We start from the raw sequence: 60,409 nt of genomic DNA on the forward strand, positions 1-60,409 counted from the left end.
ATTAGCTAAGAAGATTGTTGGTAAAATCAATAGGCAATATCACACTTGTAAATCAAAACACATGGTGGTATATTTAATAGATCAAAATAAACTTAAAAGAAGTTTATTGTTGCATTCACCATGCATTAAGTCTAAATAAGGTACCTAGATGTTCCTTAAACAAGCATATTTTCACTTTCTCAGTTCAGGTTCACTTTAAATGTTTGATCATTGCAAAACTTGATTTTTTAGTTACTGGTGAATCATGGTAGCTAATGGTTTCCATTATCTCCCAAGGGTTTGTAAGGTCTCCCTGTAATAGTTCCCAACTTTTCACATGGAGGTTTTGTAGGTTTCATTCTTCTTCTTTATACATTCACTATAATATAAAATGATTAATAGATTCAACAGTAAACACCTCTAATATGACCACAGTAGATGTGCAGATCCAGAAACACAAGGGCAAAAATCACAACAATAGAGTTCACAAGACATCTAAGTGCTTATTAAGTGGTTTAACACCACTGCATCTTCCAAAAACTAAAATATCAGTAATATCAAAAGTCGTTTTAATCCATTCAAAATCCTGGCATATAATAATACCTTATTCAGGAAAAACACTAGCAAACACAAGGCATATATATATATATATATATATAATATGTATATCCCCAAATTCATGTTTTGTTTCCTTCGGCTTTTGTGATCCTTTTATCACTATTTTAAAGAACGCTGAGTAAATGCCCCCTACTTGCGGACAGCCATACACATTTCTAAGTATAAGGTTTTCCTAAGTGTCAGCGAGCCATTTAGAAATTTGTCACACTTTTCTGAACTGCACCTGCTTTACGACATGTTCTTCTTGTTCCCTTTTTTTTTTTTTTCATCAGTTCATCAGGACTTTATTCAATTGAAGGCAGCTACTTATTTAACAGTCTGCTGCACTGTAGTTGGATGAAATTACCCAACTATGAGGGATTTACAACTTTCACCTCCAATCTGTGTCTTGTATGCCAAACATGCTCCTCTGTTACATTGTGTAAAAAGATTTAATTTTTTTTTTTGGTAGAATTTCATGAAACTGAATGGCAATAAAAACAGAGGAGTACATATGTTTTAGGAAATGGATTCAATTGTATAATATGCATATTATCTACACTCCACAAAGCCCCTATCATTTGCTACACACCAAAAAACACCTCCTCAACACATCACAACGCACACCTTCTACACATCACAAAGCACACCTTCTACACATCACAAAACACATCCCCTACACAACACAAAACACATACCCAACACATCACAAAGAACATATCCAACACACCACAAAGCACTTATCCAACACATAACAAAACATATCCCCTAAACACCATAAAGCACATACCCTACACATCACAAAGCACACCTTCTACACATCACAAAGCACATACCCTACACACCACAAAGCACATACCCAACACATCACAAAACATATCCTCTAAACACCATAAAGCACATACCCTGCACATCACAAAGCACACCTTCTACTCATCACAAAGCACACCTTCTACTCATCACAAAGCACATACCCTACACATCACAAAGCACATACCCAACGCATCACAAAACACATCCACTACACACTACAAAGCATGTCCCCTATTATCACAAAGCACTTACCCAGCACATACCATACTCACTACAAAGCACATTCCCTATTATCATATAGCACATACCCAATACATCACAAAAAATGTACCCCACACACCACAAAACACATACCCTACCCACTACAAAGCACATCCCCTATCATCATAAAGCACATCCCCTACACATCACAAAACACATACCCAACACATCACAAAGCACATAACCTACACACCACAAAGCTCATACCCAATGCATTACAAAACACATCCACTACTCATGCAAAGCACATAGCCAACACATTACAAAATGGTATACTCCACACATCACAAAGAACATACCTAGTGCATCACAAAACACTTCCCTTAGTTACCACAAGGCAGATTACCAACACATCACAAAAATCCTCTGGGAACCATGAATCACATCCACTACATACCACAAAGGACATCTCCCAAGCATCAAAAAGCACATCCCCTACAGAGCACAAAGCACATACCCTATGCAGCACAAAACACAACCTCTACATACCACAAAGCACATACTCTACAGACCCAAAAAGCACAAATGCATCTCCAATGCATCAAAACATATCTGTATTTTAGCTCATGAAAACATACAGATGAGAACCATCTGTATATCATGGTGCACTGAAAACAAATGTCTGTTAAAATGTGTGGTGTGTTGTGGTGCATCACCAGCCTTTACAAAATAAAAATCTGCCTTACTTCGACACTTGTTACTGTACAACCAAGCACATAATCAAATTCAGGCAGAGGACAATGTTAAAGAGACAGATGGATAAATGATTTATGTCACAACCATGATTTTACTTCTCAGCCAGATAGATTTTACTATCCCTGATTTCTCTTTTTTAATATTTCTAGTATCTTGTGTCCCAGTGGTGGATGTAGCCAACAGTTGGCCCCTGTGCTGTCCCTTGGCTTGGCCTATTGGCTGAGGTCCCACTTGCAGTGGCACAATTTGTACCTCCGCCCCTGTGATGTCTCTGTATCTGATGTTGGTCTATCTCATCCTTCCATTATTTCCAACTTTACCATAATGCTTAAAATCTCACATTGTTTATTAAGTAAAGGCTAGATCCTCTTTATGAAGTTTTATTGTCTGTAATTCAACATGGAAAATTTCCCCTCCTTGTCCTGTTGGTTTCTGGGGTATTAATCTGAGATGAGCATGGCTCCCTATTGGGTTCTCCATTGGATAACACTAGAAATGTAACTCCAGATTTATTGCACTGGAATGCACTTTAGCATCAGTTTTGTACAAGGCCTTGCAAATAAGTCCTTTTGTCTCTACCACATTGAATATATGTAACACAGTACAGGAATTGTAAAAGATATCTACTAATTTAATAATTGGTCTTCAATATTTTTTAACATTTGATACAAGAAAGGACAAGAAATGACTGTTTGCAATGGGAAACACAAAGCCTTCCCGAAATGCTTTACTTTGTTTTTCTGGAATGTAAAGCACATTCAAACCCATCCTTCTATGTCCAACCTGCAACAGACACAAGGTGATCTGATTGGTTGGTTTGTGAAATATAGTTACTTTTACTCATCAGACTCATACAATGTTATTTATAACAACTCACAAATCTAGGTCTTTGTTCTCAATGCATCCTGACTACTCTGCTGTTTTGTATCTAATTCCAAAAACAAAGCAGCTTGCCAGTCCTTAGATGTGTGTGCTTTTTTTTTTGTGATCCTATTATTTTTTCTTGGTGATTCTGCCAGTAGCAATCTTCCTATCCTAATATGACAACACCCACCCACCTATGAATCAGTACAACAGTGGAAGAATGAAAAATATTGCAAGGGACACAGATGTCAGCATTGTCACTATTGATTTAAAAGCATGAAGCTCTTCAATGAATATCTAGCCAAACCTAGTGCTGTCCACTGCTTCATGAAACTGCCTGCAACCCTCCCAGTAGAAACTGTAGTGTCTGGGAGGGGGAGTGTGTGAGACACCAAGGAGGATTTGGCTCAGTCAACAAACACAAAGGAGGTTTTCTTTTCAAATTTATATATCACAAAGTATCTGGATTTGGAAATTGTGCCATACAAAACTCTTTAGCTGTTCTATAATACTCCTAAGCCTGATCCACATTTGGTAGTTTTGTCTAGCACTAGGTTATCCCTAGTTTAAGAGGCAAGGGGAAATCAAACGGGGGCCTCAATTGTCTAAAAAAGGAATTTTATCATTTTGGAAGATTTCCTCAAACTTCCTGTTACAAAAAAAATAAAGTTAACCTTTCCCTACACTATACAAAACTAAAAAATGTGGCTATCCATTTAGTTTGCCATATAAAAATATACTTGGTGCTAGGTCCAATTAGGATAACTATAAAACAATGAGGAATTTAACAATAAAGGAATTATGGTGACTACCATTACACACCGACTCGTCTTCTGTAAATGTAGTTGCTTGGCACTCATCTTGACCTTCTTGGTTTAGAACTTTGCACTTCTATCCCAGGACAAGCATACAGAAAAAAAAAAACTACTAGGTCTACATGGTTTTTCTGATTTCCATATATGATCTGACTAATAAAACCAATGGCTCAGTACAACAGCCAGACAAAAACAGTAACCCCAAGTATGGATCTCATGGCAGGTTAACTTTAAAACTGCAGGGTTTTTTTTTATTGAATTCAGCTAATAGTTTTCTCCAGCTACAAGGGGTCTAATTAGAAGCAGAGGAGTTATTTAATCTTTTAGTAATCGACCACCTCATAGGTTTCCTCTTCTTGACATCACCCTCATATGTGACATTGGGCCTAATTCATTAAAGCTCTCCAAGACTGGAGAACATAGACTTTCATGAGATGACCTGAGTGATCCAGTAAAACTTAAATAGTTTTCTTAAAAATCATTTGCATTGTAGGTGGCAAATGTTTTCAATCCTGGACCAGATCACTTCCAGATTTGATGATCGCCCATCAAGGGCTTTAAAAAACCAGGCCCATTGTCTCTGATTCTTGTTCTGTCACACAGCCTAATTTCAAGACATCTTATCTATTGCCTTTATGTCATTGTGGGATGCTCATTGATTTTCAGTCTCCTCTTTCACTGTCATTCACCGCATATTCTTTCTTTTCCATCACAATGTTTCTTCACAGCCCACATTTGTTCTCCTGTTTGTCCTCTTTAAAGTCCTATTATTACCTCTCAGCTTCTTCCACCTCCTCCTTTCTTAGAAATAACCACACAACTGATGCTTTACTGATGCCCTTTCTCAATATCCTTGAACTTAGGCTGCCATGACAACACGATGCTTCCTTCAGAAGCTCGATCTCTCATATTGTAAACTTTCATGCTTCTCCCATGTTTATATATATAACTCAGGGCAGTAGAAGTCATTAGGGCTCCAAGCAGTTGGACCTTTTATGGTGCGCTAATGCACAAATATGACAAAATGCATATGCAAAAGCGCCACTACTATGGTGAGCTAACCAACCTTTTAAAGCCCAACTAAAGACAAAATTGAAAAAAGCTAATAGAAATAAAGAATAAAAGAAATAAAAGTTACAAACTGTATATAGTGGTGGACAGAACATATATGTTACGGGCCAAATGTGGTATCATAATCAGACAAGAAAGGAAATTTCTCTGGTGATCAACAATGCTGACCTTTTCCACCTTCTTTCAGCCCATTTCTATCTACATGTGTTCTCTCCGGCATTGGCCGATCCCAGGATCAGCATCCCAATGGTGCCAATGTTGGCTCGAGCCTGTGCAATGTGCGTAGGCAAGCCCAACTGTAGTCTCAGCCATAGGTGTATGTGACAGGGTGACAACACAGAAGACTGTAGAAACCCTATCACAAGACTTGTACAAGGTCGTTTTTTTGCAAGATCACCAAGCTTTATTTTGATGTAGGGTGGCAATTTAACTTTTTAATGACATTCTAATAACATTACCAGCTGAAAATGCTGTGCAGTCATAACATCTTTCCATTAACCCTTTAATGGATCCCTCATTCTACCCTTGCATCATTACAACGATAAAACAGAGCTGTAATCTCATGGATGAGGCAAAAGTCTCCATTCACTAGAGTAATATATCCCAATATACTGGGGTTACCATGTTGTAGCACTCTTAATGGAACACAAAGAAGTCAGGAGCCACCCATAGCATTGGGGGTAGTTGTAGAGGGGTAACAGGCAGACATATGGAGGAGTAGAAAAGCAGATGGCTGCATCACATTCACAGATCACACATAGTGGGAATTAAATAAAACACAAGGATAAGGAAGAAACCAAAGAACATTTTTAGGATGGGAAAAAACAGATAATATTTATCTTTATTATTCATACATTAATCACACATAATTGCATGTGCACTACTTTGTCATTCTCTCCATGTCCCCGCTCTGTAACACATAACCCTAAAGACAATGGATTTAATTAGAAAGGGAGACGATTAACAAGCTAACCTTTGTAAATGAAAACAAGTTTCTACGCACGATTACATGAAATAATTACGGTTCAGCCCAAAGCATTATCTTACTGAGATAAAAACAGCCTGAGGACTTCATAGTGGAACTCCTTGGTGCCTTATTGCCCTAGAATTGAAATCATCACCAAGGGAACATAATTTCTGTAGGCAGGTGACTGGCGAATAACAGCATCAGCTGAGGCCCTGATCTCTTCTTTGGATACTGCAGAATCCTCCACACTATGTGGAAAGTACATAGAGAAAACACATAGCTGAGTGCAGAGAATAGCCACATCACCAGGGGAGCCGGCTGTGGATTGTGTGCGTTATCTAAAGTGTTCAGATGCCCATGTGCTGTGTATTTACACAAAGATAATGTATCTAAATCAGAGAATCAGAAAAGCATGGACACGGGATGACTCTGGAAGGGGGACAGCTTGATAGGCATACTTTAAGCCATGGAAGTCCTTGGCAGTACTGTGGCCTTGCAGAACATGGAAACCAGTGGACAAAAGGAAGGAACTTGGGGCCAATACCCCGCAGTGTACAGCATAGGCATTAACTTTTCTACACAATATAAATATATATAATAAAAAAAATATCAAAATTTGTCTGAGACGCAACAGCCGTCATGAAAACCTGACCACTGGACAGGGTCCTAATTCAATTCTCTTACACATTGCACAGACAGAGGCACCTACACTTTAACATGAACATACCAAAGGGCAACAGATTTAAACAATTCTGTTATATTGTGTATAGATATGGAAAACGAATACAAATACAGATATGCAAAACTAATACAAATACAGTTATGGAAAACTCTATCAGGATCTAACCAATGGACATAAACCAAATACAATTCTACTACAAGGTCTAAAGCTTACAAAAAAAATCCAAAATGACCCAAACATTGGCTATGCTCAGAATACAATTGTATTAGTTCGTACAGATATAGAAAAATGACTGTGACAACATGACCCAACCAATGGACATTATGCTAATACAATCATCTGACTAATGATAGCATCCCCATAAGGAAGATTGGACATTTCGGACACATCTCTAGGAGAGGGGGGTAAAACCGTAAATTTGTTTTTAAATATGCTATGTGCTACTTAAAGTAGGCAACCATGTTCCATCAGCCCTGCCCCCCTAGGACAAAACTTTTGCTGAATTTGTAGAAAGCTGTTCAATTCACTGTAACTTGACTCTTTTAGACTACTGCTAAACCACTGGATGCTCATGGTAAATATGTTGAAAGCTACATTCTAACATTCCCAACCACTGGACAAAATGGAACAGTCCTATAACTCTGTTTTAACTTTATTTTTTACCAATGGTTTTTTAACAGGTTGGAGGACCCTAAGTTTTAATAGCACATTGAACATCATAGACCTGTGCACAACTACCACGTGCACCACACTAAGTTTTAAAGATGCTATATGCCAGTCTATTTTAACCTGTTTACCTAATGGTTCAGGGGTAGAATGCTCTTTGCTTCGAAAGTCTGCAGTAGGAAGATATACCCCCTCCTATTGTGTGTAAATTCCCCCACCTACTAGATTGTAAGCTCTTCGGGGCAGGGTCCTCTCCTCCTGTATCACTCTCTGTATTAGTCTGTCATTTGCAACCCCTTTTAATGTACAGCACTGCGTAATATGTTGGCCCTATATAAATCCTGTTTAATAATAATAGGAAGGACCTTCTTCCAAACAGCCAAAAAGTTCTTTGGTGCTGATGATCACTTGAGAGTAGAGGCTGCAATGATCCTATTTCACTGACTGCTGAGTAACATCATCTCATTTCTGCAGCCACCATCAGGAGCCTAGTCCACCACTGTTTTCTGCTCAAGGAACACCTCGCAATCTTTAAAGGATCTAAAGGGCTGAAGGGTGTGATGGCCCTTCTGACGGCATAGACCAACTTTAAGGGACCCCTGTTACCATACAGTGAACAAAGGTCCTTCTGTGCAAAATAACAATAGGGGAAATGTGTTTCCATTCAGGTTATGTCTCCTTTCTACAGAGAATAAACTGTAAGATATGAACACCTTTTGTTTTTATGCATCTGCTATTTAAATAACTGATATAAAATGAAAGTTTAAAGAAGACTAAAAGCTCAGTTGCTCTAACTAAAACGTGTTCTCATGGGACAAGACCCAATGAGAACAATCCTAATAAGACTTACAACAGCAAGAAAACCTAACAAAGGTTCAAACCATTCATCATGTGGTCCAAATAGTTTATTTAAACATTTTGACTGGAGTTAGATGTTAGGAATTAGGTGTATTAGTCTAATGTGGTAAGTTTAGAGTAGATATGAAAAGCAGACATCTATATCAGTGATTCTTGAACTTTTTAACATTAGGGAATGCTTAAAAAACCTTTCAGATCTCAAGGACCTCTACTATAATTACTATATCCACAGCTCACAGTACATAAGCATGGTGGTCAGTGGGGGAAAGCTTCTTACATTGCTGGCCATTGGGAAGAATGTCACCAATACAGATAGCCAAAAAGATCATTGGTTTTAGTTAGGATGCACATATGTATCCTTGATCAAGGAACCCCTAGCAATCTCTGGAGGAACCCTAGAGTTTCGCTTAAACCTAGTTGAAAAAGATTGGTCCTAATGCATTACTATTTACCAATGCAAACATTGCCTATAGTATGATCACTCCCCAATGTCACTATCGGTGTCTCCATGTAATGGATGGCCTTAAAGACCTACAGATGTTTCCATACCTGGGAGCCGTGGGACATTCTAGATGTTATGAAGATATATAAGAATGCCCGTTCTTCATTCTTGCTACTCACATCTAGTAGTGGTTTAACACATTCAGGATGAGCTTGGAAATACTTTACATGATTCATCATTTTGATATTTAGCATAACATGATCCAATATTTTTTAAATATTATATTGCTATGCTGTATGCAAAGCTAGTGCTGCCTCTTCTCAGAACATCGTGTCCGGTCCTGATGATCATGATACGGTGTAACTATGTTTGGGACACCTTGCTTTGAACTGAGTAATCGTATCTCACATTCAGCATACAGAATAGATACTTTGAAGTATTTTTCTGTTCCTCAGCATGAGACGTGAAATAGTGCACTTGTTAAAAATCAAGGACAAATGTTTAAGCCTTGCAAAGTGTCCCCAGACATGGCTTGACAGCTCTGATGAAAGGTATGTAGTGGGTACTTTCTGTGTGTTCTGTATTTACAAGCTCCGTCACCAGGCTTAGGAAAGATAATTGTCTATGCAGATCTCCACAGCACTAGAATATATGCTAATGTGTACATTTATTGAGTACTCCAAATGTATCCTTGGCACTTAAACAACTTGCGTTGCATTGTACCTTTGTTTTCAAAACCACAGATTTGACATGATTATTATCTAATAATGTTTCAGATTTTAAAGCAGCAGTATATATCACATTCTAAAAACTTAACATGGATAAAATGTATAATAAAGGAATATAATAATAATATTCTTTTTATTATATGTTAATATTGCCTTTGTTTACATTTTTTTGCAAATTTACATAAAGGGACAAGATGTACTGCAAAAGTGCAGAACAAGGCAAACTATAACACTGCTAGGCTAGGCCACTAGGCCTTTTCAGCGGTGGGCAGGAGCACACTAGGCTGGACTCTCTCTTTCGAGCCCCGCCCTAATGGCTCCGCCCCCGTCAGGAACGCCCCCTAAAGGGAATTCCCTCCTCCGCAATGCATACGGAGGAGAGGGAATGTTCCCTATTTACCCCGGCCAGCAATAACACTTCCACTGCAGGGGTAAATAGGGAACATTCCCTCTCCTCCGTATGCATTGTGGAGGAGAGGGAATTTCCTTCAGGGAGCCACAGCAAGAGGAGGCTCAAGAGCTGCATGCGGCTCCGGCTCTAATAGTTTCTTCCGGTCTAATTCCAGCCGCCATCCTGCAGCTCCGGAGCCGCAGATTGCCGGCCGGCATTAGGCCGGATCAGCCAGGGGGCATTAGGCCGGAACAAACTACCGGCTAGGCTGTATCTGGCCTAAAGGCTGGAGTTTGCCGACCTCTGCTCTTGACTGTTGGTCAGGTGGATTTTGCATGCAAGGTCAAATGGCCATCTAATCAGTCTGAAACCATGTTTATCTGATTTGTGAATGGTTGTTTTAAAGCTCTGTAAGACATCCAATGGACATGGATCATTGGACCTGATTTATTAAAGCTCTCCAAGGCTGTAGAGGATGCATTTTTATCAGTGAAGCTGGGTGATCCGGCAAACCTGGAATGGATTTCTTTAAAGTCATTTACTCTGGAAGTGAACGTTTCTGGTGACAAATGAATAAATGAGATGTGTACACATGGTGCTGTTCTATGCAGAGGGGAGGCGGAGGTAAAGCATAATGAAGAATGGAGCACAGCTGTTGTTTACATTCATCTTTAAGGTAACCAAGATTTGTTTAGTTTACTTTTCAAACTGATACTTTTTGTATCTTTCTTTTGAACACAATATTATTGTACATTAATATATATTGTATCTTTTTACACAATATTAACTTTGCAATTAAACATTTAATAAATGGCAAAGGATTCTCAGAGCACTATGAGCTATTAGGTCTTGCAGTTGGCTTTGTCTGATTGAATCCTGAGACTGAGCAGCCTGAGAACAATGCCTGAGTATTTGGGATTTATGTTTAAACTGTAGCTTGATCTACCAATCTCTGTAAATAAAAGAATGTTTATTTCTTTGCAGTATCATATGAAAAGGATTTTTGGCTACAAAATGAATGATATTAATATGCAGTTTTTCAAACTTACCCAGCAGTGGTAGAACAGAAGAATAAACAAATAAATATAAAACCTTACCATAATATACAGGGGAAATATGAACTAAATAATTAGACATTCACGGCAATTAGAGTGCCTTTTTTCAGATTCTTCCATGCACACCTAGGTTCTGGGAGAAACAGTGTGAAATTTCACAGTTTGCAAAGCAGCAGATGTCAAATGTCAAGTGTTCTCTCACCCCTGTCTCTTTAACTGTATAGACAAACACAAAGTATATAATACAAAATAAAGATGCAATAAAGATAAAATATAAATATTTAATGATCCAGTCTGTACATTTTTAATTATTTAAGACTGAATATTCTGATTGTTGCATATGCTTAGTTGTGACTGGTTCACTTTACCGTTGTGAAAGGTAGCAGAAGAACTGAAACACTTTCAGAACACATTACACCAGGACCTAAAGGTGGATCAAAAAGAGTTAGATATCCAAATGGGCTTTATTTTGCTACAGGAAAAAAAAACTATTTTTTGCATAGATAACATTTTTGAAAACGATTGCCTTCAGAATAGTATTACCAAAACTTTGTCATTGACCTTTATCTCAACAATGTTTTTCAACAAAAATTATCCGGATTGTCTATAGGTTCTGGCCCAAATCACACTAGCCTTTATGAGGGTGCTGGCAAGTGAGCAGAAAGAACACTCACCATCGCCTTTAGCCTTTCTGATCCTTCACTGGCTTCTGAAGATCTTTGGGCAGAAAGGGAGCAACATCATAGAAGTTGGTGGGTTGCCACCAGCGCAATAGTGAGCCCACAGATACCAGTCCTACAAAAACATCTAACATGATTGCTCACACCTTGTATGTTGGGATACCACAACGAAATTATTATTTGTATTATTATATTATTATTATTATTTTTTTATATATTCATGAATGCAAACATTTAACCAGAATGCATGTGTAGTATATTCTGTACGTACCATCCCATATCCTACCTACCCTCTACAGATAAAGGCTAAAAGCTACTAGACCTAACAAATGTCTTGTCACTCTTCTAGGTTTTTTCAACTGGAAAAAAACTTACTGTAGGTCATATTTAGGTACTGCCCGCTGTTTACATTGCCAATTTAGACAAAGGTCCAATCTCACCCTATGGCCACCTTCCAGTACATGGGTTATGGAGTCATGTCACTGGGAAGGGCGGCGTGGCATTAGCGGTAAATTATGGTAAGCAAGGGCGCTTAGTAAATGTGCCACATCTGTCCAGAGGGGGATACAGTGCATGACATATGGATTACAAGGGATTAAATAGAAGGGATTTGTATGGGCAGGATTAACCCTCTAGCGGGTAAGAGAGGTTTTAAAAAGCAGCCACTTGACATTTTTAAGCAAGATGCTCTGACAGGCTGCAAAAGATGGCTAAATCCATTAGGAGCATGTGTATTTAATTCTAAAGGGCATGCTACTTCCAGAAAGACATTGAGGGTCTCCTGATCACTCCAGAAGCTGCAGTGTTTGTCAACAGCAGTGCAATATGGTAGAGAAAGGGTTAGTAGAAGCAGTACCAGCATAGCATCCTTTCCTCCCTCCCTCCTCTGCTAGCAGAGAATCAGAGACACTGAGAGAGGAGGACAGAGTACAAAGCTGATCCCAGCATCTAGGTATGTGATGGGGACCCATACACAGGTGAGGAGGGAGCTTGGGTTCTTTTAGAACTAGACAGTAGGACTAGATATTTAATAATAAATGTTTCATATAATCCTTCTATTTTGCACTTTTTGACCCTACTGCTAAGGACTAGACTTGCTCAGGTAACTCTCAGGTCCTATACTTTATACCTGACCACTAATTCTGCTTGAATATTTTATTACCATTGCTATTATTTCACTACCCTATACAATGTTCTCATACTTAACCACTTCTGTCTGCTTTGAATCTAATCCCAACATGTTACACTTTGGTAGGTGACCACTACTTAAGTACTGCTTGTAAAACCAGTACTGCCATGCCTAGCCCTTATATACAGAATTAAATTGGTATATCATAGATCATTACATCTTAACATTAGATCCAGCATTGCTATACTTAATCCACTTCATGATAAGTAATTCCTAGACGCTGCGCTTCAACGTTCTTAATCCAGCTACTAAATTCCATACTGTCGTGCTTAAACCTCACACCAATTCCAATGTAACTTCTATTGTATATATTGCAATATACCAGACCATAATATCCAATGGTGCTCTATTTAAATCATTCTTATTACAGGTGATGTTCCTATATAATGCTCCAGTTCTTGGACTAGTGCTTCTATCCAACAATTTTATTATTAAGTTATACTTCTCAAATAATGTATATTACATATTATGAACTCTCAATCCTGCAAGCCCAGCTATTTCTCTTGTATATTAGTTTATTCTGCCAATTTAAAAGAATTTGGTGTATTCCACACTCCATTGATAGTCTTCTATATCCAATGCACCTAATATCCCAATTTATAAACAATAACACTTTAATACTAGGGGTCTGTTGTTTTCATATATTTTATCCATACCCAGTACTTCTTTTACTAATCCATTTATGGTGCTTATAATTAAGATTTTATTCTGTGTTCCTTTGTACATACTGCACTTGACTTATAATGCATGGTTATGAATGTAAGTGATTATTCTATAAAAGGGACTATTCTGTTCTTGAACTGTGCACGTCTTAACCTAGCTTCTGTTATTCAGTTTCTGCTCAGATGTCAGATTCCTTGTTACATGTTAAACTTCAGTTCCTCCTAAGCGTGCTCTTGTCAGTGTATCTGTTCCGTGGAGCTCACTCTTGTTTCATCAACCGTTACAGAGTGGGAAATAATTGGCTCATCCAAGGTCACAATTGGGGGACAACTGGGAACAGAAAGGGAATTAGGTTTTATGGAAAAAATGTCAAAGCGGTTGATTCATAACAGTCTTCTTAAACAAGGGGGGTCGTTCTTTTGTATTATAATCTGGTAATAGACAGCCATGTATGAATCAGTTGTGTGCAAGACAAGCCACCACGCATAGCTATTTAGCTTTATTGTGTTATAAAATGATCGTGTGTGTTTGGCATTCCATAGTGCCATTTATCTTACATGATTCATACCAAATATAGAAATATCAGACCATGTGTCATTGCTGGTTGGAGGACAATAATGGAGTTGTATTGTGCTATTGTCTCAGCTTTCGGATCTCATTTTTTATATACAACTGTGCTCAATTAGAGTGCCTTCACAGTCCTTTCACTTACACCACCAAACTATCTTCACGTAGTGTGAATTTCCTCATCCTTTTTTTTTTTTTAGGGTGTTTTTCCAGTCTTGACTGATTATTCCAATCAGATTCCAATCCACCCAAAATTAATGAGCCTTGCTTTAGACAAATGTGTCTTCCCAAAGTGACTTACAGCCAACAGCCATTCTTACAGTGTATCTTCGCACCTTCCGTTCCTGAGTAGCTTTTACTGAAGTGCAGCAACCAAAATCATTAATATTGTCAAAATAGTACAACTAAGATTCAAACTGGTTGTTGTGGTTATTTCTCTTTGCAATTAGTGATGTTTTTACTTCTTGTGTTGATTTATTTTGGTGGGTTGAAGTGTGAGGCACGTTGAAGTCCTTTCTGTTTTTCTCCTGTGCTTTTCCCTTCTTTGTGTCATGTCAAATAATTTGTGGGTTTTATACGGACAGCTAGGAAGATACCTTTTCCATCACCTTTTCTGTTTTAAGAAATGCTTAATAATTTTTAGTCCTTATAAGGCAGCCATTTTCAACTAGGGTTCCTTCAGAGGTAGTTTCTCGAGCCTTGGCTGATTGACAAACCTTTTGATGATGTCTGTATAGTTCTGGGGCCAACATCACGTATAGCCCGCTGCTGCTGACATATTAAGTTGTCTATAAAGGTTGTATTCTGGACACCATTGTAAGGGAATGGAGGGAATTGTTACAAATTAAGGAGGTTTTTACCCCCAATGAGTCCCAATAAATTGGTTTTAGTAAGGGTTTCCGGAGAATGAAAAATTATTCAAGGGTTCCCCAGGAGTAAAAAGGTTGTTATAAGGAAAGATTTTATGTAACTTTCATAAATAGGATTAAAACAATGATTCAGACTAATGAATTAAAGGTCAAGATAGGAAAAGTAGAAGACAAAAAAATATCTTTATGTCAAATGTGCCCTCAAAACAAATACCAAGTTATCATGTCATATCTGCAATTTGTATCCAGCCAGTAATAGATCTAAATAATTAATTTAAGATCTAAATTTGGTTAAAAGAAGGAAGTTGATCCCAGGGTGGGGATGTGAGTTCCCAATACTAAAGCTTTCTACTCAACCCTTTGAGTGTTTCACTTATAGCCCCCATTTACACTTTCCCAAGTGTTTCCTTGTTTCATTTCTAGTGTCTCTTCCGTCTCTATAGTGCCGATAGGTCCAATTCTTAATGAGCCTGCCATTGTTTTACTGAATGTGTCTTCCTAATCCTCCCCAAATGTCTCTCTCACAGCCAACAGGCTTTTTGGATGTGCCTCTATGCTTGTTTTATTGAGTATGTCTTCTCAGTGCTTGCCAAATATTTCAAAGACTTTCGATAAAGAAAATGGACCTGCTCAGGGTTTGCAAAAATTTTCCAATAAGCTTAAAGATTTCCCCAAGCATTGAAAAATGCCTGTAAGTGCTCATTATAGCTCACAAAGGAACTGCAAGTGGGTGCAATGCGGAGCCAGTCCCATAAATAGGCAGGCTGTAATTCTGAAATTATTGAGGCCATCAAATCAGCATGACAACTAATATTTGTATTAGGAGAAAATCGGCAAAGGCAGCCTACATATTCTTTTAGCACAGGTATACTTTAACACAATGCATGATGCAACTGATATGGATGCTCCTTCCATTATATATATTGTTTCTCCAGCCCATAATGTGCCTTGTCTTCTCCACATTAATTAAAGTTTCATCACATCATCTGAGTGTGCAATCGAGGCTTCAGTTTGTTATGTTTCCCGTCAAGTCTGCTTTACACTCACTGAGTTTGTCTTGATTCTCCTAAATTAATACATTAAAACTGGTAGATTTACTAAAATATTTTAAAGTCTGGTATATACATGACTGGTATGGAAAAAGACGGGCACATACCAATAAGTAGTAAGGCACTGCAACAGTATTTCTGGGCTGCAGGGGTGGCATTTGCTTAGGAAGTAACTCATCACATATTTATATTAGACAAGACATCTCTTGGTGACACAAACTACCATCTGCCAAGGCATCTGCCCCCTCTCCTTCATACCCATCACCCTTTATCCAGGTATGTCATCATACAAGTATTCTGATGTTATTATTATAGTGCATCAATTGTCACTTTTTTCTATATCTCCCTAATTTCCTATCCTTTGCTATTATTATTTATTGAGTAGTTATTCCCCTATAATTTATTGTGACTCAGATGCAAGTTGTTCCTCCCTACTCCTACTCCTTTTGCTCATTTTCTTTTTTTTAACGTTCCTTTATTTCACATTTCAATAGATGACACTCTAATTAAGTCATATGAACCATACCTTTTCGTTTATCCAAACCCAGTTATAATTGGTAATTCTTCTTGAAACACAAAGCCCCTAACCCCAGCCCTAAAAAATAACATTAATACAATATTTGACATTTTTATGTTTCACTGCTGCCATTTGACTAAAATACAAGACCTTTCCTTGAGGTTAGAAAAAGCCACACTTTATTATATTGAGCAAAACTTCAGAAAGCCTTTTTTTTTGATTTTGCAATCATTTCAATCAATGCGATCTGTACAGAGGTATAAAAGGTAACCACAAGCCCTCCGAACAAGGGACCCACCAACATATCTAAAAGTGATAACATCAGAATGTAAGCCTAAAAAAAAATCCTACTAAAAAATACTTCAGCACCCCAGTATGTTCTACATTTTAAACATCAACTGGAACAATTAGGCTGTATACAGAAAGCAATCAATTCTATATGTAGAGATTTTTCAGGTCGTAAGAAAAAAGAAATTTTATCTATTATATAAACTATACTTTTTTATGTGTGTGCTTTTTACATTTTGCATAGTGTAGAAAAAGTAGCAAACCCTTGCCAATTTTTTTACTGCTGTTTGATTACATATTTTTCCTCATTTCTTGTCCTACTCACAACATTTGAAACAAACACCATTGATTTCCTTTGTGACCTGTGACATTTACCACAATCAAAAAGGGAAACGCTAACTGATCTATAAAGTGGCCTTCACGTTGATTGCCACTATAAATGTGCCGGAAGCTAGTAAAAATGCCAGTACATAGCAAATAGTGGCATTTGTTTCAAAACATGGGATCATTTAAAAAAGTGATGATCTTGTCATCGCATTGCCCCTTTATGAATAAAAAGTGTAATTTTAGAAACAACAACAGCACTTTTCTAGTGATCCATCTGGATTACCCTTTATAAATGACCCCAAAGGGATAGAAATAGATCCGGAGAATGTCAGGCTGTAAGAATGCTTTGGAGAAAATTAATAAAGTCAGCCAACATGGTTTACTTAGGGCATGATTCCCATAAAGATAGCGGTATACATTTTAATTTTTATAAAACCATTATGCTTCTATTATCAGCTTACAAAATGTATCCAGAATGATGATTAGCTCTTTCCATACATCCCAATTGCCTATGATTTGGAGACACTGTTAAACTCAAACAGTAGATCCAAGTCCCTCTATTTTTCTTTCCTTCTAAATTGTCCCTCTTTTTGGTACACCACTCTTAAAAAGTAATTGTTTTACTATTAGAAAGTGTTATATATCATTAAACCTTTCACCCAGGCTTTAAATTATTTAATTTGTTCTCAGAAAAAGCTAATATATAACTAAAAGTAGTTAAGAAAAAAAAACTTGTCAATTAAACTAATCATTTTTTTGCATATTTTTTATAATCTGCGAAACTGGGATACAGCAATGGCATTTCAATTGCCTACAACATTTGTTCTGAAAAGTGTCCCTCTTTCCTATTTCCAGAAGTTGGGAGGTATACCTATGCATCAAGCAATACTTAGAAAGCTTTCCTGACGCTAAAATATGTAAATCCTAGCTTCTTTATTATAACAATCAGATAAACACAAAATACAATCTGTCTAAAGGGATGAAATGTTGGTTCAGAAAGGTGGCCACTAGAGAAATCTTTGCACTGGATCTATTAATATCCTAAAACAGCATCAGATTCAATGCAGAACATTGTAAACCACATCTGCTACAAGAGAACATTCATTTGTACCCTTTAGGGGTTTGTTTCAGTTAGAATATAACTAAAATATAAATCTGAAACCACTACAGGTTCATCATTGGTGTGTTATTGTATACTTACAACTCAACATTCAATTCATTCTTTGAAACCTATCATCAAGTTTTATATTATACACGTGAAAGCCCTAAAAGCAGGCACCAACCACAAGACGTTTATTGTTACTTTAATAAGCCAGATAAGTTTCCTATATTATATGGGGTCTGATTTTCCTAACTTCTCAGCTAAGCCTTGACCAGCTACCATTCCCCTGTCCAATGAACGTACATTAAAGACTAATAAGGAGCAAGAAGGGTCCAAAATATATTACACCAGTCCTTAGCACAACCCCCACATCCTCCTGTAAAAATAGGTTCCAATTTATGGACCTCTGATCATAATAACAGGGCTGCCTCCAGGTTATTACGTGACTCTAAAACAGGACCTGAACTGAAGCCGTGCCCAAAAAAAGTCAATCAAAGGGCATAAAATTAGTTGCCAGAATTGCCTATGGTCTCCGTATAGCTGATCATTTTTAATTACCAACTTTCAGTGACTTGTTCTGCATTGTACATGTTTAAAAGTAGGAACAGGGCTTTGCTTCCATGTCAGCAATGAGAACTATGAGTGTTCATCTGGAGTCCATAATGGGAACCTACTTTTGCTGTGGAGGGTCAGGGTGTTAAGCAAGGAAAACACCACTTCAACACCACTGGATAAAGTGCAGGCGGTTGGGCAGTGCCCAATTCAGTTGTCAGAGAACTTCACTCTCAGAAATAAAGTGAAGTTATGTCATACAAGTGCAAGGAAGTCAGTTTTCTCTCTAATAAAGCCAACAGCAGACACTCTATGGTGATTAAAATGCAAGACATTTTGGGCCTTTAGTAAACAGATATAACTAAAGAATGTTATGTATTAAATTATTTATATTTTAAAGGAGCAAAAAAGAGTATTGTTATGGTTTACATACAGTTATAACGTTTTATAGTAATGGAGGTTGCAAGTTTACATCCATTACATATATGCACAATTTCTCCCCTTGTTATGTCCTTCTCAGCCACACATTTTATCACATGTTGCTAGATCCATGGTATACCTGTCAACACAAGTCAGCAAGGAAAATGGCTCCTGGAATTATCTTACCCAGAAAGTAACTGGCAGCCTTAGATAGTCCATCACAGTACAGGTAACATATATCTTAGGAAAGAAGCACATGCAAGGATTATTCTTATTACAGCTTACATAAACCCTAACAATTACCTTTTTGTTTCGGTCCCTTTTAGTCTGGTAAATTTACCATAGAAAGCATTTTCTTAAATAAACTTGTTGATCTCCCAAGATCTTAGCAAAAATAGACAGAGGGCTTAAAAATCAATAAAAACACAACATCTACTAAATTCACCTTAGTTAGTGGTTTTTAGGTACAAACCCTTCCAACAATCACTCACAAACAATTGGAATGTTCACACTTACAGCTCTCACCCGTCCAATGTTAGAACAATAAATAATTTATAAATCTTAATATATTAAGATAATATTATTTATCAAATCAATTTAAACAATAGTGAGTAGAAATAAAAGTTGTCTTGTAAATCTGTGAATATGATAGATAAACTAGAATTAAAAACTGGACAGACTGATAAGCACATTGACCATAAAAATATTTGACTCGGTTGCTTAGTATTGCTGTTGGTTTTGCTGCCATCTTCAAACATACGTGCAATATGGCTCCTTGCTCTCTTGTTACTAATAAAGCAGTTGGCTTTGATTTAGAAGCATTTGAACATCAAACTCTAGTCCATATGTGTTTACTTTGGAAGTACTTTAGTTATTTGGAAGGGCAGAGGTCTATTCCAGATCTTTGTGGTCTCTTCTCAGCCCCTTCATGCCATTATCACACGATCGGTCTGTGCCACATTCTAGCTTATGTTGATCATTCAATATTTGGCTATTTAGTTCACAAAACATATCAACTCCAAGTAATCAGAAATCATAGACCTTACCAAGAAGTTCATTTTCTTGTAACCCAAATGACAAGCCATCCCCTTTCAGAGCAGGACCCAAATACCCCCTGAATATTTGGGCATACTCCCATATTACACATACATAAGAATGCATATTCCACCCAAGGTGCTGAACATCCAAATTACTGGCATAGATTTTTAAATCAACTATCTTGATCAATGAATAAATGAATATTAGGTAGATACAAAGATAGATATAGATATACCAAAATAAAAGGAGAACACAAAGGTTAACAAAAGAAGAACAGGAAATAATGAAGGAAGATAATAAAGTTGATCATACTAACTTTCCCCCCACATCACACTCCATTCACTAAGTCTACAGAGGAAGGGGTCCTTCTGCAGGTGTCCACATCATTATGCCACATGGACATTTCCTATTGGTTGTCAAGCAGCAGGGTACTCTTAGGATCCAGTAGAGGAGATGGGGGCAGTGGTGCCATTCACTGGGCATAGTAGGGTACTGGCCAGAGAGGGCACTTCTGCAGCACCTACAAATGGGGCTGTCAAAGGATCTGCACAGTGAATTGAGACAAGTATATTCTGCTTTACAATGTAAAAAGAAAAATATTCAGATTGGGATATAGGGGAAATAATTTTTGTCTGGGGTGGATTTTAAATAAAGGGAATAAAGGAGGGAAAGACTGGACAGAAGGAAGTCGGGAAGGAAGTGAGGGATATGAAGAAAAGAAAGAAAAAGGATAGAAAGGGAAGAGAAGAGAGGGAAAGAAAGGTAAGGAAAGAAACATGATAGGAATGTAGGGAAAGGAAAAAAGAGATAAAAATGATAGAAAGGAGGGGAAAAGGAAAGAGAGATAGAAAAGGTTAGGATAGAGATAGATAGGAAAGGAAGGAAAGAAAAAGGATAAGGAAGAGAAGGAAAGGAAAGGAAAAGAAAGGAGAGATACGAATGAAAGGAAAGGAAAGGTGTAAATGAAGAGTAAGAAAGAAGAGAGGGGAAAGAAGGGGAGGAAGGGAAAGGCAAATGAAAAAGAAAGAGGAAGAGGAAGAAGCAAAGAATAAAGGAAGGGTAGGGAGAGAATGCAAAAAGAAAGGAAGGGAGGAACAAGATGAGATTTCTCAGAAAGACATACAGACAAAGAAAATCTGATTTTCATTTCATATCAATGCAGCACAAAGCAATAGGTAATCGTTGGCTATCAGATGCAATGATAGCTTTGCTTATATAATGAGATTGCTATTGATTGTCCAGTGCTGGGAGTGTAATAATGAGCTATGGCAGCCATGTAGATGTCAGGTGCTGCAGTCCTTCTCACATCTGTATTCCTGGGCAGAGAAAGCCAACTAATGGATTATCTGTAATGAAGCAGAAAGTCGAGAGGTCAGCTCTCTATACATCCTCCTCGCCTCCCTGCTTTCATCCTTCACAAATCCCCCGCAGATGCACGGTTAAGAATAGTAACAATAAATTGGATTTTTTCCCTTTTTTTCCCTTTCTACATGGAGCAGACGAAGTCAGTAAAGGAATATGGGATAAAATAAGGCTTATTTTCTAAGGAAGAATGAGTTCTTGCTATTTCCTAAAACTCTGACAAAAGAGCAATTTACAAAGATTAGGAGAAATTGAGGCTTCTATAAAGACTTCTATAGATCTATCTTGCTGTCTTTGCAGCCTTTGTACTTGGGACCAGTGGGGGAATCTGGGGCTTTGTCTTTCTTACAGAGATCACATTATATTGATCTTCTTATGTTATAGAGCACAGAAGGGGGCTTATCCTATTAAAGTCTATTAGATGCAGTTATAGGTTAAAACGGCAATTGTAAAGATCAGGAGCAAATGTAAGGATTAGGTCACACTGAAAGTTTTTCTACTGTTTAACTGTAGCTTTTTTTAACCTCCTTCCCAACAGTTCACGTATGAAAGCTACCATCTGAGCAATGTGTTACTGCACATGTGAGCGGTTGGAGGACAGCACAGTTGGGTGGTCAGAATACCACCACATGCATCTGTGTGCACAACCAGATGGGGAGGCAATTAGGGGGTACTGTATTTTGCATAATATATATATATATATATATATATATATATATGTTGTGAGGGGTTACGCTCAGGATCGCCTTTGCTGGGGTCAAAGCTGTGGTTCATCCAACTCAGATCCCACATCGAGGTATCAGCCTTAAGCTGGCTTTGCGCCAGGTTTATTGAAGGTTGCAGATAAAATAACAAAAACAGCAAAAGAAAACCTCGCCTGTCCGGCACTTACTATACATCAGACGTCTCTGTCTATCGGCTGGAGGGCTTCTCCCTGTCAGCTCAAAACCAAGCTTTCAGCAACCTTCCACTCACTTTTGAGCTCACTCACACAGACCGACTTGAGGTCACTCACCCAGACTGACTGTCTGTGTCTCTCAGCAGAGCTCCCTCACACAGAGCCCCTGTCTGTGTCGCTCCAAGCAGAGCTCCCTCATACAGAAACCCTGTCTGTGTCTCCCCAAGCAGAGCTCCCTCACACAGAACCCCTGTCTGTGTCTCTCCAAGCAGAGCTACTGACTGAGCTCCTGGCTCAGACTTCACATAGGAATCTTGGGAAAATATATCTCCATTTCACCACCAATCCTGCCTTAGTGTCACAATATATATATATATATATATATATATATATATATGTAGGCATTAGGTACTAATACCACTTGGTCTTGAAGACTTATGACTAAGTACTGTTAGTAGTAAAAGCCATCAAGACAATGTCATGCTCATTTGTCTCACTTGTGTGATATGGTAATATGACATACTGATGATGACTCCTTGATTGTGATTATTTTTTAGGCCTAATAGTCTTACTAGAATGCCAATATAAAAAACTAAAAGGGCTGAGAAAATGGTTTTGTTTGGTGGTAGGATAGAGGTTTAGTTGGGGAAAGCAACCCTTTTTAATTGCCAATGATTGCAAAAACTACAGGGAAAAAACTCTATTTAGATTATAAACTTACTGAAACATAATGGGTGAATAAAAAAAATCTTTAGCCAATCATCCAGGGCCCAGATTCTTCCCAATCAGACAACAACCACATGACACAATTTTTGTGCAATCTACAGCAGTCCCATGTCACTGCTTTCTCCAAACATCAGTGGACAGGAGGAGGCAATATGAGATAAAGATGAAAGTCCCAATTTATTTTCATGCCAAGGATACACTTTAATCAGTGAATCTGGGTGATCCAGCAAATCTGGAATGAATCTGGTCCAGGACTCAAATATTTGCTATCAAACAGCAAATGGCTTTCAACAAATTAATTCCAGGTTTGCTGGATCACCCAGCTTCACTGTTGGAACTGTATTCTCTCCAACCTTGCAGGACTTTAATAAATCAGGCCCAAAGACCTAGTGGGTTACTTTTTACAAAATATATTCATGTCAATATCAGCTAAGTTGACTTTGCTAAGCTGCAGGTTTTGTAGAAATAAGAGGGGAGGTAGAAATCTGATGGGGGATATCATGAAGGTAAAGGTGTGATGAATACAATGGTTTATGTTACTTAGTGGTCCCCTATACCCTGCTACTATTAAATTGTTTCTTAAAACCTTACCATAGATTTGTTTTAACAACTGAAAATAGATCTGCTTTATTTCATATGCAGGGAAATACCTAGGAGATGATTTTCTGTTCAAGAATTTGGTGAAGTAGTGCTAATAAAAGGTGGCCACAGGGGCTCCCCAAAAACTTTTGGAAAAAAAAATTTATAGCAGAAGAAAGATTTGTGCAGAACCCAGAATAGAGAACTAAATTAAAAAATTGTTGCACTAGAATATGCAGGTATATAGGAGTGGGTTTGGAATTTATTACCAGCTATATCTTTTTTGCAATCTGTTAATAAAGCCTGAGAATAAAAATATTCTTAGCAAAATAATATTTTCATAACTGATGCTTACAGTGGCTGTATGGTAGCAACAGACGCGTCTGGTCTACAGAAACACATAAACCCAGATGGCATTTGTGGGCTGGCAGGGTACCAGTACAGCTGATGAGGGTACCCAGAGATTCTATAGAATTATATTGGAATTCTGTTCTGTGTGAGCTGCTCCATGATAGCAAACAGAGAAGCAGCAGTATGCATAGCATTTGGCACAGGAAATACATTAGTTCCTATATATGAATATTTTATAGAGACGCACAAAGTGTTATTCTGTGCTGAGCTAAGACAGAGTGACCTATATATTCCCAACGTCAGGGACACCTCGTATTGATAAGTTATCTATATTAATGGGATACCCCAGGGCAGCTGTCTGCATGGATTTTCTGCATCACTGGAGCTCATCCACACCGGGGTTCTTAATCTGGAATGAGATAGTTTAGGAGGGCATACAAGAAACAGAATGCTAAATCTGTTGGCTTTAAAATTTGATTTATTAAATTATATTCTGCCTTCGTTGGCTCCTCAATTCCTTACTAAACAACTTGCTAATTAAATTTTTAAATAAAACATTTCTATAACTTTGTTTATACCTAGTGACATAATTACAACTTTCAGACTGATCACAGTCAGTGGAAGTTGCCGATGGGGGGCTGTACATGGCATGAAGCTGTGGTAACTCCAATATGTCATGCTGAACCTCCATGATTAAATAAATCCAATAAATCAATGCCGTGGACCAGGTACAATAAGATTGAAGAGGAAAAGGCCAGAAAGTGAGTTGGGCTGTACCTACCTTGCTGCACCTTCTAATACAGGACTTTAAAACTGAACAATACTAATGGGAAAGATGGAGTTTGGCTTTTGAAGCAGAACTAAATCCAACTCACTTGTCCTCATTCTGTAGCAGAGTACCGCTGTTTTAATAGGTACATTTTTAAATACAACCAGTGTAAGTACTAACCTAAATAAACCTACTACTGGTCTTGTATGGCAGGGATAGAATGTGATAGGAAGCAGCAGCACCAGGATCCAATCAGTGTATAAGCTGAGATTTATCTTGCTGATGGAAAGAGAAAGCAAAGTGACAGAAAGTGAAGCTTATCATTCTTTCATTGTCCAATCACAGGCTTATGGCTGGTCCAGGACAACTCGGGCTCAGTGGAAATGAATTGAATGAAGCTGAGCTTTAGGATGCCTAGTGTCCAAGGAAGTTTTTGGGTTTTTGAGTTCTGTGCTCAGGATTTGGACTTTGCTGAAAACAGAAAAACGTAAAAAAAAAAATATCTGTCAAACAAACATTAATAGAAAAGCATTTTTTTCAGTTCATTCTGCATCTTTCCTCCCCTGTAAATCACAGACCACACAATGTTTATTATTTTAATCAGAACCCATCCTTGCAACTGCATTTCATACAATAAAATCATATATGAAAAATGGCATATTATTAATTCTGACCTTTTATCAATGAGCCATGCATCCGTGCCATAGACATGCGAATCTCCTGCTGAAATCAGCCTTTCCATGACTGTTCTAATCGTTGTTTATTTTGCAAAATTAGTCCAACATGTAATTCATCAGAAAGCAGGTTCAAGTGCTTCACAATTTCTTACATGGAGTGTGCCGAAGCCAAGAAGCCTCAAGCTATCCAGACATATTACAGATTGATGGTATACTCTTCTTTAGATTTTGCAACAACTGTGTAGACCACGAGTCCACCTGATTGGATATAAATGGGTTGGAGGCCATTGAACTACATAGTTGTAAATCTGCTTTACCCAAGACATGGTAACATATGTGGTCAAAAAGTCTGAATTTGGTTGAATCACACTTGTATGTAGCAGTAATAGTGTTATCGTAAAACAGTGGTCCCCAACCTTCTGGAGCTCACGGACCTCTAAATGCACAGACTCCAGACCGCGCATGCACAAGGTCCCATGTGTCACTCAAAGGGGAAGAAACTTCCTCCATAGTTATGTCATGATGCCAGAACCCGCTCACTCTCCCATTGCAGGTCTGAGCTCACCGCCCTGAGCCTGCATTGCGTACCGGAGACGTGGTCTGCGGCTCTGGCCGGTGCACCCCCCCAAGCCAGGTCCTATTCCTGATTCTGCTTGGGGGGACAGAGCCACGGCCCACCTGTCAGACTAGTGGGCCGCAGACCGGGGGTAAAAAAAAAACTGTAACATATGTTTGTTTGTATGATGCACATTGGTAAGATGTGGCTCAATTCACCACCACAACTTACCCAACCCATTTGCACCATTAAGGACAGTAGACGGCCTGAAAAAAAAATCATGTTTGATTTTGGATAACATTGGGAAGCTTCGGCAAGCCTTTTAAAATTATTTCATTGCCTTAACCCACTTAAAGCTCAATGCACTGTGCAAATGCTAACGAGCCCTAAACTGGACAAACCATCTAAAATTCTCTCTTGTTTTTACAGGAATATTTTCTAATCTTTAAACCCCAAGACCCAAGTAAGATAATTGAGATGATTTACTAAAGTAGTTGAGAGTCCTCAATTACTAAACTGTGTGAATACCAATTTTAATTATCCAACCATGTGAAAGCAATTTTCTTCTGCACATGATTGTGTATTGAAAGCAGAGAAGAATTTGCTTTTCATGTGATTGGATAACTGAAGCAAATTCTACACAATTTCCTGAGTGAACATTCTTGATTCCCTTAGTAAATCAGTATCATTGTATCATCCCATGTTTTTATTAAAAGTAAACATAAGACTCCATGGATCTGGCCTTGTGTTATATAAATTACATGGTGTCATGTATGTTGATTCTGTGTTTCTATGACATCACCAATAATCTCTCTTCACCTATAATATAAGGTGTTTTTACACTAACCCACCCCCCACTGCCACTGGTGTTTCTGAAGGTATGTCTCCTCATTAGTTGCCCTCTGCTGTAATGCATGCAATGCAGCTTTAGGTGATAAATTCGCCATTAATAATTACTCTCATTATCCCGATCCCCTCTCCCCATGCTATTTATCACATCTGTCTACATCACTTTTCTTTTATTATTAATGGGGAGCTGTCTCTACCCACCTGTCCTATGCTATGCATTTAACCCATCACTGGCTTGGCTCACATATGATATCATGTAAAGAAAACTGATTCTAGGGAACACAGGTAGGTTGCCATTGCTGTCTGGTTGTCTAGCTAAAATGAAGCAGCTAAGGACTTTTCACTTTTTCCAGGTCAGGAAACATTGGACCCAAAGGCTGATGAGCACACAGCATTTTCATAACGAAGGCATCTGCTGCCCACATATTTAATTTATGATTTTCAAGCAGATCAGTAAATTTCCCATGCAGGGCAAAGAAAAAGGATCAATTTAATGCCCCTCATTCGAACACAGCTGTATGAGACTGGAAGTCCTGCAACAAAGCACTTTTGGATGCAAGGTGACATTGAGATGCCAAATGGTGACCATAGAAGGAATGGGAGCTGTACACACAGCACTGCTCAGTTCTATGGAGGGAGGAGGAGCTGTAGACACCTTGCCGTGTCCTTCTTCATGGGAAATGCCAGTGGTCATCCCAACTTGGCCATTTAGTACCGGTAAATGCTATGATTTTGGAGGACCGCTTGATTTTTACCCATGGCATACATGATTGTTCGTCTTGGGCAACAATTATCTAGTGTGTGTAAAGCTTAGGAAAGGATTTCCACTTCCTTTTCTGTCTACCAAATGTCAGGGTTCATTCCTTGCATAGACAAGAGTTTATGCATGAATTTCCATGCAGTTATGCACATGGCATTGAATGCATTTATTCTTAAAGACACCCCAAATGCACCTTGCCACTGCAGCAAAACACGTCACAATGCACTGCCGTGTGTTGCTGTGTGCCGCAGCTGTTGTTTCGATGTGCTGCATTTAAATGAACGGTCTGTTTTATATTAACAGATACCAACATAAAGGACAACATGTGGCATTTTCAAAAATGCAGTGCATTGCCATATTGGGAACAGACCTGGAGACTTTTCACACCTAATTTTCTTGCACTTTAAACTAAAAATTCAGTTGGGCTTTAAGTCTGTTTTTAATAATTGTCACAAGCACAATATAATTTTAACCCAAGCTCATAGTTTTTTTATCATTTTAAACCAGATTAGATACTCAATTCACCCATATCTGCCTTTCAAAAAGACCCCTTGTCAGTTGTGATTTTGTCTCCTGTCTTTTAAACCACAGGCAGGCTCCTACACTAATGGTTTTCTCTGTGATTTGTAACCCATGACACCACATTTCTCCATCCGCTCATTCAGTAATATTCACAGCTTGTTTCTAACTGTCAATGAACATATGCACACCTGACAGTAACTTGAGGCGGTGATTTACCTCCAGGTATCATGATGTCAGATTTACATTTTTTTCTAGAAAAGTACAGGTAGTTGCATATCCTATACCAGAAAATAAACTGAAAACTGCCAAAAAAAATTCACCTACCTTCAAACCCGCAGGGCAGTCTGATCCATCCGGGGGTGTCCTGCATCAGGTTCCGCCATCTTCATCTATATCCTACGTCACCCAACCCAGGCACCAGATCGGGTGACGTAGGGTGGAAAAGGAACTTGCTGATCTCACTGCACATGTGTGAGATAGGCAAATTTTTTTCTTTGCGCAGAAGGAGCATCCAAGAGCCCCCCGGGATGCGTGACATAGGTATCCCAGGAAGCTTTGCACTCCCATTCAGTCTTGATCGCCTAGGCAATTTAAAGAAAAAAAAAACAGAATTTTTACGTTACATAAAAGGGTTGTCTACCTTTTTATGTAAAGTGAAATTTTTGAGTGTAGGTACGCTTTAAGCTTCATACGAACATCAGAGGTTTGCTGAAAACAACCTTTCATGGACATTTACAGTGACAGATGAATGAACAAGAACACATTGCACCCAGAGGTGGATATATGGACGTGCAAAGTGTGCCACTGTACAAGGGCCCTGGACCCTCCTTTAAGACAACAGCAAGGACCCCAGATCAGTTCCGCACAGGGGCCCCATGTTGGCTACGTTTGCCATTGATAGCACTGTTCTGTCTTATAAAGAGAGTAGGGGACGGTCGAGTGTGAGGCACCCCGCGGCACCAATCTGTTGTGGCATCAGGGGACTGCTGTCCACGATCAGCACCACCATTTGTCTTGGACATGTGCCTCAAACATGTCTAAGTACCTTTAAGGAGTTTGTTTATCAAAGTTTTTTCAAGATTCACACAATAATCACTCAAGATCCACACAATTTTCACATTATATTGAAAATATGTCAATTTTGGGTGAAAAAATAACAAATAAGTAAAATCGTACAGAATAGCAGAGGTGCAAGCAATAGGAACATTATTTTTTTTTTTTTTGAATGAGCCATACTCTAAAACAACAGGTATTGTGGGTTAGGCCAATCTGGTTATTATAAGACAGCTGTCATCGTCACGCAGCTGGATTGGCTGAGCCCTACTATACCTATCATTGATAGGCAGAAAAAAGGCAAAAAAACTGTCACATGTCAGATTAGAATACCAATCTGAGGTCTGAACAGTTTCAATCCAAGTCAGAATCGACTCAGATTGGTACTTTCCAACCACCACTGAAGAAGAGCAATTGTGAAGCTTGCAGGAGGATTATAGAAATGAAGATTAAAGATGGAGCTTTCCATTAATTATCATGTCACTGTCCGCCTTTCAAACCTGCAGCCAGAATGGTGTGAATTCCTGTACTGAGTCTGGAAAGTTTGCCCCCATGTAGAGATTAAATGGCTTTTCCAGCACACTAATAATGAATGTGTTAGGTATTAAATGCTTCTGACACAACAAAGAGAATACATAGTGAGCCTGTGAATGGCAAATTATCTCATGGAACGTTATTGTAGCTGGGGATGGTGTGGGGCCAGCAGTCCCTGTCATCTCCTTCCACGTCCCCCCATATCCCAGCCTGCATGGTTCTGTCACGTTCCAGCAGTGAGATAGATGTTATGTGCCCACTTGCAGTTCCACGCACTGAGAAAGGGAAGGAGCGGGATTTTCCATCACTCAGACAGCTGCCTTAAAAGCCCATTAATATTTTATTACATGGTTTGCTTGCTCTTTATGCTCCCTTGCTCTGCCTCTGACTGACAGATTATCATGTACGCTCCCTCCCCAAACAGGGGCAGCCCCAGGGACCTCAGAAATTCCTCTACGAGCTGAATAAACCATACTGGTTTCATCTAAGACCGTCCGTCGCACAAGCATATATATATTGCCCTTTATGTGTTGTATCAGACATGTTGCAACATTTGAATAATATCTGTAGAAAAACCTTTATTTTACTTTTGTATGGCTTGGAGAAAGGTTAGCTGTCTGTATCCACGATTCCCTCCTCAGTTTATCCTAAAAACTATTGTTAACGAGACCGAAGATGAAAGGAAATCCAAAATGTATCCTCATACCAAGGGATAAGGGAACATCTTCCAAAGGGAACATACACTACACAGACTCTAACATTTTGTTGGACGGCCTTTAGCTTTAAATACAGCACACATTCACCGTAGTGATTCATTCACCTATAATCTATGAAATGTCACAACATTTATGTCTATCCAGAGCTGTATTAATTTTTCACCAACGTCTTGTATTGATTATGGTAGTGTTGGACCGATGTGTAAAGTCTTCTCCAGAACATCCCAAAGGTTTTCAATAGGGTTAAAGTGGTGGCCAATCCATCTGCGCAAATTATGTCTCATACTCCCTGAACCACACTTGCAAAATTTGTGACTGGTCAACCCTGGCATAGTCGTCTTGGAACATACTCATGCCATAGGGAAAAAAAATCCAATGATGGGTAACCTGTTTATTCAGTATATTCACGTAGTCAACAGACCTTTTATTTGGTGCATAATGTCACTGAAACTAGACCTGACCATCTGAAGCAACCCCAGCAATGTGCTTGGTTAAATCCAGATGGTGACAGTGATAGTGAATGTTCCAGGGTCAGAGATTTCCTCTAATTTCCTGTTGCATTTCTATTGGTATCTAATGGTACACAGGCCGCAAAATGTAGAGGTTTTTCCCTTCCCTACATTATCCAAAACGAATCCAAAAAAACACTATCCAAAACTTTCATTACCTTCTGGAGCAAGCTGTGCTTTGATATGTAAAAAGGAACTGCAGAGTTTGTCTTGGTCAATAAAGAATTACAAAAGCTAGCAGAACAACAAAAGACTTCTTCTGCAAGTCATGCAAACCGGCCTTTCCCCCCACCAGTCTCTGTCCTGCACACGAACGAGCAGGGAAGCCCCATTCGTATCTAGGAGTCGTCCATATGTTGCATGTCCTTAATTCAGGGACTACCTGTATTAAACATATCCCTAGATTCTAAATCATAGTTGGAGGCCCCTAGCAGCAGCAGGAAATTACAGACTCAGTAAGGAGCTGTGATCTCATGAAAGCAACTACAGGTCAAATTAAGACAAGACTGGCTCATGAATTTTTGCATTAATCCTTTTGGTAATAAAATAGAGTGGTCAATTCTCGTCTCCCACTCAACACTCTCCAGCAGAGTTTTTAACATAAGCAATTCTCCTCCTTTTTCTTGCAATGCCATAGACCTCCTACCTCCTAGACACTCTTTAGGAGACGTCTCCACCTTGAATTGTCCCATTAGTTGCAGACACCTCCTTGCTCATTTATTCCTATATAGAATGTGTAAAATATCTAATGGAGGTTCTATCCCAGAAAGGACAGAACAATGGAGAATGCAGGGTCCAGGATTTAAGGACTTGCCCTAACTGTCCACTCCAACCCCTTCTGTAAGGTACACCAAATATTTGTTGATTTCCTTCACCGAGGAAAAAAAGTGTTTGCCTGAGGGAAGAATAACCTTGCCATTCTCATTCAATCTACTGGAAACATCTCAACAATAGTAGTAGGAAGAATCCAATCTCTCTTTGGAGAAACTTTGAAAGCATAAAATATGAACAAGGTTCTGGCTGGCCAACTACAGCCCAGCTGCCAAAGCAAACACTAAATTTAGGCAAGGTGCACTTCTACTTGGGTCAGGGTCTCTACATATTATAGGGAGCTCCTGTTTTCCGAGTGTGAGCGAGAACACCTAAAGTGGACAGGATAAAGAAATATTCTACACTCAGTGTTGGATTATGAAAATAATCATCCAAGTTCCATCCAAAACTAGTATATGACTTTTGGGGGAATTGGGACATCAAATAAAAAAGGAACAGATCAAAAGCAGATACAGTGATTTTACAAATATAAATGTGACTTTGTCTCAAGCTGTTACCTGTAAAAAAAGAAAAAGCAATACCTACCTCCCCTGCTGCTTCTACCATTGAATGCTACCCAGTCAGTAGAAAATGTTCACAAGTCCCTTGGGAAACTGACACTTTTGGAACTATCGATTTGAATTCCCTGTGGCTGGAACATGTTCCTCCTGCTGATCTTCCTGTCATTATCATCTTCTGTGGAGGTCAGCTGCAGGGAACCAAGGAGATTAAGGTTATGCATACACATGCAATATTTGTCGTTGGAAAAGATCTTTCACGATACTTTCCAACGACTAACGATTGCATGATACACGAATGAGTGCTGTACATACAGCACGGTTCCTCTCTATGCAGAGGGGAGAACGATGGAGCGGCACCGCGCTGCGCTCTCTTCCCTTTACTTGCATTGGGATTGTTTGTCGTCCATTGTCCGTGGATCCGCGAGGGCAGTTGTTTGGACGATGGACGACAAGTGCCGTACACACGTAAGATTATCGTTCGATATCGGCCTTGAGCCAATTATTAGACGAGAACAATTGCATGTGTGTCCGTAGCCTAACACTCCTAGAAGTGTTGGTATCCCAGCAGGGTTTTGCTTCTTTGAGACTCCATCAAACAATGAGCAGCACAGCCATAAAATCATCAATTTTCAAATCTACTAGGACTAGCAGTCAGAGGCAGAAGTGCCTTCAGTTTTACACCATCCAGACATCCAGATATACAACTACAAAGATGTAGGGACAGATGTGCTAAGGTTCCCTCACCTACCAGGAGGTGAACTACTATTTTCAAGAGAAATTGCAGGCAAAATAAATCATTTACAGAGTATTGCCAAGGCACAATTGACATTTCTAGATGTTCCCTATGACATAGAAAATCTTTATATTTTGAGTTCAGTTCCACTTTAAAATAGAGGGAAGGAATGTTGCCGTTTAACCTATAGATTTCCACAGTGTTTCTGCAAACCCTAGGACAGACGTCACATAACATATGTATGAAGGCGATCTCAATCACACTGTGTACTAAAAATAGGTTGTGTGGCTCTGAGCTCCTGACTATAGAGTAGGGCTGCCACTGCTACGTGCTGAACAAAACACCGAGAATAATATTACCCGGCACTGGGGTTATGTACAGCAAGAATGTAATGTAGAAATACCTGGACAGGTCTTCCACTACTAAATGTGTTTGATTTTCCCAAATCACTATGATTATTAAGAGGAACATATCATTTTGAACCATAAATGGAAGGCAAAACCTGAAATCTGTACTGCGATAAATACATAAATTACATTTGCTGACCTTCCATAATTGTTATCTGGCATTCCCTGACCTCAGTAGTCACTAAGCTTTAAGATGTTTCTAAAAACTGAGGTCAAAGGAATGCCTGAATTCCTGATCTGTTTACATGATCTAGGTCATTGTCTCAAAGCATCAACATTGTTTAATCAACGGGAGCCAAGAAAGGAGCATTTTTGCCAGAAATGGCAGCCTCCACATTGTATCTATGCTGCTTTCCTTTAAACACTAGTAAAGTGTAATTAGAGAGGCAACGGGAAGAAGGGAAGGGGGGGGGGGGCAGGTTACTACAGCCTAAAAAAAGTAACTTTTGGTGATGCTTTCAGGGACCCAGAATCAGGTTGTTTTTTAATATTATTATTATTGATATCTAGATACTCTAGACACAAATCTGTCATCTTGGGAAAACCTTGATTTGTACTTTCCAGGTGTTAGAACATCTGATTTCCAAATGCTTGTTCCAGGTTGGCAACTGCCTAACAGTCCTTAACATTGCCTGTAAAATGGATCAGCATTGGTCACATACATTTCTTTCCCAGTATGTTCCCCCAATTCATGACTTGGTCTCACAAGCCAAGAGCTAGAACATTATAAAAAGGCAGTGCAAAGAACAACGAGAATGAGGAAATCCATAACAAACAAATTTCAGGATTATGTCACCAAGTGGGAAACTACTAGAACTTTGGAAAAAAAGGAAAGCGTCAATGGATTGGGACAGTTCGCTGGACTTGCATAGTTCTAGTAGTTTCCCAATTGGTGACATAATCCTTCCTGCAATTCCATAATTTCTTAAAACTGAAATCTGTTTGTTATGGGTTTCCTCATTCTTTTTAATGAGTTCTAGCTCTTAGTTTGTGTCACTCTGCATATGGCTTGACCCAATATACAAATTAAGTCTTGGTTTCTTTCTAGCTTATTAATTGCTCCCTTTGTGACTTGATGAAAATATTAACACAATTTTCGTTCTTTTTTCACAGAAAACAATTATATGAATTGCTTGCTTGGAGAAGCCTGAAGTGACTATCTGCTGTTTGGTCCAAAGACCAATCTGTAAATAAACATGAGGCATGAACACAGAAGATGTAGGAGCTGAGGCCACTTCACAGACCAGACAAGACCCAAGCTTTGCTTATTGTACAATGGCTTTTCCCAGACTCCTTTGGAGGTAAGAGTAGAACAGAAAAGCAATGGAGTGTGTGCATGAGTTACAGCACCCCCTATTGGACAGGTCTGTGGGGCCAGGTATGCTGACCCCTCTCATCTCAAAAGACAATGGAGGAGGATTCATTTGGAAATGTCTTCCCCACCGTTCTCAACAGGGAGCAGAACTCAGCCAACAGTTTCTGGACCCCGGAAGCTTGCGAAGGACTGTGGATTCTGGGAGTGGGAGTTTTGCAGATGTGGCTTTTTGGAGGTCAGCAGATCCCAGATTGTGGCGGGGAAAAGACTATTCAGAGACCACCTTTGTGGACCCTCAACAGAGCCCTGATATGTGTAAGAAGTTACTGTTTAGCCCAGAGAAAGACATTCACACTGTATCATGTGAAGTGAAAGAGGACGACGTACTGGATCTGGAAGTAAGTTAACTTTTAAGGTATATTTCTGCAGGACACAAAATCCTGCATTAAACTCACTGAACCTACCTGTTGAATGGTTCTTACTTTTTTCCGCTTCTCCTCTAACTAAATCCCAGTAGCAGTAAAGCCTTATTTTTTATGTATGCAGCTAATACAACTAGTGTTATATTTAGCTTCAATCTTCTGTGGAAGGCTTTCCACAAGATTTTGGTGTATAACGGAAGGATTATGTAGCCACTTAGCCAAGGTACTCATGTAGAATGAGAAGACCTGGCTTGCTATTGGCATTGCTAACTAAAACCACTAATTAGCACTAAAACACCTGAACTCTCTTTTTCCTAATGTGGAAGGTGGAAAGCCAGAGAATCCTCCATGACTCTAGTCCAGTTGGTCCCGTGCCATCCTGCCTTCCATCTTTGGCCCTGATTTATGAAAGCTCTTCAAGGCTGGAGAGAATACACTTTAAGAAGTGAAGCTGGGTGGTCTAGAAAAAATGGAATGGACTTCAAAAAATAATTTGCTATTTGCTAGCAAATGTATTTAGTCCTGGACCAGATCCATTGCAGGTTTGCTGGACCACCCAGCTTCACTGATGAAAGTGTATTCTCTCCAGCCTGAAAGAGCTTTCATAAAACAGGGCCTTTGTCTTTGACACCCGATTGGTCACTAGTAAAAAATTTGGTGATAGGTTCACTTTGAATGATAGTACTGGCTGATTTGGCCAAGCAATGTCATATAGGGACAGTCTTCATATTACCACTGCCACCTACCCAAGCTTCCTCTCTTGTTTCTTGATCATTGGACTGGGAAATAGTGAAAAGAAGATGAGAATATACAGCATCATTAATGTTTACTTATTCACTTTACATACAGACTTGTGGCAATCCATGTTTTGAGGATGCGTTGCTTATTTAAGTATCCAAATTTAAAGGTACCAAAACTAATCTCTGAATCTCTGAAAGTAGAGCTATTTACTAAACACGACTACAACAATTTAATGAATTGTATCCCTGGGGCTTTTATACACATGCTGCCAAGAGTGTTTAGAGCACATTATTGCCAAGCTCTCCCTCGCCCGCTATGCTAGATCTGCATTGAACCTTTTGGCTCAATACACAGGGACATTTAGCAAAGTACTAGTTTTGCTTTGTGCTTCCTTATCCTAACATAAACCAGGACTGATGCACACCGCCCATTCATTCGGCAGCAGAGTCCCTAATTAGGGAATTATATATGTTTTATCATGCATATAGTAAAAGTAAAGGGTTCTCTTATTCAGTGCAGGTATATAAAAGCCACCTTTTATAGCTAGTAAATAAAGAAGAGGAAAAAAGATAGAGGTTTGAGGCTTGTATGGTTTTTCTAAGATTATTTATGTATATACAAGTGATTCATACATAATTATAATACAATCGCAAATTATATTACCAGTCCTGTTCCATTTTCACAGGATTGGAATATTGGTACTAGACATAAGGTTCCTAACACATTCAAAATAGGACTGCTTTAGTCTTGTTATTCCCGACGCATTACTTCAAGGTTGGCTTCCTCAGGGGTATAGTATTTAAAGGACTGTACAATCTACATAGGTAGAGATAACAGTGATTAAAAGGACGTTTACGTAATTTATTCAAATATAGCATGTTCATAGAAAAACACATTAAGCTGATAGATCCAATATAGATAGTGGAATATAGTTATAGGGATACTGCAGAAAATTTCCTATATCTACATTAAACATTAGTGACTTTGTCATAAAGGATTATGATGTTAGGATTTAATGGTCCAATGTAAATTTTATTTTCAATATATAATTAGGTAGGTGATAGAAAATAACAAGCCAACTTGTTTTGGGGGTTGCTTTGTCACTTTCCACCACCTACCTAATTTTATATGCAAAATATAAAGAACTGGCTTTACAGATTTCCAGCAGACTGTGTTATCTACTAATTAAGACTGTGCCATCTGGGAGAGGCTCCCCACGGAGTTACTAAGGTATTATATAGGGCAATGCCAGGGAAATTTGCTGCCATCTGAGACTTGCTTGATGCTCCACCTGTTGGCTAAGTGGCAAACTTAACTCATATAACAAAAACTCATATCCAGTTCGTCATATTTGACCAAATACATTATTATTAGTAGTATTATTATTATTATTATTATTATTATTAATAAACAGGATTTAAATAGCGCCAACATATCACGCAGCGCTGTACATTAAATAGGGATAGTAGTAAGCTCCAACTTTACATATTACCATGAAAATCTTTAGGCTGTGCATGGAAATGTTCACTGACACTCGGTGCCAAATAGGATTATTGACTTATTAAGGCCATTAAGGGCACTAGGAGTCAGGGAGATCCTTAGCCAGAAAGAGTGATGGTCAGTTAAAATCCAATGTGCAGTCAGGAGGTAATAGGCTGATAAAGGAATCTGAAGAGCATCAGGTTTTGATTAGTGCTATTACCATCTGGCTATGCAGCGTGACGACGTTGTGTGAGGTATAAGATCTGCTGAGCAGAATTACAATTAATTTGCTATTTATTCCGATTGGATGTATGTGATTGAACTGAATGATAAGCTTTTTGGCAGGAATTATGATTTAAATGACCTTGGCAAATAATCCACCCCATGTGTGCAGAAGCTGTTAGGTTGGTCATAGAAAAGTGACCTTTTCTTAAAAGGAACCTGTAAAGATATATATAGCGGTATAAGTACTAAAACAAACGTAGAGGTCACCCAAGGTCTGACAATTGTTCCTACCACATCTCAATGTCTCCCAACGTCTAAGTGTACAGTGTGTGGAGTCAGGCAGCTGAGCTCAACAAATGTCATACTTTAGGTTACCTCTGACCTCTTAACAATGTTTCAGACCAACACAGAGTAATTAAAGCTTAAAAAGGAGGAACTACACAGTACATCTACACAATTATAATAACTAAAGATGTAATCCTTCACTGGTTCTCCATAAGAAAAGTGAGATAAGATAGGACTGTCCACCATTGCCCTGCTCCAAAGCCTGCTACACTAGGTATTCTGAACTAGGCATCCATGGAACCTCGGGGTGCCTTCAGAATTTACTAAGGGTTCCATGACCTCCAATCTGATGGTACATGAAAATTTCCACTTTGGGAAGCCAGCAACATAGCGCTAAAGAACTTTTTAGATGTCTGCAAGTGTGGCATTCTGACCCCCCTCTTAAGGGAGACATTTTTTCCACTGATGACCAAAATAGGAGGTATTCTTTCTGTTGACCTCCAATTAAATAATTTTACCAGGGGTTCCATGAGACCGGAAAATTGTTTTGATGGTTCCTCTGGTATAAAAAGGTTGAGTAAGACTGTTCTACATGTTTTCTCAGTATGAGTGTGATCAAGCTTTTACACATAGAAAAAGACTGTTCTGTCTGAGATAAGAGAAATAATTTGGTGTAGGTCTAAGGAGAATAACATTTAGAAAGATTTCTGCCAAAGATAACAAGCTTTTTTGAGGCTCACATGGACTCGCTTATGTTAGGTCAACAACCCCTATCTTGGCCAATTAATGTAATCAATGCTTATCTCTGTGACATTGCAGCTATAAAGCTGAGTATAGAGGATTCTAAGGATTTCCTTGAGGAAAACACAGCAAATCAGACAGTGGTTAAGGACTAAAAATGAGTCCAGTGCCCCCTTCCAGTACTTGTCATTGCTTCAATGGGGTCCTCCAACCATGACCCAGGCAGCTAGGATGTTCCCTACTAAATAATAAACCTTCATACCAACTATGGCTGCTTTATTGTAAACATTATGCAATGTCTTTTTTAATTCACATCATACATAATTTTATTTAACTATAATATCATTGACCATAAACAGCAATCACCATTTCCAAATCCCCCCATATAAGTTCCCCCTATTTTGACCATATTTCAACCAAACACCTCCCACAATCCTACAACACAGGAATAATACCTCCTTCCCATGTTGTAAGCCCTCGGAGGCACCATTCACCATATCACATCATCTGAGGAGCACCCATCATCACTTACGTTCCCAGCCGCAAACTACCATCGGCTTGAGAAGGATAACACTACTCGCAGCCCCCTTTTACCACTCTAACTACCACTCTAATGTAGTTCAATCCTCTATAACCAATCTGGGAGATCCCACACCTAATATGGTTCTCCCACACCACCCCCCCCCCCTTTTAAAGTAGGGAGGGAGGACTCAAAAAGGCAATATATAGGCAGATTAAACTTCAGCTTTAATCCAGCTCCTGTTCTGTATATTAGGCATTTCAATTTCCATTTTTACAATATACAGAAAGAACTAGCCCAAAGAAGTGGATGTTAATTGCTTTTCCTACAGGAGGGGAGCCTTAGTAAAGTAGGGAGTTCATGTGGTAGCAAAATCAGTTAAAAATAAGAATATATTTATTAAAACTCTTCATTAAAAGTTAAAATTTTTATAAAAATATGTCCACAAACTCAAAGGCATAATTTTAATAGGTTGTATCAAATAAAATGGATATTCATCATAGCCCAACGCATTTCGCATGGTGAACACACTTCTTCCGGGGGATTATCACAATAATCTCAGAAAAGCTTTTTATAGTCCCAATGTTTGATGTAGGCAGTTCCATTTTTAGCAGAGTTGCAGAGCAATCCAGAAGTTACACAACCCAAGATGTTTTTTTTAACCTACAAGCACAGCTGTAGCCCTCTGCCCAACCCTATTGGATGTCTAAGTGTGATGGGCACCTTACTTCATCAATAGGGAGAGGGAGTGCAAAAATGCATGATCTGCTCTGATATTGGTTTGCAAAGCAGAACATTTTCCTTTAGCTCTTCTACCCCAGTTGCAAATATTTGTGCTTAATCAGACAGAGATAATACAGCAGAATGTTGACAACACACGGTAAAGTTTATGTATTTTTGCTTTTTTGTGTGTCTGGGTGCAGGTGGTATCTGTTTGTGTGTTACTGGTGTGTAATGCTTTGCACTGGCTTGTCGTTTTGCAGTATGTTGTGCAGCATTGGGTCTGACAGACTGTATTTCCACGCTCGGCTGCCTGACAATTGTCAGCTGGTTTACAGACTCATTCTGAGAGAACGGGGAGCCCAGGAGACACAGATGGAGGGAGGTGGCCGCCATGCAGTTCCTTTCACCTAAACATTTTTGTTGCTGTTTTCAAATAAAATACCCAGAGGGCCTAGCTGTATAAGGTGCTGGTAATGAAGGACACAACAAACCAGATACATCAAATGCTTCAGAGCCCTTAACTCTTAATAAATCTTTGGTAATATTCACATTAGCACGTCTGGAGGGGTCTCAGTGCATGGTGCTCAGAATGGATTTTACAACCTTGATCCTGTATTTTTATTGTAAATGCTTGCAAATGCATAAAATCACTTGTATAAATGGTGACAGGTGGTGCACATTCAAGTCTATGGAGATGGCACACTGGACGTTGCATACAAAAAGTGTGGAAGAATGCTGCTGCCACCAGACACCTGCATAAGAAAGGATTAAAAAATGGACCTATTCACTCCAATGTTAACCAAAATTTTCAAGCAGCTTTGATTACTGAAAAAACTTCTGGTATGAGCTTGCTCTATAGGCAAAGGAATACATTAAAAGCCCAGAAAGGCTCAATGGCTCCCAAAGACCTCTAGCATGTCCCTGCACGACAATCAGCAAGCACACTAAAAATGCCAACCACTCCAATCAATTCATTACATTAAGTAAGGTGAGCGTAGAAAGGATTTTTTTGCAAAAACCAACAAATCCCAGCATGCTTACCAGCAAATACACTGAATACTGATAACCTTGTTTGGGATGTCAGTTCAGTACACAGCATGGAGCAAGACTATTTTAATTCTGGCAGGTTTAAAAGATATTTTTTTGTACTTGCAAAAATGTAATTGACTGGTTGTTGGCTTTCAATATATGTAAACTCAAGTATAAACCGTCATTTTTGCCATCAATGCCTTAAATAAATATTCCTTGTTTTATACTCGCGTCACACCAGTGGATTGAATTTTTTTTTCACAATTAAAATGTTAAAACAACTTTTGCTTGTTTGGGAAACATGAGTTTGTTACCTTCTCTACATGGGGACACAGTGACATCTACTGGTGGCTAACAATATTGCACAAAAGATCAAGTAGCCCATCATACCCAACTCAAAAGTACAAAATACTTATGTTATTGATTATATTTTTATTTTAATATAAAATAGGGTGAAAAAGATATACAGAGTAGTTTTTTATTTTTACCTTTTAAATAAATGTTTTAAAAATAACACATCATATATTTATTTTCTTAATTTTTACTGGTATTCCCAATGATTACTGTTTTGAATGCTAGCAGTGACGCCCAAATTTTGTGCCCTAGGTTTATACTTATGTTAAGGGAGGTTACCTAAATTATCAGGAAAAATTGTACTTGGTTTATATTTGAGTATATATGGCACTTTAAATGAGCCAGTCAGGTTTGTGGTGTCACCTCTTTCTACATATATGATAGGAATGGAAGTATTTGGTTACAATGAACAACATTATTTTTTTCCTCCACTTCCACAAAGGGCATTGTAGATGAATAAATGATCAATTTTTTAAATGGCTAACAAAACTTTGCAATATTTGAGTTATTGCTACATTTGTAATCAACCCATATGAGCAGTGAAAGGCAATGATTTTGTGATCATTCAATTAATTAAAAGGTGTTGTCTAATATGCTTGTATTTTGCTCACCCTCACTTCCCCCTTCTTCATCAACATGCTAATAGAATACCTTTTAATTTATATTTCATATCTTTTTTTTACACCCTAGTGATTTTCTGTGCTTCCGTATGCCAGAGTTCGTTCATCAAAATGCCTTAATGGGTCAATGTTAGTCTGGAAGAGTAGGCATTTGCCCTGGGAAATGCCGCCTATGAAGCTGAACCTCCATGTTTAAAAAAAATATGGGCTTGATGGTGCTGGATTTCCTCCATGAAACAGGAAGGCTCTATGTGACTTGCTGCAGCTTTAAATGCATATTGTGAAAAGTTTACAGTATGCAGTGAGATCAGAGTGGAGTGCAGTCCTAATGTATCCTCAGACTTTTTTTTCAGGTCAGCTTCTATAAAATATTCAATAAGCAGGCTAAGCTATGCATATATATTGCTGGAATGATGTATGCTGCTGTGTTCTGTTTACATGGGGTTTTCTGTGTGCATCTGTCATGCTGAAATGTAATTAAATTTTAATATGTCTGCACTGTTCAGTTTTTGACTACCCCGGTGAGAAACACTGTACATTCATTTTCGCATATTTTACATCAGCCCAAGTACAACTTGGGTTCATTTAAATATAAATATGTGGTTTTCCATTTTTTTTTAAGAATTTTCTAATGCATTGGTTTATATATTTTCCCTTTCTTCTTACCATAATATACTGAAGAGAGATAATTACACACCAGGTAGTTATGCTCATCCGCTATCACATGATATCACATCGAGGGATCACATGTTTTATGCAAAATGTAACATTGCAAGCAATGTAATTACTAGTGGCAATTGTGCTGGATTCATCAAACCATTAATGGATGAGTGATGAAAGTATTCATTATTAAATCTGAACCTCAGGCAATCAGATAAATATAAAGATGAAATGGAAGAGCTGTTTTGCCTGATTAAATAATTGTAAATCTGTTCAGTTAGTTTTATGATCTAGGCACCTCTGCCAGACAATATAGTAGGGTTGTCATGTTCTTAATCTGAACTTTGGCTTCATTAACACAGTATATGTATGCTATGTACACATTTTAGATAATCAGTTGTGATCCTCCCAGGTGAAAATCTGATGTGTGTACAGCGGTTCCCCCAAAACATTTATCAAGCTGCCACAGTGGATTGATGTACAACTGATTGGGAATAACCATTGGGAATGACCTACGAAGGAAAGCACCACGGATGCCGCTTGCTCATCCACCTCTATCTTTAAAACAGAATGGTGCTGTGTGCACAAAAGGGGTTTGCAGATTATAGTCCACACATTGGACACATTATGTAAATGTTTAATAGACATTTATTGCCCATCCACCACGCAAAAGCTTCAGCATGCAATGGTTTTCTATTGCTCGATCAAATAATGTTACACAAACAGCAATCAGTTGTGTACATTTATCTGGCATTGACTATTATGTTATGGATAATTTCCCGGCTGTAGCCCAGCCTTGCTACATTTTTTTAACATGAGGGAACCCTTGAAATAACTTTCAGGTATTCAGGTAGCCCTGAATATAATTATTATAGCTACATCCTTGGTGGTCAGTAGGAAGAATGCCTCTTACATTGCTGGTCAGTGGAAAAAATTCAATCCAGATAGCCAAAACTTAAATTGACCTGAGGCATAAATCGCTTATTGCTCAAGCATTTTGTCACTTATAAACTAATTCAGTGCTATAAATGCAAAGCATCAAACCATGTCCAACCTGATTGGCTACTAGTGCTGCTCCTTTCCTGCAGTTCGGTCATTTTTGGAGTCTAATATTAAACAATGAGTAAAATTTCAATAACATTTTGAATGAAAATGGCTGGGCGTTTTGTTTTATCTGCCTGGTGTTCAGCTTTATTGTTTTTTTATTAATACAAAGCCTTTTACTAGGAGGTAAAGCCCATCTTAGATGGTAGCATTGTCTTAGCTTTAAACGAAATACCAAACTATTGATGTCCTCCTCTGTAAGCTATGAGCCTTTTATTCAAGCAAGCAGGATGATATCCCTTGTGTACAATCCATTCCCTCCTGGTGTCAATCTTTGTACGCTTTAGGATAGGTGACACTCTTCCTAATGTGCCAAGTGACACTAATGCAGGATATATATGGGTGTTATAATAAATAGGGATGAGTGAGAATGCCAAAAATTTCCTCGTGTGTACAAGGAGTTTGGTGGTCTCTGGGGACAGGTAGGGGCGGATTTTGGGGATGTTGAGCAAGTGAAAATTACAGGACCTGGAAATGTTCTGAATGAGAGGTGTTAGAGGTAGAAGCATCAGAAGAAGTATTACTTCTACAATTACCCCATACCACTCTACAGGCAGCACTTTGTTTTGCGAGGATGACGCCTTTTATTAGCTGAGTATTCCATTTTTTTTTTGTTCCATTGATTCTTGTTTAGAAGGTTTTCAGAGCCTCCATTGCATGAATATTTAAAGGAATCAATGGGTCCAACACATTTATAATAATACCTAGCATATCATTGATCTTAGCAATATCATTATTGTTCTTTTATTGCTATAAATGATTAAAATAGATAAAATATTAATCTAACCTAAACCAAGACTTTTGCAATTTTGGATAAAGCAGTGAGAGTTTGGATTCCTTTCATGATTTCGATTTGTCCTGGTTACCATTGTCACTGGTATTAAAGGGGGATAAGGACCACAAATTTGAGTTGCTACCAAAACAGAAACTGGAACTAATCCAACACAGGGGTACACAGGGCACCATTCCCCACCAATTCAAAACGAAGAAAAGATTTGGCTTTAGTTACAATTTAAAAACATGCCGTCTGTATGTACTACACATAATAATAGTGATTTGTATTTATTATACACATAATAGAAATGATATATTTTTTAATATGAATCCATAAAGAATACCACATTACTAAATCGCATTTATTTTAGGTAAGTTGCAAGGAATAAATCAAATTGCTCCCCAGCCTAGACAGCCTTGATCATATAGTATCTGGCTCCAATCATAGCTGCATTGGGACTGCCAGCAATGAGCAAGTAAAATCCAATCCATGATTAAAGAAAAAAAGCAAACACGTGTATAGATGTAAAGACATGTCTCCAAAGGCAGCAGAACTCTGTATACACTGAAAACAGCTTTGTGACTAAGACTGAATGCGTGGGAATGTTTTAACTTGCTATGTAATCAATAATGTTGTTTTCACGGTTCCTTATACAACGCGTTGGCCTCATTTGAGCTCTGGAAACTAAACCATTCAATATTATTATTACCTTTTATGTATAAAGTGCCAACATAATATGCACAATAAATAGGGGCTGCATACAAACAATACGAAGAGAAGAGCCAATGGAGACAGGAGAGACAGGGATAGTATAGACATGCACCACCCCATCAAGGCTGTTGTAAAATATAAGCTGATCACTTTTCCTAACAATACAAATACAATCAAAACCTGAAATTAAATTTGAAACAGAAAATGACAGCAAGTATGCATAATATTGCCCCTTCCCACTTTCTTCATTTGTGTGGAATAAAGTTCACAGATGCTTTGTATGATATCTGGTTGCTAAGGGAGAGGGAATTGTGTTTCAATTTATGGTAAATGTTTTCTTGTTGATGAGGACAGTGAAGCATGACAAACATTGACTGCAGCAGTGCCGGTCATTGAGTCTGAGCTGCGACAAATCAGCATGCCAAATATTATGCCATTATCTGTTCACACGTCTGTACAATGACTTGTATATAAGTGCATTTCATGTCATTAGACTGTAGCTTGTACGTGCACAGAGCATTGTACTTTGTTACTGTTGTATTGGTTTTCTTAGACAATGCTACAGACGCCACATTGGAAATACAATGTGCATTTTATACCACCAATAGTTCACCTTTGTTGGTTTACCAGGGAGTTTGTTCAGATGAGTATTGCTGGTGGTTGGCACTTTACTAGCCATTTATCTGCCCTATCTGCTGCACTGATTTTTATCTTTTTGATTTAACTCACCTGACAATTAGGGGCAGCGGTGTAGTCATAAAAAAAGAAGAGGGGGCGCAGTAATAGTGAAGGCTATCCATGGGTAACGCACATTCTTGTATGTAAACGCCAGTGTGCCCATTCCCGAAAAAAGTGGGGGCTTGGCGTGCCTGCCCTACTACACCACTGATTAGGGGTCTATTCACACCCACAGCCTGTAACCATGTGATTAGCCGCTCCCCGGTGCACAGAAAACTGCTGCTGTGCATCCTGGAGCGGCAAATGGTACTCAGGTAACCAGATGTGCATGTGGATGCTACTGCAGCTTTAATTTTCCGACAGCAAACGCACAACAAAAAGTGGCCTGCTGCTTGTGGGAATCATGCTGCTATCTGCTGCAGTCATAGTTGCATGCAAAAATGGTTTCCATGTACTCCCAGATGAGACTATAAGGAGCCTGTAACAGAACACTGCGGCTCAGTCTTACCTGGCCCCTAAATAATTTTTTCTATATGCAGGAGTTTAATGAGCTGGGATATTTACCTGTGTTGTTGGCAAGTGTTTACTAAACAGATGGAACAGTGGCTCCTTTGACATTTATTACATAAATATATTACACACAGTAAAAAAAGGTTTAGCCTTAATGAGAGAGAACTTGTCATCAGTATGCATGTGTTTTGGCAGAATTGTAAAGGAAGTAATATCATATTATAGGAGAGAAAATTGGGAAATAGTAATTCATTTTTCAATAGAAGTGCGTATAGACATCAAGCTCTGTAATGAATCCTCACCTCTTCTAATTCACAGGGTCTGCTTCCAAAAAAGCCCTTTAACATCTCCATATAGCTGTGTATTGGCAACAATCTCATTAGTTCACTGGACAAGTCTAAAGGGGATGGAGTCTTTCTTACCTCTGCTCCCCAGTTTACCCAGTACCACCTCTCTTTTTCTTAGCACACTTGAAATAACCAGAAAATGATCCTTGGGTAAAACTGGCCGTAGAAGCCTTTTATCAACAACAAACTGTTTACTTTCTTTTACCAAAAAACAATGTAAAACCAACCAGGTACATGTAACATTTTAATAGTTCTAAGAGGTTTTTTAAAGTCCATGACAGTACAACGCAATCATTCCCAATTTACCTGGATACTCCTACTCACCCAAAAAGGCCCCCAGCCGCTACCACACCGAGTCGGGGACAGTTCACAGGTATCTGACTGCTCACACTGAGCCTCACCACAACCCAATGTCCCATGAGGCCCACTAATACCAGAAATCCATACCCTGATGGGATCCGCACCCCCCACTGCCTTGTGTGCATCAAAACTCCCACTCTCATGGAATCGCAAAAACTGCCCAGCTGCCATGACAGAGCGTAATCCCCTCTGGGTGATGTTAGAGACAATATAAGCCATAGTAAAGGATAATGTTAAAGTTAGGGCTCCTCAATCTGTTCTTTAATCTTGTATAATGATCCCAGCAAAGAAGGGGCTTTTTGGCAAAGGGATGGGTCAAGGTAGTTGGAAGAAGCTTTCATATCCCTTGATAATGATTTAACAGACATCCTTTAAACCAGTGGGTCCCCAACCTTTTGGAGCTTGCGGACCACTAACCTCACAGATTCCGCATGTGCGGGGAGCCGTATGTCACTCAAAGGGGAAGGAACTTCCCTCACAGTGACGTCATGATGCCAGATCCCGTCCAGAGACACAACCTGCCCACTGCCCTGAGCCTGGGATGCGTATGGGAGACATGGTCCACGGCTTTGACAGGTGGGCCCCCCAAAGCGGGGTTCTTCTAACCTCACTGGGGGGTGCACCTGTCAGATGGCTGTGGCCCACTAGGTTGGGGACCCCTGCTTTAAACCATAAAAATACCTAAAGAGAGCCTGGACTCTTAAAAATGTACCCAGAGGAAGTACTAGTCATCAGTATTGCCTGTGCTCTCCCTACATTGTTCCATAATATTGACTTACTATGCCCTGTTTTTTATTGTGTGTCTGCAAGTGGACTTTTGGGTAAAACCAGGGCTATGCTTTCTAAAGCTACAATGAGAAGCACATTGGTGACACATCAAGTCTTCTGAGGATAGCAATCAGGGGTAGCAATAACGGTGTGGGCACTCTCACGTACCAGAAAGTATAATAACATTTTTAAGCGTTCAATCATACTTAGCAAATATTTCCTTCAGTTCCACTTTAATTTCGCCTTCACTATTGGCATTAATGTATTTTGCCAAATGATAAAACTTCACCAGTATGACCCCGGTTGCACACTGTGGCTCTGCCTGCTGTCGTTATTCTGCCATAGATCAGGAAGAGAACAAAGATAGAGTCATCTCTGTTGGACAGGTAATCTTCTTTTGCAGACTTGCAAAACATGTTGCTATAAAGATATATTAACCTCCCAACCGTTAAGCCCGACCTTGGTTCGTTAACCCCAAACTTTTCTCCCTATTTTAAAATCCTCACTTACCTGGTCCCACTGTGCTCATCCAGCGTCGTGTTCTGGTTCCAGCTTCGTCCTCCAGCGTCAATCTCCCTCTCCAGCGTCGAGTGCCTGTCTCCTATACCAGCGGGACCGGTAGGAAGCTGGCCGGCCTCTTGTGTTCCGCCGGCCGGCATCTTGATTTCCGCCGGCCAGCCGGCTTCTTACCTGGTCCCGCTGATCATCCAGCGTCGTTCTCGTTCCAGCGCCGGGTGCTCTCTGAAACAAGAAGCCTGCCGTTTTGTGTTTTTCCTTTAATTTTATTAAAAGTAATTTTTTTTTTTACATGATTGTGTGTTTCAAACATTTTTTATATTCATTATATCTACTAGAACCCTATTCGGACATATTTCTGTAAGTTACAGGTCTACAATTTAAAAAAAAAATTTCATGAAAAACAGTGTAACGTTTTTGGTACAGAAATCTAGACCTCAGTGTAACGCCCAGGTGGTTAATGCACATATGTATATCTGTGTATGCAGCATTACTGCTATTTTTAATTTAGAATCTTCAATAAAGTGTTGGGAAAAGTAAGGAGCAGTATGCACAATGCAATTATAAACTACACCCCAACAGAAATGGCCCTCATTTGGTCTGTAACTGGGTGCTTTGTGTTTTTCACTTTACTTTACATAACATTCTTGCTCTTTGCACCTCCTTGCTGGGTAAGCCTAATTTATTATATTATTATATATTATGCATTGTGGATGTTTGGTTTCACTGTTTCCACTAATGAGTTTTACTCTTCTCTTCCAGAATGATTCCTCCAGTGACAGTGACACAGACAGCGAGAGTCACTTCTCCCTGCTCTTCCCCCAGGATTACTTGGGCCTAGCTGTATTCTCTATGCTTTGCTGCTTCTGGCCCCTGGGCATTGCTGCGTTCTTCCTGTCACAAAAGGTAAGTGGAGGCTGATGTTGCCGCAAGCAATGCCTATCCAGGGTCCTGCTGATGGAAGATTGTGTCAAGGCTAAAAATGGAGAACAGAATATACTGTGTATAGTGCTGATGGGGATTTGAAGGATTATCCCTCTAAAAAAACATATTTCAGTTTTGGTAGATGAAGATTGAAATAACTAGTTTTTAAATATTTAGGAAGTAGCATCAGCCTCAGAGATTTCAGGTGAACACAAACATGCATAATTGGGGGGTCCTGCTTTCCCCACAGGTCTAACCAAAACTTTTTATTTGGTTTTGGATGAAGCGATAAAGCATTAAACCCTTTTGCTGCCAAATATTAAGAATATATATCTAATGTACACCTATATATTTAATGTAAACCCTATTTAATGTACAGAGCTGCATAATATTTTATATAATTCTATATAAATCCTGTTTATTATTTTTATATTTAATATTAATAATAATATACATTTGAAAAAAGAAATATGTATTTATCATGTAAAATTATGCATTAATTTGAAATATATTTGTTATTTACATTTCTGTGCCATGAATACTACATATATTTATAATTATCATACCTGATGAAGGGGACATGTAATCACACTTTTGGAGCGTTTTTTTGTTTTAGAAACAGGCTATCCTCCCTGACATCTATAATAACTCTTCCCTCTTTATCCATATCTCCAAAAATGGTTTCTCTTAGGTTTTTAAGTTATGTTTATGTCCCTGTTAAAGCCCAATGAAGCTATAGAATCTGAAAAAGGTTTGAATTATCCCCATCAATAATGAAACAACTGTGGCTGGGTTTAATATTTAAAGACCAGTTATTATAAAACCCAACTTTTTATCCAGTCCGGTACCCTGATAATATTATTATTACCCTGTAATCATTTTTGACTTGTAATTGAAAATGCATTATAATACCTTATTTCCTGACCTCACATTTCATACTCCCCTATATTGTCCCCTATTTGTCCCTTACACACACTGATATTGTAGAAAACAAATGATGTGTCTGAGGAGGTCAATTGATAAGCACTGATACAGATTTGCTCCTCAAAGGTTCTTTTTGAGGTTGCCAGGGGTTCTATGAGGAGTGAGGAACAGCGAATTGATCTCTGACCAGCAGTGACCACTATTGTTGGAGAACATTAAAATTGTAACCGTTTTCTTTGTTTTTATTCGGTATTGTTATTAATTTTCAAATTCATCAAGTTAAAATTACAGACTCCGGTCCGCGCATGCAAGGGAAGCCGTGTGTCACTCAAAGAGTGGAATGGGAGCAATAAGACACAACCCACCCACCTCCCTGAGCCCGAGATTCATACGGGGGACATGGTCTGCTGCTCTGGCCCGTGTGGACTCCCAAGAGGGGTCCGCGGACCACAGGTTGGGGACCGCTGGTCTCCGTACACTTACAGCCCAGCTGGCAGATGGACCGGGGGTTGGGGACACCTGTTATAATATATATTCTTCAACTAAGTCTAGTGATTCCACATTACCATGATCTGTGAGTATTGTTATTGTTAGCAGGGTGTCCCTGAAAGCTAATTAAAAAATTTAAACACTCTCAGGGGTAAAAGGTTTGAGATAAACTGCACTGGTTACAAAGAGTATGGGTCCATTTCTGGTGCCCAATTGGACCACACATTCATATAGTATTCACTTAGTATAACAGGAAAGTAGAGTTGGGACTACAAAAATGAAGATTGTTAATAAAATCTCAATTCTATATTTATTTCTTTGACATTATTGTGCTTTTTTAAAAAATTTTTCCTTCTCTACAGACTAACAAAGCTTCAGCTCAAGGCGACTACCATGGGGCAATTGTAGCCTCCCGACAGACATTCCTCTTGGCGGTTCTCTCAATCTTCCTGGGCATTTGCACCTATGTGGGCGCTGTGGTGGCACTCATTGCCTATCTGTCCAATAGAGCCCCCACCTAAAGGACCAACAGATGGCTTGAACAACCAAACTTCTCCTGTCTGCTGGTTAGCCAGTAAACTACAATAAGGACACATTGGGGGGGTTTGATGGAAGTCTATTTTTTTTTTTTTTTTACTTTATTCAGATGTGAACAGGTATCTGATGTGTTATAATGCATCTCATACTCCAGCCAGGTCTTTGTGAAAGAACCCTGGGCAAAACCGTCCACATGTATATTCACTGGAAATTTGCTAAGCTTATTTTTAAATTGTGCAATGTGTAATTCTCTGTAATCCTTTATAATAAAGTCCCATGATTCAGTATCCAGCATTTGACACTCCAAATGAAGTCGATAGTGAAAGTGCCTACAACGGCTGATGAGGCAGAAAACTGAAATGAGTCTTTTACTCTCTGCTATTCTCCTCCAGGGATTTGGAAATGTGCACAGACTTAAAGGTCAGAAGAGAGATTACAATGAAACAGAGTTCAGGCAGAGTTTAGACATAAAAAAGACAGTGTATGGACCATATATTCAAGAAATAAGGATTAGAAAATGCTGACACAGTTCCCAAGACACAGCTATTATATTATATGAACCTGAGCACAGTACAGAACAAAGTGATGACAACTTCTTAAGTCTTTAAATGGTTAAAGTTATTCTGTTGATATTAAAAAACCCAAGATAACCAGCAGTTCACAAACTAGAAAACTTTGTCACTAAATCTAGCAGTGTCCACAAATACATTACATTACAATAATATCTCCCAATGTTTATTGGAGGACACAGTCGTCTACTTTTGGATATATGCTCCTGTCTCTAAGACAGTATTTTGTCAACCAGGGTTCCTCCAGAGTTTGCTGGGGGTTCATTAGACAATGAGCCTCTCAGGTCAGTATAACTGACCCCAATGATCTTTTTGGCTATCTGCAAGGGTGACATTCTCCCCAATGGCCAGCAAAGTAAGAGGAATTCTTCCCACTGACCACCACACTAATATACAGTGAGCTGTGGATATAGTAATTATCGGAGAGGTTCCTTGAAGAACTGCAAATAATTTAATGGGTTCCTTATGTTGAAAAGGTCAAGAAAGTCTGCTCTAGGAGGTTGGGGACCTGGTGGCTATACCCCTGAATATACTGAACAAGCCGGGTTTAGTGTCTTTAGAAAGTGGGATGTGTCTCTTTCAAGCTCTTCTGAATCAAGACCTAAAGCTGCAACTTTTTAATCAAATGGTGTAAGACTGGACCACAGTTTCTGGAAGTAATTTATATTATTGTGTCCCCAGATTCAAACATTCACTGCAGCAGGTATCCTGATTCCAAATGTTAAACCAGACATCCACATATACTTTGCCTTTCTGTATTAAAGGGCCATGCTAACCAAAGCTGATATTTCAGTTTATGGTAGATATTAAAGAATTAAACCACCTGATGGTTTCCATATCTCCAGAGAATTCTCTGCTGAATGTTTTATTTTATAATATGGTGTCAAGAAGAACTGCAACACACAAGGGTGAATGAGAAAACCCAAAACTGAACAGAAACAGGAACAATATGGCAGGCTAATCTCACTACTCCGGTATCCATGGCATTTATAAAGCCAGAGACTAGCTCAGACCAAAAGGTTCCACCTATTACTAAACTTTATTTAGAATAAAATCCTTTAAAAAGACTGTCAATTTGTTCATGCAAGGCCAAATGACAATGTCTTTGGGAAAGTTAAACCCCCCACCCCCATCTAAAAAGACTATATATTCGCCTACCACTGTCCCTTCCATTTCCAATGACCTCCAAATAATTAGTCTGATTTATCAAAGCTCTCCAAGACTGGAGAAAATAGACTATCATGGGTGAATCTGGGTGGGGGATCTCAATTGAAAACTTTTGTCAAATAATAGCAAATGATTTTAAGAAATCCATCCCAGGTTTGCTGGATTACCCCAGTTCACCCATGATAGTCTCTATTATTCAGTCTTGGAGAACTTTAATAAATCAGACCCAATGAGCATGCAACCATTTCACCTGTGACAGTGCAGCCAATTTTTTGGTCTGAATACAATCACATGACCAGGGAAATTAAGCCATCGCTCCTCTGGGACACCAACACAACTTATTCTAATGCCGGCTGAGAGGAAGAGGAAGAAGCAGCAGGGGAGTCAGGGAGAGTCAGTATAAAAGCCTTGAGGGGAAAAGAAAATTTTCAGAGACACCATCACTCTGCCTAGAGAGAGCCATGACCTCTGCTCTTCAAACAGAAGCTAAGAAGACCCCATCAAGTGATTTCAATTCATTGGTGTTTTGCACCATCAACAAACAACTGGATGTCCAATGCATTCCCAAATAAATTCCAACATGGCCCTTTGCCAGACAAAATATTTATTATCACAAGTCCTATATTAGGTACCTTTGTGACTTCAAAGATGTAAATAGCTTGGCTTCCAATATAGATAGGAAGAAACAGATGTAGATGAGTAGAGTAGATCAGTAGATGAGTAGAAAGAGAATCTGTATTTCATTTCCATATTAATTTTTTACCAACAGCAAATCACAAGTACAAAATCTTTCTACAGTTGGTAAGATTTTGGCAGTTGTTATTGGGCAATCAAACATGGAAGGTCCAATTATTACCAGTGTCTCAGGAATAAAGGTCCCAAAATGCTAATCTCCAAGCTGAAAAACATAACCAAGGCTCATATGTCTTGACTTGCTCCACCAACATATTTTTCCTTGTCATGGGATAGACTTTAAGGAAGAGTGAAACGTTTAGCAGATATCTGAGTAACTTGGAACAATAAACTTTGTCTAGCTAGTAGATAGGTGAAGTGCAATCTTTGTTGCTGAAAGGTTTTGGATAGGGAAAGGCCCCATGGAGGATCTAGCACATGCGGTTGGTTGTTGCATTGGAGAGTCACCAAGAGTGATGCCAGTTTGCTATTTATAAAATTAAGGCAATTCTCTTACATTTCAAGTTAAATATTGCATATAGTTTTGTTTCTTTTTTTCCTAAATACAAATTCAGTCTGATCACCACATCATTTAGTTCTATTAGCACCAAGATGGGTGTGAAGCCCCAATCTAAACCATGAAAAGTCCAACAGAAAGATCCAACAATGGCCATAACACCTAGTGGTTGATTTGATAGATTGTTTTTCAACTTAGCTGACAAGGTTACATGGACAAAGTTGGGACCTCAGAACCTCACTAGAGATTTAATTTAGAAGCCTACCAGGTTCTATATTCTTTAATTAAATTTTTGGAAATAATTTTTCTGCCTCCCAATGCAATCCAATAAGAATTTGCAATATCGGCTTGATGAGTGTTAAGATAATATACCCAAAATTAGTGTTTGTCTCTTTAGAAATGATTAAACATTTGGACAAATATTTACATAAACGGGTTGATTTTTTGTTTGTTTTCGGATGTTTGTAAATAAATCATATCATAGCAGGAAAATACTCAATAGATTGTCAACCTCTTGCAGAGATGAAATGCTTTCATCTCACAGTGCTAATGACTTAATGGCATATAATTACTGCTTCATCTACCTGTCACAGCGATGGACATGGGTTATTGCAGTGTTGACACTGAATGTTACATCTTAATCATTCTGTGTCCTCACATGACATTCTAAGGGATAAATGAATTTGTTACTTACACTTTCTTACCTCCTTCTGCCCTTGAGTTTCTATAATTAACAAGCTGTGGCTTATCTCCGATTATCTGTATGACAAAACTCTTAACTCAGATTAGAGTAAGGAGTATGGTGGGTGCACACCTCTGTGAGCCTCCGCAGAGAAACAAGAACGACAAGGAAAATAATATTACATGTACATTCTACTTAAAACTAGTAATTAAAGTGAAAGTTAAAGGTTCTCTTTATTTGCCCAATCTACAGCAGGATATTCTCCTTTTTTTTTTTTTTTTGCAATGCTTTGACCAGTGCAGCTACAGAGGGTGAGGAAAGAAACATAATGTAACTCTAAATAAGATCTCTTTACTATGTGAGCCAACCACCAAGGCTTTCTCTTAAGAATCACATGTTCCTACACACGTAGATGTTCTGGGTATTTGGAATATGTTAATGTTACATAGTTAAGTTAAAAATAAAGACATAAGTCCATCAAGTTCAACCATTAGGGAAATAAACATATTTATATGGGCATAGTTGGTTTAGAGGAAGGCAAAAAAAAAAATCTGGTACAATTCGCTCCAACAGGGGAAAAAAACTCCTTCCTGATTCCAAGAGGCAGTCGGATGTTCCCTGGATGAACAGTCCCTGTTATTTTTACTTTAAAGCCTTAATACCCAGTTATATTCTGTGCTTCTAGAAAAACATCCAGCTTTTTCTTATAGCAATCTATATTATTTGCTGAAAATACTTCCTAAGGGAGCCGATTCCACATTTTCACAGACCTTACAGTGAAGAATCTCTTCCTTATCCGGAGCTTAAACTTCTTTTCCTCCAGACGCAAAGAGTGCCCTCTTGTTCCTTGTAATGATCTCAAAGTGAATAATGGGGAAGAGAGTTCTCTATATGGACCGTTTATATATTTATACATTTTGTTTTTAAACCAGCTGAAGGACCAGTAAAGTTGTAGTGCACAGTTGGGTTTCAATGTTTTGTTAACTGGTTCACTCATGTGTTGGTTCAAGATCTCAGCTTGATATGTATCTGTGAAAAGAGCAAAACACAAATAAAGAAACAAGAACTTGTACACATGAACTTGTCAGCAATCCAACAAGAAGGGTTATATATTTGGATATTTACCTGAATGAGACTCCTAGGTTTAAATGTAAGTGATAACTGAAAAACTGTTCACTGCAACTTTAGTCTTCCTCATTATGTCTACACGAGTAATGGTGATATCCAGTTCTTCAGGGGGACATAAAGACCTGCAATTTCATTTTTCATTATCCTGTAATGTTTTGGGGGGGTTACTTCACATTTTCAGATATTATCCGTAATTCATAAATATTTCACACAGTTCTGTCCAGCCAACTTACATAATGTTCTCATTATAAGGGCTGACATGTTGAAAAATGTTTTTAATATACGGCTTATTATCATAAATGAGCTGGCTTTTTTGTTATAGATTACGGCTGTACTGAGATTATTGCATTCGTAGCCTGCTATGTCAGCATTATGCAGAGAGCATAACAGTAAGCGCTCAAAGCTGTATACTGGGATGTGATCATTATACATCGAGTGCTGTTGGTGCCCTCTAGTGTATAAAGTGTATAAATGAGAACTGGTATGCCATGGATGGTGGGTGCTCCAACTATTGATAACCTCCACTTGTGGAGCCCTTGATGTGCGGCACTTGGACCAAGTCAGCTGGAAAAAAGAAAAAATCAAAGCTTAGCTAGCATGGGCTACTTCACTCAACAGTGGCCTTTGTCCTATTAAAGAGTAGAAAATGGTCATGGATGGTGAGTTTCCCAAGTTTTCATTACCACTTCTTGTGGTCCTTCAACAGCTGATGTGCTGCTCCTGAACTAGTTCTGCTTGAAAAAAGGATTTTTTTGACTAGCTTGTGCTACTTCTCTTTGAACATTGGCCTTTGTCTTTTTAAAGAGTAAAATAGTCATGGATGGTGGGTACTTGATGATCTTTACTTGTGGTCCTTCAAAAGCCGATGTTCAACACTTGAAAAAAAAGACTTCTTTTGGCTAACATGGGCTATTTTACTTTAAACACTGGCAATTTCTTACTAAAGAGTAAGTAATATTGATGGATAGTGGGTTCCCCAAATTTTCATTACCTCTACTTTGTGATCCTTCAACAGCTTCCAGATCAGCTGGAAAAAAAGAAACAATGAATTGTTAGCTAGTACGGGCTACTTCACTTTGAGCACTGGCTTTTGTCTTAATAAAGGGTAAAAAAATAGCCATGGATTGTGGTTTCTCCAACTGATGACCTCCATTTGTGGTCTTTCAATGGCCAATGTGCCGCTCTTGAACCAGGTCAGTTAGTGTGAAGAAAAAAATAGTTGATGGCTACCATTGGCTACTTTTAGTTGAACACTGCATTTGTCTTAATAGAGTAAAACATAATCATGGATGGTGGGTCGTCCAACTGATGACCTTACATTGTGGTCCTTCAATGGCCAATGTGCCGCTCTTGAACCTGGTCAGCTGGAACAGCTAAAAGATTAGTTAATGGCTGCCACTGGCTCTTTTTATTTGAGCACTGACCTTTGTCTTAATAGAGAAAAAATTGTCATGGATGGTGGGTGCTCCAAATGATGACCTCCATTTGTGGTCCTTCAATGGCCAATGTGCCGCTCTTGAACCCGGTCAGCTAGAACAAAGAAAATATTAGTTAATGGCTACTATTGGCTACTTATATTTGAACACTGACCTTTGTCTTAGAGTAAAAAGTAGTCATGGATGGTGGGTGTTCTAATTGTTGATTACCTCTACTTATGGCCTTTCAACCGCTGAACTTGGACCAGATCAGCTGGAAACAAAAAGATTTCCCTTCGGGTAGCATGGACTTCTTCTTCTAGACACCACCCTTTGTCTTATTAAAAGCCATAGTAGCACTTTTGATATGGGGTCCTAAATTATAAATGACATCTCAGCATACTAGCCCAAGTGTGTGTAAGATAGGGACTGGTATGAATGGTGCACATAATGCTGTATATAGTTTAAAAAGTATACAAACTGGCTGTCCAGATCTATTTATTAAAATTACCCTTTTAACAATTGGTTACGAATATAAAGGGAAACCCTGTAAGGGTCATCCATACCTTTCAGGTAGCCTATGTCTTGAAATACCAATGTGTTTATGGGTATATTAATATCCATCCATATTTCCAGGTGTATGAAAATCTGCCCCCTGTTTCATCTTGCATTTTCTCCCGCTCATACTTTATAGCAATTATGATCTGGCAGGAAGAACCAAAGCAAGCGACAGTAGGAGAAGGTATGCAAGCAGCATGGCCATGGAAGCAGTGAAGCACAAATCTTACAATGGGCCAGCAGTAGGTAAGTATGCTCTTCAATACTGGACTGCCCCATTTTCATCATGTGTACACAGCCTGTGGTTTGAGTTTTCTCTTCTTGGGAAGCGTGTAACGGGATAAAGTCTCTTGTTATAAAACCAGTTTCTGCCATACAAAGTAAATCCCATGCTTGTGCCTGATCAGCATGTATCTCACATCCGCCCAGAGATTAATGACATTCTACCTGTCATTCCCTGTAGCTTTCCTACCATACAGGAGACAGTGGGAGAGCGCAGTGACAGTGGTGTACAGGCGGCTGGGAGATAATATGCGTACGACTCAATTGGAGATGATTTGGACACTGTGATTTGTAGATAATTTAGTGACACAAGTGGTGACAACTGCCTGCACTCTGCTCGTCCCAAGACTGACAGGGCCCAAATGCGTTCCCAGTCTGGAATCGTCCTCACGCCAGACAGCGTGTGAGCAGCAATTAAAAAATAATCAGTGAGATGTAAAAATATGTTAATATTATGCCGACAAGAGACAGGAGCGGGTAAGGAGTGGGGAGTACTGTAATATGGAGAACAGCATTACAGTGAATGGGTCAATACACACCATGTGAAAGTGATATAATGCAGTGTTCCGGAAGGAAGGTGAAGAATGAATATTTACAAGGTTCTAGGTACCAAGTGAACAAAAGTGGAGCATTGTACAAATAACCAATGGGGTTTATTTACAAAAAAGGGTAAAGACCGTTCCACTAGGAGTCATTGGTGGGAGGTGAGCTTTTGCCAAACTCAGCACACCATAATTGGCTATTATTGCAAAAGCTCACCACCCACTATTGTTTAACTTTAAAATAATTGTCTTTCACTACATAAAATGTTGTAAAGGAAAATGAAGAATTGGGTGGAGGAACTAGACAATCGAAAAAAGATAATTAGACACTACTATAAGAGGACAGGGCTATGACATTCAAGAAGGGGTTCGAGGTGTGCTAGATAATTGATGTCTTGTGCAAGAGAAAAGAAAATTACTCATGGAAAGAAAAACACTCCAGGTAAGCATTCACAAAAACGTGTTTTGTTGTTGCATTTTTTGGTGACAGGGTCTCTTTATAATAACTGTGTATAAGAATAACCAAGACTATGAGAAAAAGATCTGCAAGCAGTCTTGGTGTTCACACACCCTAGAGATTAGTTATTCCTCATTACATCTGTCAAGACTTCATCCAGTAAACAGGCATCTCACAAACTCATCCAACTGTCAGAGCCTCAACCGGCCCTGCGAGAATTTGTATTCAAGCTGTAATTTTATTATATAATATATGATGGTATATTAATCTCTTTTACCGAATGCAATTTACTGAGCATTAGTCACAAGCTAAAATCTCTTCTCTTGGTTTGGAGCAGCTCACAACACAAAGATCCCGGGGGAAACACTTAAAGAGCCACTACAATAATCAGGCAGAACATTGATATACATAGTCTAATAATGTGTGAGTTTCTCTTGTATCAGCAAAGCAGTTCTAACATGCTGAGGCATGGACTTTAGCAAGACCTCTGAAGGTGTGTTGGGGTATCTTGGTAGCAGATCATTTAAGCCACACTGCCTTTGCCAACCTGTTTTCTTACTATCTTGCTGCCATTTCTTCCCCAGGTAAGGATGCATGCACACCGAGCCATCCACATCATCTAAAAATAAAACGTGGTCAGAACAACCCATCTTCCTCCATTGCTCCATGGTGTAGAAATAGCTATCTATTCTGGTCCAAATATAGACACGTCTGGTCGTCAGCATGGACATCGTGTCTGGTGTGCATCCATGTAGCTCTATACACAGCAAGTTGATGCACTGTATGTTCTGCCACTATTCTCCCATGACCAGCATTAGTTTTGGTAGCAATATGTGCTACACTAGCTCTTAGGCAGAACTGGACCACAAGGGTAATGTAACCCGCAATTCAAGACAGAGGGATTTCTTCTCAGTGGGGACATGAACATCAATTACAAATGTAGTAGTTCTAACCTTCCTATACTAGAAAACATAGAACATGACTTGTAGGACTTAGGGTCCATTCAAATATTGGCATTTTGGTTGTTGTGCTGCATTACTGCAGCCAATAATAATGAATTGGCTGCCAACAATCAACATGTCCAATAAAACAGGCATGCAGGATTCGTTCCCATGCAGGGCACCACGGTAGCATCGTAGTTGGTATCATGTGTTGTCGTGTGCTGCAACCTGTGTGCTGAAC

The 60,409-nt window shown here is 38.8% G+C and overlaps 1 protein-coding gene across 2 annotated transcripts; it reads left to right on the forward strand.

The window, feature by feature from the left end:
- Positions 1-12,338: 12,338 nt before the first annotated feature.
- Positions 12,339-51,525, forward strand: TMEM91 (transmembrane protein 91). 2 transcript variants are annotated; one of them, XM_072430509.1, is made up of 4 exons: positions 12,339-12,542; positions 34,592-35,191; positions 49,127-49,270; positions 51,064-51,525. In XM_072430509.1, the coding sequence occupies exons 2-4, from the start codon at positions 34,802-34,804 to the stop codon at positions 51,220-51,222; spliced, it is 693 nt and encodes a 230-aa protein (XP_072286610.1). In that variant the 5' UTR covers positions 12,339-12,542; positions 34,592-34,801; the 3' UTR covers positions 51,223-51,525. The 2 variants fall into 2 exon arrangements, with proteins under 2 accessions (XP_072286610.1, XP_072286611.1); XM_072430510.1 differs by having other exon boundaries at positions 12,339-12,517.
- Positions 51,526-60,409: the final 8,884 nt, after the last annotated feature.

This window comes from Pyxicephalus adspersus, chromosome Z (assembly GCF_032062135.1).
Source record: "Pyxicephalus adspersus chromosome Z, UCB_Pads_2.0, whole genome shotgun sequence".
NCBI classification, from domain to species: Eukaryota; Metazoa; Chordata; class Amphibia; order Anura; family Pyxicephalidae; genus Pyxicephalus; species Pyxicephalus adspersus.

What these genes read in the sequence shown, in the direction of transcription:
- TMEM91 (XM_072430509.1), top strand. Translation starts at nt 34,802, where the DNA reads ATGGAGTGTGTGCATGAGTTACAGCACCCCCTATTGGACAGGTCTGTG. An exon ending in ACGACGTACTGGATCTGGAA is followed by an intron (nt 35,192 to 49,126) that starts GTAAGTTAACTT and finishes CTTCTCTTCCAG; the next exon opens with AATGATTCCTCCAGTGACAG. An exon ending in CGTTCTTCCTGTCACAAAAG is followed by an intron (nt 49,271 to 51,063) that starts GTAAGTGGAGGC and finishes CCTTCTCTACAG; the next exon opens with ACTAACAAAGCTTCAGCTCA.